Source organism: Primulina eburnea, chromosome 18 (assembly GCF_022965805.1).
Source record: "Primulina eburnea isolate SZY01 chromosome 18, ASM2296580v1, whole genome shotgun sequence".
Taxonomy (NCBI): Eukaryota; Viridiplantae; Streptophyta; class Magnoliopsida; order Lamiales; family Gesneriaceae; genus Primulina; species Primulina eburnea.
Window position 1 is genome coordinate 7,271,011 of NC_133118.1, and position 72,089 is coordinate 7,343,099.

General features: G+C 38.5%; 1 protein-coding gene across 1 annotated transcript; it reads right to left on the reverse strand.

Annotated features, from left to right (window-relative positions):
* Positions 1-29,024: 29,024 nt before the first annotated feature.
* On the reverse strand, positions 29,025-58,178 carry LOC140820072 (chitin elicitor receptor kinase 1-like). The gene is made up of 11 exons (XM_073180383.1): positions 57,400-58,178; positions 52,555-52,590; positions 52,170-52,310; positions 37,985-38,181; positions 32,298-32,387; positions 30,642-30,735; positions 30,407-30,558; positions 30,239-30,333; positions 29,675-29,813; positions 29,485-29,580; positions 29,025-29,396 (listed from the first exon to the last, which is right to left on the reverse strand). The coding sequence occupies exons 1-11, from the start codon at positions 58,010-58,012 to the stop codon at positions 29,232-29,234; spliced, it is 1,818 nt and encodes a 605-aa protein (XP_073036484.1). The 5' UTR covers positions 58,013-58,178; the 3' UTR covers positions 29,025-29,231.
* Positions 58,179-72,089: the final 13,911 nt, after the last annotated feature.

The window sequence follows — 72,089 nt, forward strand, 5'->3', positions numbered from 1 at the left end:
TTTCGACAAATATAGTGAGACTTACCATTATACATACTATATTGTGACCTTGAAATTTGGACTAACTATCACAATGTATAATTATTGGAGGCACAATTTTCCAACAAGAATTTACATCTAGAAAGTTGTGAAGTCATTTTCGCTTCTTCCATAATTTTATATAGTGCTATAAATTCATATTTCATTGTAGATCTAATAACGTAAGTTTGTTTTGACAATCTCCAAGAGACTACACCAACACCAATGCTAAAAACATAGCAACTAGTGGATTTGAAGTCTTTGGTATAAGAAATCCAATTAGCATCCGTATATCCTCTAGCAAAACATGATATTTATTGCCACTCATACTATAAGGTGTGTCTTAAATATTTAAATATGCTTTTCAAAGACTTCCAATGAACCTCAATTGGATTGCTCGTGAATCGACTCCACTTATTTATCGCACAAGAAATTTCTGGTCGAGTACAATTCGTGGTGACGTACACGAGGCTTCAAAAAAGTCTATTGTATTCCAGCTGGGATATTGGTTCCCTTGACTCTTTCCCAAATGAACATTCATGTTCATAGGTGTCTTTATTGGAGATAAGTCATATGCATTAAACTTATTCAACATCGTCTCAACATAATGAGAATGAGATATGACGATTGCTTCTGAATTCCTAGAGATTTTAATCTCTAGTATGGCATCAACAAAGCCTATATGTCTTTCATGTCAAATTTTTTTGTCAAAATTTTCTTTATTTCTTAATTACTCCTCATTGTAAGCATGTCATCAATATATGGACTTACTATCATGTAATAATTTTGTGGGCCTCTAATCAAAATACATTTGTCACAATCGTTAATCTTAAATTCATTGACAAAATAAGTTTGTCAAAAATTTCATGTCCTTTCTTGAGCGCTTGCTTAAATCCATATAGAGACTTAATGAGTCGGCACACTTTACTTTCTTGACACCAAACAATATAACACTCAGTTTATTTCATATATGTTTCTTCTTCTAGTTCATCATTCAAGAACATTATTTTAACTTTCATTCGCTGTATCTCAAGGTTATGAAATGCTGCAATTGCAATGATTACACTAATGAAAGTTACTGTTGAGACTAGTGAATACGTATCGAAAAAATCATGATATTCGTTTTGCTACCAAACTAATTTTGTTTTTTCAATAGTTCCATTGACTTTGTATTTTCTTTCAGGATTCATTTTCATCCCAATGGTTGATACCTGGTGAAAGATCCATTAGCTCCCAAGTATGGTTTTGCATAATGTGTATTTTATTATTGGTGGCTTCTTTCCAATATGGAGCCTCAGGACTAGACGATGCGTCTTGTATACTTTTTGGTTCATTTCCGACATATAGATGAGAAAATCGGGACCAAGTGATTTCAAGATTCTAGCTCTTTTACTTCTTCTAGGTTCTTCCAGTTTAGCGGAACCTTCATTCACCATTTCCATTGTTCTTTTATTTGAATTTCCCTCTTTCCTTTCTATATAAGGAAATATATTTAAAAAAAGATTTTCTTGACTTAATCATCTTTTCTTTACTCATTTTAGAGTTTTCAAATTTGTGCACTATGAAGCTATAGGTATTACTATTATATGCATATCCAATAAATATGCAATCAACCGTTTTTTGTCTAATTTTTACTTGCTTTGGCTTTGGTATTTCAACTTTGGCAAAGTTACCCCACACTTTCAGGTACTTGTAGGAAGGTTTACGACCTTTCCCAAATTCATATGATGACTTGTCATTTTTCTTGTCGAAAGTCTTGTTTAGGTTGTGGTTAGTCGTTAATATTGTTCCCCACAATTTTTGGGGCAAGCCTAAACTTATCAATAATCCGTTCATCATTTCCTTCAAAGTTTGATTTTTCCTTTCGGCAACCCAGTTTGATTGAGGCAAGTATGAAGTAATAATTTGATGTAACCATAGAAAATGATATTAATTTTGTGCTATATTTTATTTGATTACAAATAAAAAGTTGAGGGCCAAAGTTTAAAGAAAATCATAACTAAGGGATTTATAGGGGTTTCAAAATTCTTGGGGTTCAAAAGTACAATTTTTGAAAAAATTGAGTTCTAAAATATAATTTTCGATAATTAAGGGACCAAAACGCAATTAACCAAAAGATAAGGGCTTTTATGCAATTACCGAATTCTTAAGGACCATGATTGTAATTTTTGAAATCCTAAAGGACTAAAATGAAAAATTTCGAAAATATAAGGGCCATAATGTTAATATCCAAAAATTTGGGGACTAAAGTGCAATTTCGAAAAAATTGGAGGACTAATTGTAATTTTTCAAGAAATGCTTAAGTTCAACACGCAATCTACATATAACTTTGGGAATTAATGATAGTAAATCCTTAAGTTTCAACACGAAAAGATTTAAAAGACAATTTCTGCCGCATGGATGATCATCATTCTAGGTGTAGCTACCTATGCATTGCTAGATTCAGGAGCTACACATTCTTTCATATCTGAAACCTTCGTCAAAAGACTGAATATTATTCCTGAAGATATGGGTTTGGGATTCAAAGTTTCTATTCATTCCGCTGATCTTATGTTCACGTCTAAGATTGTCAAGAATCCGGAGCTTCGTTTATTAAAAGATGTTGTCCGGGCAGATCTTATTGTGCTTCCTATGCCCGAATTTGATATTATACTCAGCATGAATTGGTTATCAGCAAACGGAGCTTCGATTGATTTTCGTCAGCGAACAGTGTCTATTCGACCGCCTAGTGGTAAACCTTTTGTCTTTGAGACGGCGAGAAACAAGCAAATGCCACACATTATCTCTTGTCTATGTGCGAGGAAGCTTATCAAGCGGGGATACCAAGCTTTTCTAGCATGTGTCACCACCACACATGCTCCTATCTGTCAGAAATTTGAAGATGTTGAGATAGGGAGAGATTTTCCTAGCGTCTTTCCCGAGGACGTTTCTGGCATTCCGCCTGACGGTGAAGTGGAATTCTCTATTGATCTAATGTCGGGCACAGTTCCTATATCTAAAGCACCTTATTGTCTAGCACCTGCCGAAATGAAAAAAAAAGGATCAAATTCAAGAATTGCTAGACAAGGGTTTTATTCGCCCTAGTTATTCTCCATGGGGCGCACCGGTATTAGTTGTGAAAAAGAAAGATGGCAGTATGCGTCTTTGCATTGATTATCAAGAGCTTAATAGGGTCACTATAAAAAAAAGTATCCACTGCCAAGAATTGATGATTTATTTGATCAGTTGCAAAGAGCATCGATATTTTCTAAGATTGATCTGCTATCTGGATACCATCAATTGAAAGTAAAAGAGTCAGATGTACACAAGCCGGAATTTTGCACGAGATATGAGCACTATGAGTGTATGGTCATGCCATTTGGATTGACCAATGCGCTAGCGATCTTCATGAAAGCGGACCGGTTACGGTGGCCGGGAGCGCAACGGAAGTCAAAAATTTAATTTCTAAACATGAAATTTTCGGCCACCATGATTATTTTGTGCAATATTTACAAAACTACAAAAACATGCATAGAATGTTTAAGAGATTACCTATCAACTTCACAAAGTTGATAATGGCTCCAACTTAGTTGACTAGCAACTAAGCTCTTCTAAGGCAAGAAAGATCTACAAGCTTCCCTCATCTTCAAGAATTAAGCCCACCACTAACAATGTAAACCCCTTCAAATATTGCACTAGAAATATTTGAAGATTTATCAAAAAGAAGTGAGTATTCTTCAAGAAAATGAAGAACACAAGATGAGAGAAAAAATTGAGAGAAAATCCCCTTCAATTTTCGGCCAAGTAGTGAGAGTGGACTGTGGGAGACTAGCCTTGGTTGTTGTGTAAAGTTGTCTCTCAAAAGTTGCATGCTTTTGAATTTTTTAATAAAAAGTATTCACAACCTTTCATCTCCCAAGCATGCAAACCCTAGCATGTCTCACATATATTATATGGTTTTTAACACATTAAAAACCATAGACTAAATTTTAATTATCTCAAACACATTTGAGATTAATTAAATACTACTTGAATTTATTCAAGTCCCACTAGTTAAATAATTATTTAATTGAGCTCTACAAGACTCAATATAATTTAATTAATTCAACACTTGAATTATTTTAATTATTTAGACTCTACTAGGTCCACTAGTGTATAATTAATTCAACACTTGAATTAATTTAATTTAGTCAATAATAATGTTTATGAAAATCACAATTTTCAAATACATTATTCACTTGGCCCAATTTTAATCTAGGAACACTTCCATAAATTAAAATTTATATTTCTCTCATAGAAGTCACACTTCTATTTTTCTTTACGCTTATAAACACATTTATAAGCCGTTCAACACATTGAACTAATTTTACTTCTCTTCGGGATTTACAAAGTTAATACTTGTGTGGCCCTCAATGGTTCATTGATACAACTAGCCGTGGGTTCACATCTCCATGTGATTCGGACTAAACATGTCCTTATACGAGCATACCCCAATTGCCCCATTCTTACTTATCAACACCTTGATAACAAGAACGTCAGAACTCAAGTCTGATAGTACCCAACCAATCACGTTAAACGCCTAGCAGCATCGCTTACGTGATTCCCTAGGTATCACATGATAGTGCCTGCAAGAACCAATCAATTATGGTTAGCGTACAGTACGGTCCCTTCAACTCATATATCCCGACCGATTCGACAACTATTGGTTTATCGAGAGTTGTCAATGAATCGATACTATGTGTCATGTCGTGGTTGCATCGATGGTGTAATCTATGAAACCCCTTTCATAATTACCACCATACTCTGATCAGAGATTTCAACCCACACATACATGAAAAACACATAGGATATCCATACTCGTAGGTAAGCGGTGAATCCCCGGCTACAATGCATCGACTCCTATATGTTTTGCCGTAACACCCAATCTTGCCACCTGATGACCCCATAAGAGTCGGTAAACAAGTCAAAGTGAAACGCTAGCACATAGAGTCTCAATGTTGTCCCGGGTCATAAGGAATAATGGTGTACAACCATAAACTAGGACTTTTCCACTCGATAAGTGAGAACCACTTGGAAAGTCCTTTATAGAGGGTTGTTCAGTGCACTCTACCAGGAGCACCTATCTGCATGCTCGGACATCATAATGTCCCCTACCAATGAAACATGGTACTCACATCGCAGATACTAGTCTCTAACTCGAGCGGCCTTTATCCTTCTTTGTGGCGGCTGAATCGACTAGGAACGGTTTAGAATATACAATATTCCAAATATGAGTTTCATGATACTCATCATATGAGCATCTCATATTCTTTCTACTATTTGTATATTCAAGGACTTTATCTATGCAACTAGCATGGGTATAAAGATAAATATGCGCCAAATTAATAAATTCAAATATTATTAAAATAAAGATCGTTTATACAAAGAGTTTCATCGTGAACAGTCGGCCAACACTTGGCTCGACGTGCACCTACTCTAACAATCTCCCACTTGCACTAGAGCTAACTACCCATATACTTCAGACCCATTGATTCGCGATGCTTCTCGAACGATGGTCCTGGTAAAGGCTTAGTTAGTGGATCAGCAACATTATCTGCGGAGCCGACTTTGTCAATCACGACATCTCCTCTTTCGACGATCTCTCTGAGGATGTGGTACTTTATCAATACGTGTTTGGACTTCTGATGAGACCTTGGCTCCTTCGCCTGAGCTATGGCTCCCGTGTTGTCGCACATCACCGGGATAGGAGCAACTTCATTTGGAATGACGCCCAACTCTTGGACGAAATTCCTAATCCAAACAGCCTCCTTTGCTGCAGCCGATGCAGCAATGTATTCTGCCTCAGTGGTGGAATCCGCAGTACTGTCTTGCTTGGAACTCTTCCAAGAGACAGCACCACCATTGAGCATGAATATGAATCCGGAGGTTGACTTCGAGTCATCAACATCGCTTTGGAAGCTAGAGTCGGTATAGCCTTCCAATTTTAGTTCTCCACCCCCATAGACCAAAAACAACTTATTGGTCCTTCTTAAATACTTGAGGATGTTTTTCACAGCTTTCCAGTGTGGAAGACCAGGGTTGGATTGATATCTACTCACTACACTTAGTGCAAATGCCACATCAGGACGTGTAGATATCATCCCATACATGATACTACCAATAGCCGAAGCATACGGAATTCGTGTCATCGCCGCTATCTCTGCATCAGTCTTGGGAGACATAGACTTGGATAGGGACACGCCATGACACATTGGTAGATGTCCTCTCTTGGACTCATCCATCGAGAACCGCTTCACGATGGTATCAATGTATGTGGACTGGGTGAGACCAAGCAATCTTCTTGATCTATCTCTATAGATCTGTATTCCCAATACAAAAGATGCTTCACCCAAGTCCTGCATTGAGAACTTACTTGCTAACCATATCTTAGTTGATTGCAACATTCCTACATCATTCCCAATGAGTAGAATGTCATCAACATAAAGAACAAGGAATGTCACAGCATTCCCACTGACCTTCTTATATACACAGGGTTCCTCAGGATTCTTAGTAAAACCAAACTCTTTGATTGTACTATCGAATCTGAGGTTCCAACTCCTAGATGCCTGCTTAAAACCATAAATAGATCTTTGAAGTTTGCATATCATATGCTCACTTCCGATAGATGTAAACCGTTCAGGTTGAGACATGTAAATCTCTTCCTTAATATCCCCATTAAGGAAGGCTGTCTTCACATCCATCTGCCATATCTCATAGTCATACCATGCAGCTATGGCTAGCAATATCCTAATAGACTTGAACATCGCAACTGGAGAAAAGGTTTCCTCATAGTCAACACCTTGTCTTTGAGTATACCCTTTTGCTACCAATCGCGCCTTGAAGGTCAATACCTTCCCATCCGCCCCAAGTTTCCTTTTGTAAATCCATTTACACCCTATGGGAACAGTTCCCTCAGGTGGATCCACAAGATTCCACACTTGGTTCGAATGCATGGAATTCATCTCAGATTCCATTGCTTCAAGCCATTTGGATGAATCGGCATCCGATAACGCTTCCTTGAAGGTCCTTGGATCACATTCAAGATCAGGCTCATCATGGCCCTCTTCAAGAAGCAGATCATACCTCACAGGTGGTCTCGAGACTCTCTCGGTTCTTCTAGGAGCTTGTATCTCCTTACTTGGCTCCTTGGGTGTGGGTTCTACAAATGTGTGTTTCTCGAACATCTTCGAGTTCTATCATCTCTCCTTTTCTATCCAATAGAAATTCTTTTTCCAAAAAGGTTGCATTCCTAGAAACAAACACTTTTGTTTCTTTGGGATGATAGAAATAATATCCAGCTGAATTCTTTGGATATCCCACAAAGTAACATAAAATGGATTTTATCTCCCACTACCTGCTTCACATAAGCAGGGCACCCCCATATTCTAAAATAAGAATATTTAGGTGGCTTACCCATCCATATCTCATATGGTGTCTTGTCAACTGCCTTTGTATGGACATTGTTCAACAACAGTGCCGCTGTCTCAAGCGCATATCTCAAAAGGATGGCGGCAACTCCGTGAACCCCATCATAGACCGAACCATGTCCATCAAGGTCCGGTTACGACGCTCCGAAACACCATTCAACTGCGGTGTAGCGGGCGGAGTCCACTGCGAGAGAATCCCATTTTCTCTAAGATACTCTTGGAACTCGGCACTCAAGTACTCACCACCTCGATCCGATCGAAGTTTCTTGATGCTTCGTCCCAATTGTTTCTCTACTTCACTTCTGAATTCTTTGAACCTTTCAAAGGCTTCAGACTTGTATTTCATCAAATACACATACCCATACCTCGAAAAGTCATCGGTAAAGGTGATGAAGTAGGAATGTCCATGCTTAGTGGTGATGCAAAGTGGACCGCACACGTCGGTATGGATCAAATCCAATAACCCTTTGGCTCGCTCCGCATGGCCCTTAAAAGGAATTTTGGTCATCTTTCCTTTTAGACAGGATTCACAAGTCGTGAGAGCATTAATATCGGACATATCAAACATGCCAACTCCCACTAGCTTGTTCATCCTTCTTAGGGAAATATGACCTAATCGAGCATGCCATAATTGTGCCGAATTAAGAGTATCTTGTTTGCGCTTATTTGTTGTTGTTATCGTTTGGACATTGTTAAGTGGAATATCTTTTAATTTTAAGGTGTAGAGATTGTTTTCAAGTTCACCCGTACCAACTAAACATTCATTCTTGTAAATATTGCAAACACCTTTGCCAAATAAACAAGAAAATCCATCAATATCAAGCATAGAAATGGAAATAATGTTTTTAACTAAGTCTGGTACATACAAAACATCTCTCAAAACAAGCTTAAAATCATTGTTCAATATTAAATAAACATCTCCTACGGCTTTGGCAGCAACCCTTGCTCCATTGCCCATCCTCAGGAAGGTCTCACCCTCTCGGAGCTTCCTACTTCTTCCCATCACTTGCAAATCATTACAGAGATGTGAGCCACAGCCGGTATCTAATACCCAAGAAGTAGAATTAATCGAGATATTTACTTCAATATAGAACATACCCTTGCTAGAACCCTTCTGCGCAAGATATTCCCTGCAGTTACGCCTCCAATGTCCAGGCTTCTTGCAGTGATGACAGATGTCAACTGTCTTCTCAGCCTTGGCTGGCGCGGCTGCCACTACGGGACTCGGAGTCTGCCTCTTCAAGGGCTCGCTCTTCTTGGGGCGCTTGAAAGAACGCTTCTTTCCCTTCCCAGGTGGACCGGTCTTCGTGCCAGATGAAGAGCCCACATAAAGAACCGGCTTCTCCTTCTTGATGGTGGACTCAAAAGTCACAAGCATGTTCACCAACTCTTCAAGGCTGGGCTCGAGCTTGTTCATATTGAAGTTCACGACAAAAGGATCGAAAGAGCTAGGCAGCGACAGCAGCAGCACATCCGTGGTCAACTCCGATGGCAAGATCAAATCCATGCCAACAAGCTTGTCCACGAGCCCAATCAACTTTAGGCCATGCTCATGGACCGAAGTCCCATCTCGCATGCGTAAAGTGATGAGCTCCTTTACTGTGGCATGCCTCAAAGGCCGAGTGTGCTCACCGAAGAGCTCCTTGAGGTGCATATGAATGTCAGCAGCATTCTTAGCATCCTCGAATCGCCTTTGCAGCTCATCGTTCATCGAAGCCTGCATATAACACTTGGCCTTCAAGTCATGGTCGCACCAATCCTTGTAGGTCTGCAGTTCCTCGGGACTGCAGTTAGTCGGAGCCTCATCAGGGGGCGACTCGGTCAGTGTGTATGCGATTTTCTCCGAGTTCAAGACAATCTTTAGATTTCTTAGCCAAGTGATATAGTTAGGTCCGGTTAGAACGTGTTTTTCGAGAATAACGGAAAACGGGTTGCGAATTGATGACATTGTCAAAGATTTGTACTGAAAAGTAAAACAGATAAATGTTAATGACTATTTTAAAATATTTAATAAGATATAAAGTTTGGACTTTTGCTTTATAAATTATCGCTCCCACTGTTTTGACATTTTCACTACCCTCTAGTGAAAACGGGAAACTCCTTTCCTCAGTAGGTACGTAAGGTCCAATTAGCGAATTATGATCCCGATTATACAGCCAATCACAATTCCTAAAAGGTAGTTTCCCAATTGCATCACAATGCAACCCTTAACGTAAACTTTTGTCTCACGTTTGATTAGGACCCATTATAGACGTCGTTCATCGTTACGTGTCAAGCCTTACCCATCGATGTTGAACCTTAATGGACGGTCGCCATGAGTTCCCTCAATTATCTGAGCCGAAGTCATGGGAGTTCCACGTAGTTCACATCACCATGTCAATGAATGTCACAGCTTTCCGGCACTAAGGGCCCCCCCAATAATATGAGCCGAGCCCTGAGTACAGGTAGCGTTCATCATGCACCCATTGTCGATGGAAGACAAGGAAATTATAACCAAATTTATAATTCCCCTTTTCGGACTTGATATTAATTTTGAATCTTATTCAAAATGAGGGTTTTTAATTTTGAAAGGTCTCATCATTAATTTTATTTTAAAAGCTCGCCATGTTTGATCGTATGTTTGCCGGATTCATGCATTTTTGTTATTATAATAATAATAACGCACATACTCATTATTTATAACATATCATGCATATATTATAAATAGAAAACAGTACAAGGATGATCAATTGCCCCAATACTAATGGCCCGTGTGAGCTAAACACGGGCCTAGGTCCAATCCTAGGGTAAATGCAAGGGATGCAATGCAACTAAATTATTACATTAGCATCCAATATTACATGTCTTCGATCTTCATAATCACCAAGGCCACCATCTTCCAATCTTGATCTTCCACTATTCTAATATTTACAATTAAATATCCATGGCACATAGGGATACATCTCATAGGGTGGGAACGGGCCATAAACCAAGCCCACTTTAAATTGATAATTATTATAATCATACAACACAAATATCCTAGCATACACCTAGCAAATTGGGCTTGGGCTTTTGATCATCCTTCATGCATAATATCACATATCATACACCATCAATTAATTATCACTATAATTAATTGATCCAATATTATATATCTTGATCCAATCACTAACCGCCACAATTATAAATTAAATTAACAAAGTATACAAACTCCTTTGTCTACTTTCAAATTAATTTATTTATAATCGAATTTCTTGTAAATCACAATTTACTATAAATAATTAAAGTCCAACTTCAATTATTTATTTTATGAGAAAATATGTGCAACAATTGTAAATTTAAACTTAAGGGACCAAAACTCATTTTTCACCAAAAATATTTTGGCCCATTTAAATTTCACAAATTATGTTGTACATCCAATGGCCCAACATCTCAAGGCCCATAACACTAAGATTCACCAAAACACTTTTGGAAACCCTAGTCGTCATCGCCGTCGCCGGAGCTCTGTCGCCGGATTCCGGCAACAAAAATTTTTTTTTTATTTTAAAACCTGCAGTTTTCGGGCAGCCCCTCGGGCTGCCCCTTGCTGCCCGAAATTTAAGGGCAGCCCTCGGGCAGCAACATGCTGCCCGAAAAAATATTTTTTTTTTTTTTTGTTTTTGCTTCAAAAATTTCGGCCTTGCTATATTCTTGCACCAAAAATTTCTCAAGCGGTTAGAAATCGATCTCAACATAATATTACGTAAATATTACACAAAAACCGTAACCTTAGCTCGGATACCACTTGAAAGCGGACCGGTTACGGTGGCCGGGAGCGCAACGGAAGTCAAAAATTTAATTTCTAAACATGAAATTTTCGGCCACCATGATTATTTTGTGCAATATTTACAAAACTACAAAAACATGCATAGAATGTTTAAGAGATTACCTATCAACTTCACAAAGTTGATAATGGCTCCAACTTAGTTGACTAGCAACTAAGCTCTTTTAAGGCAAGAAAGATCTACAAGCTTCCCTCCTCTTCAAGAATTAAGCCCACCACTAACAATGTAAACCCCTTCAAATATTGCACTAGAAATATTTGAAAATTTATCAAAAAGAAGTGAGTATTCTTCAAGAAAATGAAGAACACAAGATGAGAGAAAAAATTGAGAGAAAATCCCCTTCAATTTTCGGCCAAGTAGTGAGAGTGGAGTGTGGGAGACTAGCCTTGGTTGTTGTGTAAAGTTGTCTCTCAAAAGTTGCATGCTTTTGAATTTTTTAATAAAAAGTATTCACAACCTTTCATCTCCCAAGCATGCAAACCCTAGCATGTCTCACATATATTATATGGTTTTTAACACATTAAAAACCATAGACTAAATTTTAATTATCTCAAACACATTTGAGATTAATTAAATACTACTTGAATTTATTCAAGTCCCACTAGTTAAATAATTATTTAATTGAGCTCTACAAGACTCAATATAATTTAATTAATTCAACACTTGAATTATTTTAATTATTTAGACTCTACTAGGTCCACTAGTGTATAATTAATTCAACACTTGAATTAATTTAATTTAGTCCATAATAATGTTTATGAAAATCACAATTTTCAAATACATTATCCACTTGGCCCAATTTTAATCTAGGAACACTTCCATAAATTAAAATTTATATTTCTCTCATAGAAGTCACACTTCTATTTTTCTTTACGCTTATAAACACATTTATAAGCCGTTCAACACATTGAACTAATTTTACTTCTCTTCGGGATTTACAAAGTTAATACTTGTGTGGCCCTCAATGGTTCATTGATACAACTAGCCGTGGGTTCACATCTCCATGTGATTCGGACTAAACATGTCCTTATACGAGCATACCCCAATTGCCCCATTCTTACTTATCAACACCTTGATAACAAGAACGTCAGAACTCAAGTCTGATAGTACCCAACCAATCACGTTAAATGCCTAGCAGCATCGCTTACGTGATTCCCTAGGTATCACATGATAGTGCCTGCAAGAACCAATCAATTATGGTTAGCGTACAGTACGGTCCCTTCAACTCATATATCCCGACCGATTCGACAACTATTGGTTTATCGAGAGTTGTCAATGAATCGATACTATGTGTCATGTTGTGGTTGCATCGATGGTGTAATCTATGAAACCCCTTTCATAATTACCACCATACTCTGATCAGAGATTTCAACCCACACATACATGAAAAACACATAGGATATCCATACCCGTAGGTAAGCGGTGAATCCCCGGCTACAATGCATCGACTCCTATATGTTTCGCCGTAACACCCAATCTTGCCACCTGATGACCCCATAAGAGTCGGTAAACAAGTCAAAGTGAAACGCTAGCACATAGAGTCTCAATGTTGTCCCGGGTCATAAGGACTAATGGTGTACAACCATAAACTAGGACTTTTCCACTCGATAAGTGAGAACCACTTGGAAAGTCCTTTATAGAGGGTTGTTCAGTGCACTCTACCAGGAGCACCTATCTGCATGCTCGGACATCACAATGTCCCCTACCAATGAAACATGGTACTCACATCGCAGATACTAGTCTCTAACTCGAGCGGCCTTTATCCTTCTTTGTGGCGGCTGAATCGACTAGGAACGGTTTAGAATATACAGTATTCCAAATATGAGTTTCATGATACTCATCATATGAGCATCTCATATTCTTTCTACTATTTGTATATTCAAGGAATTTATCTATGCAACTAGCATGGGTATAAAGATAAAGATGCGCCAAATTAATAAATTCAAATATTATTAAAATAAAGATCGTTTATACAAAGAGTTTCATCGTGAACAGTCGGCCAACACTTGGCTCGACGTGCACCTACTCTAACACTTCATGGATCTCATGAATCGTGTATTTCAGCCATATCTAGATCAATTCATCATAGTCTTCATCGATGATATTTTGATCTATTCCAAGAGCAGAGAGGAGCATAGTTGCCATTTGAGTACAACACTACAAGTTCTTCAAGATAGGAAGCTATATGCAAAGTTCGCAAGTGCGAGTTTTGGCTTGATAGAGTGGCGTTCTTAGGCCACATCATTTCTAGTGATGGCATGGAAGTTGATCCGAGTAAAGTGGAAGCACTGAAAGAATGGCCAGTACCAAAGAGTCTTATCGAGATTCGCAGTTTCTTAGGACTAGCAGGCTATTATCGCAAGTTTATTCAGGGGTTCTCATCTATAGCGGTACCTATAACCACCTTGACAAAGAAAAATGCAAAGTTTGTTTGGGGACTCGAGTGCCAAGACAGTTTTGACAAGTTGAAGCAAGCCTTGATATCAACGCCAGTGTTATCTATGCCATCAGATCAAGGGGAGTATGTTCTTTATACTTACGCCTCTACAATTGGTTTGGGCACAGTTCTGATGAAAACGACCGAGTTATCGCTTATGCGTCGAGACTGCTGAAAATTCACGAGAAGAACTACCCTACTCATGATCTTGAGCTTGCAGCAGTAGTCTTTGCACTAAAGATTTGGAGGCACTACCTTTATGGGGAAAAGTGCAAGATATTCACCGACCATAAAAGTTTGAAATACTTCTTCATCCAAAAGGAGTTGAATATGAGACAGCGCAGATGGCTTGAGTTAGTAAAGGACTATGATTGTGACATTAGCTATCATCCGGGAAAAAGCTAACGTAATGGCAGACAGATTGAGTAGAAAAGCAGCAGTTATCACTCAATTATCACTCCAAAGACCGTTGCAGTCCGAGATACAGCTGTTTGAACTTCAGTGTATGCTAGGGGCGAGCCCCCTAATCTTGCCACATTATCATTGCAGTCGACTTTGAGATATAGAATTCGGGATGAACAGTCCACTGATGAGCAGTTGCAAAAGTGGAGAGCTAGAGATGAAGCCAAGGGCCGGAATTTATATGCAATGGTGGATGGTTTAGTTCGTTATCGAGATCGACTATAGGTTCCTAGTAACGATTCGTTGAGAGATCTTATTATGAAGGAAGCCCATGACACACCTTACTCCATCCATCCGGGAAGTACCAAGATGTACAAAGATTTGCAGTTGTTATATTGGTGGCAGGCATGAAGAGGGACATTCTGAGATTTGTATCCGAGTGTTTGACTTGTCAACAAGTTAAAGCAGAGCATCAGAGACCAGCGGGGAAATTGAAGCCATTCCTTATTCCCGAGTGGAAGTGGGAAAATATCACTATGGACTTTGTAGTGAGATTTCAAAAGACCGTTAAGGGATTGAATGCTATTTGGGTGATAGTGGATCGTCTTACGAAATCGGCGCATTTTCTACCTATTAAGACGACATTCACCATGATTCAGTATGCAGAGTTATATATTCGGGATATAGTTCGTCTGCATGGGATTCCAGTGTCTATTGTTTCTGACAGAGATCCGAGATTCACGTCATCTTTTTGGAAAAGTCTGCATGCAGCAATGGGGACCAAGTTAATGTTCAGTACAGCGTTCCATCCTCAAACCGATGGTCAGTCAGAAAGAGTTATACATATTTAGATCTACTGCGAGCATGTGTTATTGATTTCCAAGGCAGTTGGGAACCAAAGTTACCTCTAGTGGTGTAAGGCTCGAGATTATTAGTCTTTATTGAAGTACGACTCGGAGGATATGAGAATGCATGTCATAAGATGAAAGTATCAAATATTTCATGAATTATGGAATTTTGAATGAGCATGGCCGAAGCCACACTGCACCTGCGGTGCTAGGAAACACCGCACCCGCGGTGCATGGACAGAAAGTTGGCAATTTTATGCGAAGCAAGACCGCACCCGCGGTCGCTATTTTGGGAAAATGATAGGGTTGCCGAGGGCATAGCGCACCCGTGGTGCTAACGTGACCGCACCCGCGGTGCTGCATGCGAGAAGTCCACCTTTGTTTCTCGTTGTGACACATGGCATATATATATATATATATTTGGTGCATGACTCGACCATTTCTTCCTTCAGCAGATGAGAACCGAAAGCTTCCTCTAAGAATTCCTCAAGTTCTTCAAGGTTTGAGGTAAGATTTCTTAAGATTGAGCTATCCAATTTTTATACCGAATAGAGATTCTTGTTCCTTGCTTCAAGGGCTACAAGAGGATGTAAGTTTCACTCAGTTTCTACATGATTTGGGATATTGATATTGGATAAAATGTATTATGCATGTAGATAAATGTTCTTGTGATGATTATGAGCTTATAATCGAAACCGGAACGAAGAAATGATAGCGTATGCGTTTGCTATGAATTCCAGCATGTTTTAAGAATAGATGGTGCAGAATTGTTGTGTTCTAGCTTGATATTGTGATGGATTATTGAGGTTTGAGTTGTTCGGTTTATCGAGAATCTACAGTTATGCCGTCAAATGGTATTAAGATAGATTATTGATTCATAGATGTGTTGAATGGGATAGGAATTGATAGAATGTGTATCAATGTATCTCTTTCAGATTTGATTGACAGACTTGATATCGACTTCGGGACTTCGATTGATTCCTACGACAAGAAAGGTATAAGCCATGTTTTGTTTGGGAAGCCACAACTCAAATAAGATATCATTTGAGTTTCCCAACCAAAATCACATACTAGAATTGTTGTATATTTGGTAACATGTTTATGAATTGTTTATAGAGTTATATTCAAATCTTGTAACATGATTATGCTTTGATTATAGAATTGTATTCAATCACATAAGATCATTGTGATATTCAGATATGAATATGAGCATGCTTTGTTTACAGATTGATATTCATTGCATTTAAGATAGGAGAGTCGTTGACAGCCATTGTCAAATATCTAGATGTTCGGTGTATCTCAGCTTAGGAGCAGCTCTGACTCCTATTGCAGCCGTCGATACAGCTCAGACATAAGTCTAGGAATAAGACGTACAGTCACCCCGAGTGGGAGGGTAGGTGACAGCCATTGACGTCTTATTCACACCGGGATCCCTAGAGTTATAGATGAGTCGAGTCTAGACATGATTGGATTCGCAATGCATGTTTATGTTGATGACATTCATACTATCATATTTCATGTTTTAGATTGATTATATGCATGTATACATGTTTATACTGGGATTTGTTCTCACCGGAGTTTCCGGCTGTTGTTATGTTTGTATGTGTGCATAACAACAGGTGGGGCAGGATCTGGGTCACGCAGAGGATGAGAGATGGACATAGCGTGGTGATCTCGGGCATAGCAGCAGAACTAGTAGTTGTACTTTTGACATGTACTTTATTTAATTACTAGTTGTTGAGAATGGATAGAACAAGACATGTTGTACCTTATGTTTGTACATTATGTTGTTAAATAACATAGACTCCTTTTGTTTAGCTTTCATATAAATTAATGTTAAAAGCAAAAATTTGACCCACTTTTTATATTAACGATCCATTGAATCCCAAAGAAAAGAGTTAGAGCCCGGGTCCCCATAAGTGGAGTTCACCTACAATAATAGTTTCCAATCATCAATCGGGATGGCTCCTTTTGAGGCACTTTATGGAAGGAAATGTAAATCTCCTATTCATTGGGACGAGGTTGGGGAAAGAAGGGATATTGGTCCGGATGTCATTGAAGAGACTGCCGAGCTTCTAGTCAAAATTCGTTAGAGAATGAAGACTGCACAAAACCGACAAAAGATTTATGCGGATAAAAGACGAAGGGACTTAAAGTTTACAGTGGGCGACCATGTATTTGTGAAAATAGCGCCCATGAAGGGGGTTATGCGCTTTGGCAAGAAAGACAAACTTAGTCCTAGATTTATAGGTCCGTTTGAGATTATGGAGAGGATTGGGACATTAGCTTATAGAGTGGCATCGCCACCAACATTTTTTGGAGTTTATAATGTGTTCCACGTTTCGATGCTGCGGAAGTACATGTCGAATCCGTCACATGTATTAAATTATGAACCTCTTCAATTAACTCCAAATATGACATATGAAGAAAGACCTATCCAGATCTTAGCAAGGCAAGAAAGAAGATTGCGAAACAAAGTCATTCTCATGGTCAAGGTCAAGTGGCTGAATCACTCGAAAGAGGAAGCTACTTGGCTAACCGAGAGGGACTTGAAGGGTCTCTATCCAGAATTATTCGATAAGTTCTAATTTCGAGGACGAAATTTTATTTAAGGAGGGGGGGAGGAATTGTAAGGTCCAAAATTAAGAAGACGTAATCCAACTGCATGCGAATCTAGGAAATATGAAAAATGAGTAAATAATTGATTTTAATTGTTAATTGATTATATGACATACATGCTTATATGTTAAATAGGATTTTATTGTCATTATGCATAAAATTGTATTTTTTAAGGAATATTCAAGTTGCGATCGAAGAACGGAGACTGATGGCTGAAAAACGTAAAATGTTTTTATTAAATAATTGTTCTTAATTATTTAAAATAATGTTGATGGGTTTTCATATTTTTGAAAATAAGGGGGTTTTGAGGTGATTTATATGCCGAGATGTAAATTTTATCGGTGTGGCTTTTTCAATAAAAATGAGAGCTTTTTGGCAACCCGGCTAATAAATTCACAAATTTATTTAAACAAAAATTTTGTTACTATTTTATTAAATTTTAATTAAGGCTAATGGGCTTAATTTAGAGGCTTAATAGACCTAAAGCATTGTTAGTATTTAATTAGCTATTTAAAATACTAATCATCTAAAACCCTACACTCATTATTCACGCCTCCCTCTCCCAAAATTCAGAAACTCTCCCCAAAAACCCTTCAGCACACACGGCACACACACACACCACAAAGTAAATGGATTTTCGAAGGGTTCAAGGAAAATCTAGCCAAGGTTTTACTCCGTTCTTCGTCGTCAACGTTATTTCGTGCGTATAAAACGCAAATGTGGGGACCCGGACGCTAATCATAGTCATAATCGTCATTGGGACTAATTAATTAATTATAAAACAGGGTCTAAATTTTTTTTTTTAAAAAACACGGAACGTAGTGACAACAATCTAATATACAACTCAGTATATAATAAAGTACAAGTCCTGTACCGTCTACAAATCAGTACAAACTAAGGTTCAACAACTACTATCAAGTGTCCACACCCTATATACAATCCAAGTCCGGAGCCTCCACTCTAATCACGATCTCTCCTCATCTCCTGGACCCTGAACCTGTCCCACCTGTTGTCAAGTATACATACAAACAAGACAACAGCCGGATAACTCCGGTGAGAATAAATCCCAGTATAAATCAACGAACATGCAATCATATAATCAATATAAAGCATGAACATATGACAGTAATACAAATCAAAATCAGAAATGTAAACAATATCAATCTGTCGACAATGCTCGTGACTCCACGATTCAGACTAGACTCAATCCTAGCCTAGGGATCCCGGTGTCCAGATGTGGCATTCCTATATCGACAAACAGTAATAGAAAAGACTCCAGTTCTATCCACGTCGATATAACCAAACATCCAGTGTCCAGACGCATCCGTCATAGACTATGGTCTATCGCCATATCTTGTGACATCGTGCAATGTACCCGTGGTTACCTGCCACTATCAGGTACTTCTGTCACAAGATTACTCGTCTAATGCATGCTCCTATGACTCCATAGAACAAGCATTTAAATCAAATCATTAAATACAATGATAAACAAATAATAAGTATGTGATTTAGGGAAACTCAAGTACATCCTACTTGAGTCGATGTCCCAATACACATCGACTTATACCTTTCGTTGCAGTTTCGGTCTGGAATCCAAATTCTGTCAATCCCTCAATCTGACACTGGTAATACCAATAATCTCATATAAGTATACCTTTCAAATTACCAATAATCTGATTAATCTGGATTTAATTCAAAATCAACGGCACAACGGTACAATCTCAGTATCTCGCCAATACCAAATCAACAGACATCAATTACAAATCATAACTCATATCCATTACAATCTGTAACTCACTCACAATTCAAATCTGTCTGGTATACGTTAATATACCCTAACAATTCATAACAATTTCATAATCAGTCCATATCTCATTCTGACTTCGATTCTACGATGTCTAGCATATCAAGAACATCATATATGAATTAAATTCAATTCTGACAACATCATAATTTCAAGACATGTCAAAACGTAGTAAAACTTACGTCCAGTTGTAGCCTACGTTGATAAGAACTCGGTACTGAAGTCGGATTTAAAATCAGACGGACGGATTGATCGTAAATCGAATTCTGGAATCAAAAATCAAAGTTTTCCCTCTATTTTCGTTTTTCCTTTTCTGAGGAAAAGTTTGTATGTTTATATATATATATATATATATATATATATATATATATATATATATATATATATATACTCGCATGCATCCAACAAATGTCCAATTTTCCTTCTGCATGGCTCGCGCTTGGGCGGTGATAAATGACCGCTCGAGCGCGAGTACCTCTGTCCAAGTACTCAGCTTGTCACGCACTGGCGCTCGGGCGGTCAAAAACTACCGCCCGGGCGCCGCACCTTCTGCCCGAGACATATACTTACTGAATATTGGCGCTCGGGCGGTCAAAAACTACCGCCCGGGCGCCACACCTTCTGTCCAAGATGTGTTTCTATTGAACATTGGCGCTCGGGCGGTCATTTCTTACCGCTCGGGCGCCACTAGTTCTGTCCAAAGATTGCACCCGTCATATTTAATCTTATTTCATGTCCCGATTAATCCTCTCATAATCATATCACATTATAACTCAATAATTCTAGATTATTAGGATTAAATTTCCGGGCATTACATTTCTCCCCCCTAAGATACGATTTCGTCCTCGAAATCACAAACTGTCAATCGTATTAATAAGGAGTATATACACAAGAACTGTATAAGAAAATTTACATCAGTGAAATAATGCTGGGAATTCTTGTCTCATATCAGACTCAGTCTCCCAAGTAGCTTCTTCAACGCCATGACGAGTCCATTGCACTTTCACCAACGGAATCATCTTTGTTCTGAGCTGTTTTGCTTTACGATCGATAATCCGGATCGGCTTTTCGACATAACTCAATGTCTCATCCAGCTCAGTCTCGTCTGGTTGAATAACATGTGAATCATCAGGGAGATATTTCCGCAGCATCGATACATGAAAAACATCATGTATTCCAGATAAAGAAAGCGGCAATGCTAGTCGATAGGCACGATCTCCTATCTTTTCGAGAATCTCATAAGGACCGACGTATCGTGGAGACAACTTCCTTTTCTTTCCAAATCGGACAACACCCCTGAAAGGTGAAATCTTCAAGAACACTCGGTCTCCTACCTCAAATACCAACGGTCTACGTCGAAGGTTGGCATATTTAGCTTGTCTGTCCTGGGCTGCCTTCATTTTCTTTTGAATCAATTTCACTTTCTCGGTCATATCTCTGATCATATCAGGTCCAGTCTCAGGAACTTCAGAGATATCATCCCAATACAGACGGGATCGACATTTCTTTCCGTACAACGCTTCGAATGGGGCCATCTCAATACTCGTCTGATAGCTATTGTTGTACGAGAATTCACAAAGAGGTAATGCCTCCTGCCATCCAGTGCTAAAGTCAAGCACTACCGCTCTCAGCATATCTTCCAAGGTCTGAATCGTCCGCTCCGATTGTCCGTCAGTCTGTGGATGATATGCGGTACTCAGATGTAATTTCGTACCTAGAGCTTGCTGCAGACTCTGCCAGAAGTGCGAAGTAAACCGAGGATCACGCACTCCGTGCAATCTAACCACTTCCTTGACATAGATATCGGCCATCTGATCATATCGATATGTCATCTTGTATGGAATAAAACATGCGGATTTGGTCAATCGATCAATTACGACCCAAATCGCATCATAACCTCGGGAGGATCTCGGTAATTGTGTTACAAAATCCATGGAAATGTGATCCCATTTCCATTCAGGAATAGACAAACTCTGTAACAATCCTCCTGGTTTCTTCCTCTCAGCTTTCACCTGTTGGCAATTCAGACACTTGGATACAAATGTAGCAATATCAGCTTTCATTTTCTTCCACCAATACTATGTCTTTAAATCATTATACATTTTTCTGCCACCAGGATGAATGCTAAATCGACTATTGTGTGCCTCTGTCAGTATCTGCTGTCTCAAATTCGAAACATTCGGCACCACCAGACGATTATTCACATACAAAATACCATTTTGAACCTGATATTCCGATCGATGTCCAGCTCTAACCATAGCAATCGACTTCTGTACGTTCTGATCACTCTTCTGTGCCTCCTTGATTCTCACAATCAATGCCGGTTCAGCTCGAATCGCACATAATCTCAGAGGCTGACGATCTGTTTCAAAAGCTAATCCAGACAAACAGCAGTCTTCTACCAAATTCGAAACACCTATCGTCGATAAGGATAGTGCACATACCTTTCGACTCAGGACATCTGCTGCTGCATTGGACTTCCCTGGATAATATTTGATCTCACAATCAAAGTCCTTCAATAAATCCAGCCATCTGCGCTATCTCATATTCAACTTGATTGCGAAAACAGATATTTCAAGCTTTTATGATCAGAATAGATTTCAAATTTCTCACCGTAGAGGTAATGTCGCCATATCTTCAAAGCAAAAACGATGGCTGCCAATTCAAGATCATGAATTGGGTAACGAGTTTCATGGGGTTTCAGTTGTCTTGAGGCATAAGCGATCACATGCCCTCGCTGCATCAAAACACAACCCAATCCTCGGTGAGATGCATCACAATAAACAACAAAATCACCAGTACCTGAAGGAAACGTCAACACAAGCGCACTGGTTAATCTCTTTTTCAATTCGAGGAAACTGGTCTCACATTCCTCAAACCAGACAAATGGAGCGTTTTTCTGAGTCAACTGTGTAATCGGTTTGGCAATGCTCGAGAAATCTTTAATAAATCGGCGGTAATATCCTGCCAGACCCATAAAGCTGCGAATCTCCGGTACAGATGTCGGTCTTGGCCAAGAAATCACTGCCTCAACCTTGCTGGGATCAACAGATATCCCATCTTCTGATATAATATGTCCCAGAAATACCACCTGTTTCAACCAGAACTCGCATTTCGACAGTTTAGCATACAGTTTCTCCGCTCTCAAAGTTCGCAACACAATCCTCAGATGATTAGCATGTTCAATCATATTCTTTGAATAAATCAATATATCATCAATGAATATGATAACAAAATCATCCAAATATTTCTGGAAGACGCGGTTCATCAATCCCATAAATACCGCTGGTGCATTCGTCAAACCAAATGGCATGACAATAAATTCATAATGTCCATACCTGGTTCTGAATGCAGTCTTGGAGATATCAGAGTCCCTGACTCTCAATTGATGGTATCCAGATCTCAGATCGATCTTGGAATACACCGAAGAACCCTGCAACTGATCAAACAAATCATCAATACGAGGCAATGGATATTTATTCTTTACCGTCGCCTTGTTCAGTTGTCGGTAATCTATACAAAGTCTCATCGACCCGTCTTTCTTCCTCACGAACAGTACTGGAGCACCCCAAGGAGAAACACTCGGTCTGATATACCCATTGGCCAGTAAATCCTCCAACTGTTCTTTCAATTCTTTTAATTCGATTGGTGCCATCCTGTAAGGAGCCCTCGAGATCGGAACTGTTCCTGGCATCAACTCAATGCTGAAGTCTATCTCTCGAATCGGAGGCAATCCAGGAATCTCATCTGGAAAGACATCAGCAAACTCAAACACCACTGGCAAATCCGCTAATGATGGGCTCGTTTTCAGTAAATCAACTGAATATACCAGGAATCCATCCGCTCCTTTCTGCAATAATCGTGTCATATTCATTGCAGATATCAAAGGAATTCTAGCTCGAGAACTCTTACCGTAAAATTTCCACTCCTCAGCCATCTCAGGTCTGAATCTCACTATCTTGTGGAAACAATCGACTATAGCCCTGTACTTGGTCAATGTATCAATACCGATAATACAATCAAAATCAGATATCCCAAGCACAATACAGTCTAGCTCAATCGTATGTCCATCGTATTGCAGTATACAAGGTTTCACAGATTTCACCGATATCAAACATGTTCCTAACGGAGAAGAAACAGACACTACTGCAGACAACGACTCAATTGGTAATGCACGACTCAATGCAAACCTCTCAGAGATAAATGTATGTGATGCACCAGTATCAATCAATACGTACGCAGGATAACCAGAAATAAAACAGTTACCTGCTACAACATCATCAGGTGCATCCTGTGCCTGCTCCTCGGTCAGAGCAAACACTCGGGCCTGCTGTCTCGGAGGCTGGCTCACGGTCTGGCTTCCTCCTGGCCTCTGCTGTGACTGGGTAGACGGTGCTGGCTGAAAAGAATGAACAGCAGATGGTCGTCTACCTGCCGGAGCCGCTGATCCAGATGACTCAGCTGCCTGGAATCCCTGGGCACCTCTCTGGGGACACACTCGAGCAAAGTGTCCCTGTTGCTTGCAAATACGGCAGCTGCCAAATATTCCCCGGCACTGCTCAGTGGGATGCTTCCCTCCACAAGTATTGCAAATAGGTCCAGTATAGCTCTGGCTCTGGCGAGGACTCCCAGAACTAGAAGAACTGCTCCCTGACTTCTTGAACTGCTTTCCTCTCGTCTTCAAGAAGTCCCTCTTTCCGCCACTACTGCTGCCACCTTCAAATCGAGGAGGTGGTTGCTGTGATCCCGGTACTGGAAGCATAAACGAAGCTCCTCTCTGTCTCATCAGACCGGCTTCTGCTCCCTTAGCTCTATTCAAAGCATCGGTAAAGTTGTTCGGTCTTCCCGTATTCACCAACGTAAATATTTTCGGATTCAGGCCGTTAATGAACTGATCCGCCACAGCCTCGTCATGATCCGCCACATGTGGAGCAAAGCGCAACAGTGAAGAGAACTTGGCCACGTATTCCTCAATGTTAAGTTGGCCCTGTCTCAAGTTCGCGAACTCGGCTCCATTGTTCTTCCTGTATGACACTGGAAAGAACCTCTGATAGAATTCAGTTCTAAATACACTCCAGGTAATAATCGTACCTCGGTGTTCCAATGCCCTCTTTGTATTGATCCACCAGTTCTTGGCAATGTCATGCAATTGGTGCCCTATCAGTTTCACCCTCTTCTCATCAGTATATTCCAACGAATCAAACATCATTTCGATATCATCCAGCCAACTTTCACAATCCACAGAATTTTCGGTTCCTTTCAAAGTAGGTGGATGGAAAGACTGAAATCTTTTCAAAAGTGTCTCCATTCAAAAGTGTCTCCATGGGTGTGGCTGTAACGTCCATGGGAGGGTTCGATGTACTACCCTGCTCGGGTACTCTTCTCGGAGGCATATCTGAAACTCAAAAGGATTAGTAACCCCACACAAAGTCCGGTTTCAATCCTCTTCCGATCATCTTACTGCTGATCCAGAATTAGCTCCAATTCATATTCAATAACACATGTTTTCAAATCAAATCAGATAAACAGATAAACATGTATTATAAAGCAGTAAATCATGCTAGCAATCAAAAGCAAGGAAAGAAACCTCATTCTACCCCACTCACTAGCTCCTATCTTAATTTAAAGGATCTATCGCTCTGATACCACCTATTGTGGGGACCCGGACGCTAATCATAGTCATAATCGTCATTGGGACTAATTAATTAATTATAAAACAGGGTCTAAATTTTTTTTTTTTAAAACACGGAACGTAGTGACAACAATCTAATATACAACTCAGTATATAATAAAGTACAAGTCCTGTACCGTCTACAAATCAGTACAAACTAAGGTTCAACAACTATTATCAAGTGTCCACACCCTATATACAATCCAAGTCCGGAGCCTCCACTCTAATCACGATCTCTCCTCATCTCCTGGACCCTGAACCTGTCCCACCTGTTGTCAAGTACACATACAAACAAAACAACAGCCGGATAACTCCGGTGAGAATAAATCCCAGTATAAATCAACGAACATGCAATCATATAATCAATATAAAGCATGAACATATGACAGTAATACAAATCAAAATCAGAAATGTAAACAATATCAATCTGTCGACAATGCTCGTGACTCCACGATTCAGACTAGACTCAATCCTAGCCTAGGGATCCCGGTGTCCAGATGTGGCATTCCTATATCGACAAACAGTAATAGAAAAGACTCCAGTTCTATCCACGTCGATATAACCAAACATCCAGTGTCCAGACGCATCCGTCATAGACTATGGTCTATCGCCATATCTTGTGACATCGTGTAATGTACCCGTGGTTACCTGCCACTATCAGGTACTTCTGTCACAAGATTACTCGTCTAATGCATGCTCCTATGACTCCATAGAACAAGCATTTAAATCAAATCATTAAATACAATGATAAACAAATAATAAGTATGTGATTTAGGGAAACTCAAGTACATCTTACTTGAGTCGATGTCCCAATACACATTGACTTATACCTTTCGTTGCAGTTTCGGTCTGGAATCCAAATTCTGTCAATCCCTCAATCTGACACTGGTAATACCAATAATTTCATATAAGTATACCTTTCAAATTACCAATAATCTGATTAATCTGGATTTAATTCAAAATCAACGGCACAACGGTACAATCTCAGTATCTCGCCAATACCAAATCAACAGACATCAATTACAAATCATAACTCATATCCATTACAATCTGTAACTCACTCACAATTCAAATCTGTCTGGTATACGTTAATATACCCTAACAATTCATAACAATTTCATAATCAGTCCATTTCTCATTCTGACTTCGATTCTACGATGTCTAGCATATCAAGAACATCATATATGAATTCAATTCAATTCTGACAACATCATAATTTCAAGACATGTCAAAACGTAGTAAAACTTACGTCCAGTTGTAGCCTACGTTGATAGGAACTCGGTACTGAAGTCGGATTTAAAATCAGACGGACGGATTGATCGTAAATCGAATTCTGGAATCAAAAATCAAAGTTTTCCCTCTATTTTCGTTTTTCCTTTTCTGAGGAAAAGTTTGTATGTTTATATATATATATATATATATATATATATATATATATATATATATATATATATATATATATATATATATATATATATATATATCCTCGCATGCATCCAACAAATGTCCAATTTTCCTTCTGCATGGCTCGCGCTCGGGAGGTGATAAATTACCGCTCGAGCGCGAGTACCTCTGTCCAAGTACTCAGCTTGTCACGCACTGGCGCTCGGGCGGTCAAAAACTACCGCCCGGGCGCCACACCTTCTATCCAAGATGTGTTTCTATTGAACATTGGCGCTCGGGCGGTCATTTCTTACCGCTCGGGCGCCACTAGTTATGTCCAAAGATTGCACCCGTCATATTTAATCTTATTTCATGTCCCGATTAATCCTCTCATAATCATATCACATTATAACTCAATAATTCTAGATTATTAGGATTAAATTTCCGGGCATTACAGCAAAGGCACGCCATACATCTCCTTTCCCCATCTATCAAATCGTAGTATTATTTTTAATTATGTTTGCATGAAAACATGTGTTCATATTAATACTTTTGGATTTATGGCATGCACAAGGGGTAAACTCATGTTTCTATGATTTTAATTCATGTTTTATTATGTAAAGAGGCTGCCATGATCTTAGGGATGAACAAGTGATGTTTTTACATGAGTGAAGGTCCTAAAACACACACCCTAACCACCAAAGTCGAAGGAAAACAAGGAGAAAATTACAAGCTATTCAAACCGATGACAGTTTCTGTCATGGGGTTTGGGGCGATCGAGTTGCATGGTACAAGGGGTTGGAGAGTCACGGCTTGGGGCCAGGGCTCGGTCAGGGGATGGTTTAGTCTGGGAAGGGTTCCTAACTACATGAGGGTTCGAGTCTAGAGGGCTGGGAGGAGTCCTAACCCACTAGGACTCCTACCCGAGAATTCGCGCCCCATGCGCGCAGGTGTGCAGCAGCTCGCCTGGAGTCATGGGCTGGTTTAAGGGGCTTAGCATGGGCTAGGTAGAGGTTAAGGATCCTAGGTGAGTGCAAGGTGCGTGGGTTTGGGGCTAGAGTCGTCGGCTAGGTTCCTGAATTCACCAATTAAGAGTCCAAGCACTTTAGGCCTCTCGGCCGTTGCATAGGTTGGTAAGGAGGATCACGTTTTTGGGTTTTGGGATGGCTTCTAAGTGATCTAAGGGTCCAGTAGGGTACTCTAGCATGTTGGTCAGGTTAATGATCCACTTTGTTCGGGGGTGACTTAAGAAAATCGAAAAATGGCTCCGGGTCGAAGTTTATGTGTCATAATAGGGCTTCTAAACTAATAAATTGAAAAACGGCTCACAAGAGTCGAGTCATGGTTCAAAAGAGCTAAAATAATATATAAAAAAAACTAAATTTTGAATTTAGGAATTTTATATTAAAGTTTGGGATTTTTCGGGATTAAAACATCGTCAAAACAATTAATTGAAGATAAATGAAAATGGTCTAATATTTAAGCTAAATAAAATTATGGGAAAATTAATTTAGGCTTAAATAATTATTTGGGACATGTTAGAGTCAATGAATTTAAGAAAAATTCAAAATCGGGGAATTTTACGTCTAGGGATAAAACGATCTTTTCACACCCAAAATTAGTAAACGTCATGACAGTGCTCTAAATGCTGTTTTTATGCTATTATGATTATTTTTAAAGGTTTATGAAATTTTACATGTTGAATTATGATTTTAAATGTCCATGGATGTTTATGATTTAAAGTTGACATTTAAAATACATGTTGCATGCTTGGTTTCAAAGAAAAAATGATATTCTTGCATGATTTTATAAAGTGATGAAAACATGAAAACATTGATGAAAGTGAGGTAATTGTGACTATGAGGATATGATGATATGATTGAGGATAGGCCAAGGCTCAGTTGACGATCTTGTGTCGCTGATGTATTCGCCGCCCAGTACTATGGTTTCATCTAGATTGATCCATCGATTTTTTGAGGATTGAGGAAAGTCACAATTAACGATCTGAATTCAATAAAAGAAATGATAATGTTTATGATCATGAAAAGACTTTATGTCATGTTATGTTGAGGAAATGAAAAAGGTTAGTTTATGTTGCATATAATGAAAATGTTATTTTTACGTAAAACGTATTTTCACTGTTGCATGTGGTTTTATACGTATACTTGTTATCAAGATTATGGTGTGTTGAGTCTTTAGACTCATTAGATGTGATGGATACAGGTGAGGTGGAGGGAGGTCTTGACACTTGATTTGGCTGGACTGAAGGTACACACAACCCGAGCACCAGTGCTTCTTCTATTTCCGCACTTATGATTCATGACTTACGATTTTACGTTAAAAGATTTTTAAGACCATTTATTTATGCTTTAGAGTGGTTTTTGAAAGGACAATACATTTCACGTATTTTGCTTTTTAGGCATAGTAAAACATATAACTATTTCCTTTGGATTTTTATACTAGTTGGTTGATGTTTATTTTTAAAATGGGCAAAATATGTTATAAAAATATTGCAATGGGTTCGGCCATCATGGTATGAAAAAAAATAAAATTTTCTAGTACTTTTAATGCAATAAAAAGGACAGACGTTTCAAATACAGAAAGAAAAACATTCACTAGCTGAAATAAAAATCTCCAGAAAATTTAATATTGTAGCCATTTTTACCAAATCTCAATTATAGAGAGGCTCTTTCTTCCCCATTCACATCAAACAACGCTACACTTCAAATGTACGTAACTATACATTCAGTAACACAGCATCTGATAGTTGGATTCGTCTCGAAGACATGGCACTTCTGTTCCTATCTTCCAGACATTAAATTTAACAAACCTTGGTTTCCATAGAAAGAGCCCACGTCCCAATCTTCTGTTGACGACGAGAGAGTCATAAGCGCAACCACGATAGATCTCATGGTTGGTCGAATTTGAGGAGTTTCGTGTGTACAAGCTCTTGCAAGCTCGGCCAACTACAACAACATACAAATTTGGGGTGATTTTACTAAATTACCTCGAATAAGAAATCATGTGATCGGTAGCTTTAAAGAGTAATGAAACCTTGACAACTGATTCGAGGGGATAATCTGCAAGCGTGGGGTCAACCAGTGTTTGGAGGTTTTTGCTCCGGTTTGGATTATTAAAATCTTCTTCAAACTGCGTACATCGGTTGAACCCATCAATAAGTAGCAGACACATTCAATAATGGGATATTGCATCTAAATCATCCAAGAAACTCACTGGAACTTACCAATGCAACAAGGCCCTTTGAGTCTGCAGCAGAACCAGTGGACTTTACAATTGCATCTTTTGCAGAAATTAACTCATAAAGGACGACACCAAAAGCATAGACATCAACTTTTGGAGAAACATCACCATATTGAGCATATCTACAAGCAGAATCAAAAATCAAAACGAGTCTCCTTTGTCGGGCAACCATCATGTCCCAGTGAAGCTGAATAATTCACATAAATTTTTATTTTACATTAACAACCCAACAAGATAATTGTCAATCATTCTCCTTCAAAATCGAAGAGCTTCTGTGACCTTTAAGGTCTCCGTCTTTTTCAAAAAATTTGCGAGTGATTATCTAAATTACTAGCTTTTTTTCACCTTTTCACTAGGAATACCATGGGTTCATTCAGTTAACTAAATTACAGTTTAATTAAAGATAATACAAATGTTGATCTTCGCTCAGGTTGACATAAGGGCAAAACTTAGACAACAGACGGTTCAACTTCATCAGCTATATCAAGATCCCTGCAACAAAAGTTAAGGCCGATCATTGAACATGAAGATGTGTTTGAGGACTTACTCTGGTGGCATATACCCAAATGTGCCCACAAGACGGCCTGTTGGCAATGAAGTACTTCCCACTTCAGTTAGTTTTGTTAATCCAAAATCTGCAACCTGCATGGCAGTTTATGTAACTAAAGTATGACACAAATTGTTTTGAACAATAAGATAAAGGTTGTGCTGCAACCTTTGCGCGGAAGTTCTTGTCTATTAAAATATTTGCCGGTTTAATATCACGATGGATGTAGACTGGGACAGTGTGTTCATGAATATATTCAAGACCTCTTGCTGAATCCAGAGCGATCTGCAGTCTAGTTGACCATGTCAGTGGTTCCCTGCCTGGAAAAACACGTGATAAATCTAGTGCCTTTTATGAACGCCAAATTGTGTATCCCATTAATACATTTGAAAACACATCTCACCTGAGCCACGAAGATGCTGACTTAAGTTTCCATTCTCAATGTATTCATATACAAGAAACAGAGAGCCCTCCACGCAATATCCTATTAACCGCACCTGTGTCAAAACAAGAATTAAGAATAACTAGCAAGATCATTCTCGCAATCCACCACCAGAGCAGAACTGATCTATAATCTCAGAATGCATGAAAAACTACTATTGTCTAGCAAATTATTAAATGATTCTGTTTAGATTCTCCAAATGTTTAAATAAAAAATACAGAAAGAGGAAATCAGATTGAATGTAAGCATTTTGCACATACAGAAGAATATACAAATTAATATTAACTCATAAAGGTTTTATTATTATTTGGTTTGCACATTTTTTACATCAAAGAGTACAAATAGCATTACATTATTTATCATGGGAATGGGAGTCAATAGAAGAACGAACTTTCCCACTTTTCCACAATAATTGTGGCTATGCCTCATTTTTGATTATTTATGGTGGTATAAAAAACATTTGTCGCATACATAAATGATAAGATAAATTGCTTATTATTGAACATGTATATAGATCATATTTAGCATGTACGTCAACATTTATGCGGATAAAAGAGATTCATAAAAATCAGCGAGATTCTAAAGATAGATGTCTTATGCCGTACAATGCACAATGCATGCACGTGTTTCATAAATCCCCAACCCAACACAAGGTGGGTTGCGGTTAGGGCTTAGGCGGGTCGGACCGCAAAAATAAAAATAAATAAAGAAAAATACAAAATCACTATAATTAATTAAAATTTTCATTTCATAAATAAATATTTATAAAAAATATCAATAAAATTTCTAATTATTGATTTCATATGTCTACATTTTATACAAAGTATAATACAAAAAAATTCATAACTTTCAATAAAAAAATTACATATATCATCATAAATCCATAATGTAAAAAAATATATATATTTATTTTCCTTCGTGGCCCGCCTAGGCATGCGACCTGCACGGATTTGGCCCATCTAGGCCCGTCAATTGAAAAAATTTCAAACCAACACACTTACATTGTGTGGCGGGGTGGACCGCCAGATGAGCCCAACCCCGATTGACGTCTCTAATTCCAATTGGAATTCACAGTTTTTTGTGAATCAGAAATTTGACTCGTAAGTACAAGGTATTATTGTGAACTCAAAGTCTCAAACCACAGTTTTTTTTAGAAAACTAAAATTTCATTAACTAAAACATAAAATTGCATAAGAAAAAGATCGATTCTTACAAGGAGAATGACTCCTAGAGCAGAAAATATTTTAACAGAATAAATCCCTTCTCCCTAGCAAAGCAAACAGAAACCGTAACAAAATGCACACACATCCCCATTTTTATTCTTAACACAGAAAATAACTACCCCACCCCATTTTTATTCTTACACATTATATTTTAGATAATTCCTATTTGGATCCAACCAATTATTACCTATTAACCGAAACCCACTATTACCCATAAACGCTCACAACAATATCCACATTTCATAACTACAAAACCAGACTTCATGAAGACATGGCATTACTAAGATGAGTTGACTTCAACGGGATCATGTATTCAAAATGATGCAGCAAATAGATGATGAAAACCATCATCCATAAATGAAAATCTCACGTATTGAAGAATATAGTGAAATACCAGGTTGAGGTGGTGAACATGCGTCAAAACCTTTAATTCAGCAAGAAATTCTCTACTGGCTTGCATATCCATTTTCTTTATTGCAGCTTTCTGCATGGAAATTTTTCATATAAGAACAAATATGATATAAAAAACCAGACATCAAATAATCCCTCAACTAGCGGTGGATAACGGATGAATGAGCCATATGGTATTGGACCTAGAATGGAACACAAATGGATAAGATCGAATACATAGGACCAAATGCGCCAGATCACAACTCCTAGCAAACTATTAACCTAAAATCCTCAATGTTGAAGATTCGATAAGTTCTATAAGAATCAGATAAGATCATATTGGATAAGTTGTTTTATGCTTAAATCTTTTATCCTTTGGTTGTAATTTAAATATTTGGGTAGATTAGGTTGTTAGCATTAGATTTTCTGCATTCTATAAGTATAGCAATGTATTCAGATTTTATTTGAAGTGAAATAAGAGATTCTCACCTCCACATTCTCTTCATAAATCTCACATGGTATCAAAGCTAGAGGCCGATCAATGACAAATACGGGACAAAATACGGGATGGCCTCCACTTCTGAATCCACGACTCCGACACCCACTCCACAACTCGTGAGCGACGCATAGGCCCTCTCAATCACCTGCCATAAACTTAATGGCAAGAATTTCTTGCTTGGTCACAGTCCGTATTCATCTACATATGCGGCCGAGGGAGAGAAGACTTCCTCACGGGTTTCGCAACACGCCCCGAATCCACCGATCCAAACTACAAGACGTGGAAAGCTGAAAACAACAGGTCATGGCGTGGTTAATCAATTCAATGATCCCTGAGATTGGGGAGAATTTCCTTCTTTATCCTTCTGCCTCAGAGATTTGGGACGCTGCCCGTGAATCCTACTCCTGCAGCGACAATACGGCTGAGCTCTTTGCAATTGAATCAGCTGTACACGATCTCCGAAAAGAAGACTCCACAGTAACCGAGTATTTATGTGCTCTTACTCGCAATTGGCAAATCATCGACTTGACCGAGACACATGATTGGCTGTTCAGATCAGTTATCGAAAACAAACGAGTCTTCAAGTTCCTCATGGGCCTCAATAATAACTTCGATGACGTCCGAGGCAAAATCCTTAGCACAAAGCCACTGCCTAACCCCCGCGCATCTTTCTCAGTGGTACGCTAGAAGGAAAGTCGACACAAAGTGATGCTGGGCTCATCACTACAATCATCTGATAGCTCTGCCCTTGTCGTTCAACGGCAAAATAACTCATCACCTACTGATGTTACGGCCCACCAAGGATTTCATCACGGACAGCCTCCAAACAACACAAAATATAAAATGATTCTGGGACGTCCTTGGTGTAAATTCTGCAACAAATCAACTCACAATATCGACAGTTGCTGGAAGATACATGGGAAACCAGTGGATTGGAAACCAGCCAGAGAACATCGCGCACACAACGTTATCTCGGAGCAGCCCTCATCTACAGCAGCGCCTTTCACCAAGGAACAATAGGATGTTCTCCAGAAGTTTTTTTCCCAACATACAACCCCTTCCCCATCTCCTGTCATCGGAACAAGTAGCACAACTATTCCAGGTGATATTCCCATTACTCTTATTTCACACACCGATTTATTGAGTTACTGGATAGAAGATTCTGGTGCATCAAACCATATGTCCAGCCAATTGCAAATGTTCACATCATACAACCCCTTACGGGTATCTCAATTAGTTCAAGTAGCATATGGTTCTTGTACAAGAGTACTTGGTTCGGGTTCAATTTGGTTATCCCCAGAATTATTCTTACATAACGTATTATTTGTTCCCGCACTTCATTGTAATATGTTGTCCGTCAGTGCCTCGAATAAGAACTTGCATTGCTTTGCAATTGTTTCGATTGACTCGTGTGTTTCTCAGGACCAGGAATCGGGGAGGATGATTGGCAATGCTGAGTGTTGTGCAGGTCTCTACCTATTAAAGATGAAGTCGCCCTTAGAGTCCCTATCTTCCAATGCCTCTGGCCATCATACTTTTGCAATCCAATCCTTTAGAGATGAGAATTTTTGTTATGGCACTATCGTCTAGGTCATCCAAATTTTTTGTATCTCGAGAAACTATTTCCATCACTAGTGAATAACAACACTTCTCATTTAGCTCATTGTGATGTTTGCCAATTTTCAAAACATACTCGCACATCGTTCAAACCACAAACATATACACCATCAAAACCTTTTTCACTAATACACAGCGATATTTGGGGTCCTTCTCGTGTCAAAAACATTACGGGTACTCGATTGTTCTTATTATTTGTTGACAATCATACTCGTCTGTCTTGGGTTTTTCTCATGAAAGACAAAAGTGAGACGTCTACAATTTTTAAAACATTCTCCGCTATGATACATACACAAGTCTCAACTGATATCCAAATTTTACGAACTGATCGGGCTCGGGACTTCTTTAACACAGTTCTTGGAGACTTCCTAACTACTCGGGGAATAATTCATCAAAGCTCCTGCGTTGATACACCTCAACAAAATGGTGTCGCAGAATGGAAAAATTGTCATCTCCATGAGGTGGCTCGTTCTTAATTGTTCACACATAATGTTCCTCATCATTTCTGAGGTGAGGCTGTCCTCACAGCCACGTATCTCATAAATCGAATGCCTTCTAGAGTCCTTAAGTTCCAAACACCTATTCAATCTCTCCTCAGCATCTATACTAACTCAAACTTACTGCACAATATTCCATTGCGTGTCTTTGGGTGTGCATCGTTTGTGCATATTCATTCCCAACATAGAAGCAAACTTGACCCGCGTTCAGTTAAATGCATCTTCCTGGGGTATTCATCCAATCAAAAGGGGTACAAGTGTTATTCCTTGACCACAAAAGAAATCTACAATACCGTGGATGTCACCTTCAAAGAGTCTGAATCATTCTTTCCATCTATCTTCCTTAGCTCAGGGGGAGTAGGTGATTAATGACCTTCAGAATCTGGATTCTATACACCCACCTCAAATACATCTTGATGATCTAGACCCAATAAACACCATCCCACCAAATCATACCCAAATTCTTCCTTTTGATCATGTTTATACACGTAGGAAGTCTCCTCAAGGCCAAACACACAATCAGCAAACCAAGAGCACTCTCTCAATCCCAGATCCTCTGGAAAACAATCAAGGTACGTCAATCTCCAACTCACATGATATTGATAATAGACCAATTGCATTAATAAAAGGAATCAGATAGTGCACCCAACATCCTATAAGTAATTTTGTCTTTCTTGATATATTGTCTCTTGCATATCGAGCTTTTATTGTGAATTTAGACCAAGTACAAGTCCCATCAAACATCACCGAAGCCCTGGAACATCCACAATGGAGGACGGCGGCTTTTGACAAAATACATGCTCTTGATATGAATAACACTTGGTAGATCACAGAACTTCCTCCTAGAAAACGAACTGTTGGTTGCAAGTGGATTTTCACAATCAAACATAAGGCTGATGATTGAACGATATAAAGCAAGATTAGTAGCAAAGGGGTTTACTCAGACAAATGGGATTGATTATCAAGAGACATTTGCACCTGTCGCCATGCTAAATACGGTTCGTGTACTCCTATCTATTGCTGCAAATCTAGACTGGTCCCTATATCAACTTGATGTCAAAAATGCCTTCTTAAATGGGGATCTAGAAGAGGAGATATACATGTGTATTCCACCTGGATTCGAATCCAAGACAACGGCCAATAAAGTCTATTGGCTAAAGAAATCTCTTTATGGTTTAAAGCAGTCTCCCAGAACTTGGTTCCACAAGTTCACGAAAGTATTGAAAGAAAGTGGATACACACAGTGCCAATCAGATCACACTATGTTTGTCAAGCATTCCAAGCCAGACAGGATTTCTATTATCATCGTATATGTTGACGACATTATAATTACTGGGAACCATGAAGAAAACATCACTCAAGTCAAGCAACTACTCTCAAAAGAATTCGAGATGAAGGATCTAGGGCAGTTGAAATATTTCTTGGGAATGGAAGTGGCCAGATCAAAGCATGTAATTTTTATTTCTCAGAAAAACTATGTCCTTGACCTTTTGAAAGAGACTGGGATGTTGGGATGCAAGCCTGTTGATACTCCTATGGATCCAAATATAAAACTTGGAATGAATGAGGAAAGTTCAATGATCGACAAAGGACTATACCGGAGATTAGTGGGCAAACTGATATACCTATCTCACACAAGACCTGACATTGGATTTGTTGTAAGTGTTGTTAGCCAATTCATGAACAATCCAACTGAAGAACATATGGATGTCGTTTTTCGTATATTGAAGTACCTCAAAGAATCTCCTGGAAAGGGACTATGCCTCCAGAAGACAGCTCTAAGAAACATACAAGTATACATTGACGCTGATTGGGCAGGATCTTCCATTGACAGACGATCCACATCTGGGTATTGCTCATTCGTATGGGGTAACCTTGTAACATGACGGAGCAAGAAACAACATGTGGTAGCAAGAAGCAGTGCAGAAGCCGAATTTCGTTCCTTGGCCAATGGTACATGCAAAGGGATATAGACACAAAGGTTATTGGCATAACTGAAAATAGAGGGGTAACAAGTAGTAGAACTGAAGTGTGACAACCAAGCGGCGATAAGTATTGCCAAGAATCCAGTCCATCATGATCGAACTAAGCACATTGAAGTCGATCGTCATTTCATAAGTGAAAAACTCGAGAAAAGGACTTCGAAAATCTGTTACGACCCTACCCACACACAAGTTGCAGACATTCTAACTAAGGCCTTATACCGACCAATCTTTGAAAACTTGGCATCCAAGTTGGGCATGATCAACATATACAACCCAACTTGAGGCGGAGTGTTGAAGATCCGATAAGAATTCTATAAGAATCTGATAAGATTATATCGGATAAGTTGTTTTATGCTTAAATCTTTTATCCTTTGGTTGTAATTTAAATATTTGGATAGATTAGGTTGTTAGCCTTAGGTTTTCTGCATTCTATAAGTATAGCAAAAGTATTCAGATTTTTTTTGAAGTGTAATAAGAGATTCTCACCTCCACATTCTCTTCATAAATCTCACACTCAACAATCTGTTGAAGGGGTCCTATGTCAACACTCCAAACATGTATCTTGTTATTTCTACATTCTGACCAAAACACCCTGATACCAAAACAATAATATTAGTTTGCTGACCCAACAACTGTATGAAAGTCTAAAACCAAAATCCTTGATATCTAGGTTCAATTCATTTGATTATAACTGTATAGTTCAAACTAGACTCTCCCTGCATCATGGCTCCCTAATTGGTCACTTCACTCAATCCTATCTTATTTATCTCCAGGCTTTGATCTTGATTAATGATCGAGATTGGGGTCATATCAGATAGTTTAAGAAATGCAAAAATTTCAAATTGATAGTTACTATTATTAGTTTCCACTTTGGTCCCAGTTGAATCTGTATTGAATTCAAGAATTTAAGAATCCACTGTGATCCAAGTTGCACCCCTTCTACCACCAGTGCTTTTTACTTATGCAATAGGACAGACTTTCAAAGAACCAACAAATTACACAATTTGCATAGAAATTGAAACTTCAGTACATTCAGACCTTGGCTTGCAATGCTATAACCATTCTCTACAGCACAAATAGAATAACTACTTACCTCACCTCGGAGCTCGGCATAGTAGACAGAACCAAAACCCCCTTCACCAATCTTATTAGCAATGTCAAAGTCACTAGTTGCGCTTGCAAGTTCTTCATATGAGAACTCAACAGATTTGTCAACAGTAACGCCGGTAAGCCCATGAGAGGTGCCATCCCGGTTAACAGGAGAATCGGACGCATGGATAAATGTGCCTCCTGGAGTCATTGAGAAATGGAAGAAAATGAGATTATCAAATAGTGTAAGGACACCAATTACTTATATGAACTCGCATATAACAAAAAGTAGATAAAAAAAACAAAAATTGTTTTTGAATGCTTCTGCTGCAATTGCAGTATCAAATATTTTCCTCATTAGAATGAAGAATATAAAACAATAATCCCTTATCATGAATGCCCAGGATCCATTGTTTAGAAAGCAATCATTGAAGCTATCGTATGAGTTGTAAAATACAGCATTAGCAATACTTGCATGTTTAAACTGAAGCTTAGCATCGAATAGAGAGCTTTCATCAGCAATATGTTCACACTTCACAGTGCCTTATCTTTGGTTTTAATGAATTCTAAGTTTTCTACCATCACAGATTTTGAGACGATATGTCCTTCCTCACTGTAAATGAAGCATTAATCTGCCGACTCCAGACAGAAATCTTAAATCAACTATCCCTGGATTTCAGTTCTTCTAATTTTAAGTTCTTTAAGTTCACTCTTTGAAATGTAAGGCGAGCAACTACACTCACATGACACTGGTCGATGCTACACATCGACTGAGGCTTCCCCATCTCAATGGCAAGACATAAAAAGCAACAAACTAAATCTGTTCTTGATCTTCATAACACGTTATTTCAGCAAGAACTTACTCCGTATGTCTTCGCTCAGATTGCTCGTAAAGGAGTTACAAGTTCTCTTACCATACATAACTGTTTTAAGCAATCTCACCCAGAAATATAGATGTACTTTTCAGGGAGATATGGAAGGAGGAGAACCCTGATTTTCGAGGCAAATCACACAAACAAAAAACCTCGAGAATTTTAGCTCAAGCTTGTCAAACTCTGAGCTCAACAATTGGACTTGAAATTTCAGCTCAAGATGTGGAAAATACAACATAATGGAGCTCAAGGCGTCGCAAAACCGCGCGGGCCAAAATGTTGCCGATCGGAGAAGAAAAACCCTAGCTCATGAACTCAAGATTTTAGCTCAAAGAAGCTCATTGATTTAAAGTAGTCAAAAAGGGAGGAACTAGAAGTTGGACATAATTAAGATGTAAGGAATGACCCTCGAGTGCACCAAGGTGACCCTTGGTTGTGGATAAACTTTGACCTCTTTGAGGCTACTTGAACCATCGTTCTTGGTCACTTGGAGGGCCACAATATCGGCTGAATGGAGGGGATTTCAGCAGCCATTTTCAGCCTATAAATACCACCCCACATGCTGAAGAAAGGCACAAAAGAATTCTCCCAAACCAACTCCAAGTTTCGGCCATATCAAGGAAGAGAAGGAAGGCAAGTCGGGGCCATCGCGTTCAACATCCAGGCACGTCCAAGTGCTGCTAAACCGACTCAAGGTGTTGTCCAAAAATCTCAAAATTTTTTGTCCAAAAGCTCAACCAAATGTCGTCCAAGGCTTGTACGAAATACGGTTCGTGTCAGTCAAGTTTCGTCCGAGTTCAAGCGAATTTCGAGTCACCCATCGAGCAACATTAAGTGGGCTTATATATGTTTTAAAATCTTATGTATGAGTTAAAATTCGATCATATACTGTATTTTGCTTTGAATTGCTTGCTTCGCATTTGCATCTTTTGCCAAGTTCTATTCCGATTCGATTTGTTCCGTCTGTTTCATTTGATCCATTCGATCAGTCTGTTTCGTCCCAATGGGATAAGTTTGTTTGATATGATTCGAATGATGGCGCATCGGAAAAGCCTGTGAGGGAAAATACCCCAGAAGGACCCCGGATGCCCCATTTACAGGAAAAGCCCCAGAGGGAGCACAAGATCAAGGATAGCCCATGGTCATTCTTATAAGAATCTGTGTTCAGTATGTGATTCTGATTTGAGGATAGCCCATGGTCATTCTTATAAGAATCAGTGTTCAGTATGTGATTCTGATTTGATAAGATTTTATTCTGTTAACATTATCTTCTATTTGATATTATTTGGACGTCTGATATAAGTTTTGAACTCTGTCTGTTCCATTTTTGTCTCTCCTTTAAAAAATGATCACTTGAAAGATATGTATATGTATAACTTGTTATTATCGTATTCGATCGGCCCCCACTTGCTGAGTGTTTCTCAAAACGCTCACCCCCATATGTTGTATGGAACTTTATCGAGGGTTGGGGTCATAATGTTAAGTTTTACTTCAAGGAAAATAACCTGATTAGTTTCCATTTTGCAACAGAAAAGGACAGAGACGGAGTTTTGAACGGGGGCCATACATGATTAAGGGACGTCAACTATACTTGAAGAAAATGCCAAGTTGCTTCCTGTTTTTGAAGGAAGATATGATATTTGTACCAACTTGGGTACAAATATTTGAGGAATGTACCGTTGAACCTACTGCCCAGAACCTGGTACCTACAGCCCAACAGTGAACCTACTGCCCCTAAAGTCGCGGGTAATGTGACACCATTGGGGAATGTAGAGCATGTAGGGGAAAATTCAGACTATGGACAGGAAATTATATATGAAGACGCTGAAGTCGACAGTGAGGAATGAGGATATTTTTTTTTTGATAGGAAACTAACTTTATTATATTAGAAATTAAAAATAAAGTACAGGCGGATGAGTAATCCGCAAGCAACGTTACGAAAGATAAACGCTAAGACAAGAATGCCAGTAAAAAAACAATAAATGGCAGGAATGCAATAAAAACAACTTGAATAGTATCTCGAGTTCAGCGGAGAAAGAATATGTCCTTGATGACCTCCACTCTAAGTTACCGATTAAGGATGGGGAGTCGAGATTTTTGAAGAAAAAATCTGTCGAGGTGCGGCTACCAACCTACTGGAACATAAGAGGCTTTAACAAGCCAAGCTATAGTCAAATATCATAACTTGGACATTCTTTGTCTTTTGGAGACTATACTGGATGTGGATGCCATGAATAAAGCTTTGAGTCTCCGGTTTCCAGGTATGATGGCTTTGAATAACTCTGTATTTAATGATAAAATAAGAATTTGCTATTGTGGAATGCGGATGTGGTGAATATTTCATTAGTGGATATGAATATCAAGTGATGTACGTGAAGGTTGTTTGTTTAAGAATGTTCTTTTCTTTTTTGGCCACTTTTGTGTATGGTTTGCCTTCTAATGCTACCTAAAACCAATGTGGAATTCTCTAAAATATTTTGGGAAGACTACTACTGAACCTTGGATTGTACTCGGGGATTTTAATATTTACTTCACTCTAGAGGATAAAAAAAGAGGGGCTTGCTATTAAAAATTTTGAAACTGTGGATTTTGAGGAATGTGTAGCAAAGTTGGAATTGGTGGATCTACAGAGTGCAGGATGTTTCTATACATGGATGAATTCAACTTGTGTGTTCCAAGTTAGACAAGGAGATGGTGAACAATGCATGGCTCTTATATAATCCTAATGTGTTTGCTGAATTTATTGTTCCGGGTGTATTTCTGATCACTCACGTTATATTGTTGCCCTGGATAATGTGGAAATGGGGAGAGGTAAGAGCTTCAAATTTTTTAATATGTGGACCCTTTATAATAAATTTGAGGATGTAGTGAGAAACAATTGGGGTACGAATAAGGTGGGGACTGCGCAATATCTCTTGAAACAAAAGATTAGTGGACTTAAAAACCCCTAAAAAGTTTTAATTCACGTCGTTTTAGTCATATATCAAGTAGGACGAAAATGGCTGAGGAGGACCTGGAGAATGTTCAAAGATGTGCCTTGTCTGGAGGTATTTCAAATAGGGACATTAAATGTTCACGGGAGAGACTGTTTTTTGCTCCGAAAGCAAAATGTAATTTTCTGAAGCTTGGAGATAGATGTTGAAATTTTTTTCTTGATCTCATTAAGAGGACTAATAGGAAAAATATGATTTCGCGATTAAAAAAAATGGATGGTAACACATCTAACCGAGATGAGACTGCTGAAGAATTTGTTCGCTGCTATAAGCAACTCTTAGGCACAGAGGTAAACAGAACACAAATGATTGTCAGAGATAATATTATAGGGGCGGTGGTACCACAACATAAAAGGGGTAGGCTAACTTCTGAAATTACTGTTGAGGAGATCAAGAATGCGCTTTTTGACATCGATCTTGTTCCTAAATCTTTACACGCCTCTTCAATCAATGATTACCGCCCCATTTCTTGTTGCAATGTGCTCTACAAAATCATTTCCAAGGTATTGACTAATAGATTGTGCAGGATCATGGGGAATATTATAGTGGATGAGGCTCAAACGGCATATATCAAGGATCGCTCAATTGTGGATAACATCCATGTGATGACCCGAATTCTTATTTTGAATGAAGTATTAATTAAGACATAATTAATGAGTTGTTAATTAAGTATTATTAAGGATTGATAATTCGGGATCAAGTTGTTGGTATCCACCGAATTTTAAATGGATAACCCGACCTACTTCGGATTACATTATCTCGAGAAATCCAACTAGACCAATGAAATTCCCACACGTGGCAGATAAGATTGTTTCGGATTTTGTGAAATAGTCCAGATTCAGCCTATAAATGGAAGCCGATTCTTTTGTTTCCTTCACCGCATTCTTCAGAGAGGGTTCTAGTTATACCATAGTTTCTAGTCAGTTCCGAGGGCACTTTGGTGTCGGGAAGTTTCGGAGCTAGTGTCGACTCGAGGAGGGTCGGTGTACTGAGATCGAGACATCATCAGCGGGCTGACGACGGACGCAGGTATAATCCTAAATCCTTAGATAGTGATTTAAGGATCATTAGGGAGAACTTGTAGCATGTTTGTTCTGGTTTGTTAGTGATTTCTTTATGTTGGTATTGTCTAGGTTCAGAGCTTTCTGTCAGATTGTTTTAGTGAGGTACGTGATGTACTGACTGAGATATCCAAGCGTAGTATACACACTTATATGCTGCATATTTATCTGTTGCATGATACATGTTTTACTGCTTTGGCATATTATGCATGACATATCATGTTGAGCCTGATATCTTTTGAAATATACCTCGTTTGTTGGGGCCGCTCAGCCCTATTCTGTATTGTGGACGATGGGGCATCGAGAGCTACAGTGTCCGACGGGACCCGCGGGCTCTGATGACCTGGACATTGCAGGTCCACGTCTTGATGATGAGTGTGGGAGCCAAAACATGCCTAGGGCAGATCAGAGACTACACACTCAGGCGCCTCTAGACTGAGCATGAGATTCTTGACTTGATCCCTGATATCCGAGCATATTGCATTTTGCATGCATCATATCAGTTTGTATACTCGTACATTCTCGTATTGGGCGATTGTCGCTCACGTCCTTGTTTTCATCTTGGGCACCCCATTCCACGGGGCAGGTCTTAGGTTGGACGGTTCGGACGACCAGGGCAGTGGCTAGAGCAGTTGGGTTTCGGTGGTGATCCAGTGGAGGTTTTCTGTGGTTTATAGTTTTCTCGTTCAGAATCATGTATTTGTTATGGTTGTATTAACGTTTAAGACTGTTGTTATTGTTTTGTTTTCGTTTGGGTTGTAAGATGATTAAGTATTTGGTTTCCGCTGTTTAATTGTTGGTATTAAGTTTAATGTTGCATGTTTATTAGTCTGTTTAGTAGTGGCTCGGGTAAGGGCGCTACATTTGGTGGTATCAGAGCATGCAAAGATTTTTGGGACATTAGTAATTCTGTTTTGAGGATTTAGAAGTTGATTTTAGTTTTCTTTCAGATGTCAGGAGATGGAAGCAGTCACGGTAGTGTGGGACATGGCCGTTATGGCGACGATGAGGCTGGCCGAGAACATCGTCGTAGAGATCGTGACGGAAGGCGTCACCGAGATCATGATGAAAGGAGACGTAGGAACCGTGTCAACATTATGGATTTCATGAAGATTGGACCTCCACCGTTGACCGGAGACGAGAATGCTGATGTTGCTGAAGCTTGGGTTGATATCATGGAGCAGTGTTTTCGAGTGTTGCACTATGACGAGGATGAGAAGATGGAGGTAGCTGATTTCATGATCCAAGGAAAAGCTCGGAAATGGTGGAAACCTGTTTCTGCCATTCTAGTTCAGCAGCATGGGCGGATTCGTTGGGAACATTTCCGTCAGGCCTTCATCAATCATCACTTTCCGCCAGCTCTTCGTCAGGCGAAGGAGATGGAACTGTTGACCATTAAGCAAGGAGATTCGAACATTGAGGATTATCAGAAGCGTTTTACGGATCTGTTGCCGTACGCTCCTCACATCAGTGAGAATTCTGCAGCAAAATATTCTCACTTTTTGAATGGTTTGAACCAGGAGATTTTTGATCGGGTTTCTGTCTGTGATGATCCTACTTCGTACGAAGGATTAGTGAATCGTTGTCGTCAAGCCGAGATCAGTATTGCTAGGAGGAAGGCTATGCAAGCTAGCAAAAGTTCTAGTTCGTTAGGACCAAGGGGTCAGTCTTTCAAGAAGTCTGTATCTTCTTCTTCCGGTTCTGGAGGGGTGCACAGCTTTGGCAGGAAAAAGATGCAATGTGGCCACTGCGGAGGCAATCACCCGACGGAGAATTGTCGAAGAGCAACAGGTGCATGTTTCAATTGTGGTGGTTTTGGTCACATGAAGAGGGATTGACCTAATTTGGAGAATCAGAGTGGAGGCGGAGGTTCTATGACAGGGTCTTATAGTGGAAAACAGTCTGAGGCCACTGTTCAACAGAAAGGTTTTCCTGCTCAAGGTTCTCGTCGTGGAGGAATATCGCAAGGATCTCAGCAACGCCCACGAGTTCAGGGGCAAGTGTTTGCCTTAAACCAAGAGCAAGCTGAGGAGCATAACGAGAGAGTCATTGCAGGTAATTTTCTTTTATGTGGTATTCCTGCATATGTATTGATTGACACTGGGGCATCGCATTCATTCATAGCATCAACGTTTGTTAAGAAGCATAAACTACCCTACGTGTCATTAGATGTTTTGTTGTCGGTGTCTACACCGATGGGACAAGAGATTTTAGCTAAGCGACTTGTAGTAGACTGTTTGCTAGAGTTTGAGGGAAATTACTTGTCTGCCAATTTGATGATATTGGCTATGGAAGATTTCGATTGTATTATGGGAATCGACCTATTGACTAAGTATAGAGCGACGGTAGATTGTTATCAACGTCTCGTTCAGTTTCGTCCAGAAGGAGACGAGAATTGGTTCTTCTTTGGTGAGGGAGCTCGACCTCCAATGCCAGTAGTGTCTGCTGTAAAGGCACAACGGGCTTTAGTAAAAGGAGGAGAAGGATACCTCATTTATGCTGTTGACGTATCAAAGGATGTAATCGACGTGAAGAACATTCCAGTTGTCGATGAATTTCCTGATGTTTTCCCCGATGAAATTCCTGGATTTCCTCCAGAGAGGGAAGTGGAAGCGGAGATAGAGTTGGTACCAGGAACCGCACCTATCTCCAGAGCGCCTTATAGATTGGCACCAACAGAGATGAAAGAGTTGAAACAACAGTTACAAGATCTTCTTGACAAAGGGTACATCAGACCCAGTGTGTCTCCTTGGGGAGCACCAGTGTTGTTCGTTAAAAAGAAGGATGGGTCTATGCGGCTTTGCATAGATTATCGGCAGTTGAACCGAGTAACAGTCAAGAATAAATATCCGTTACCACGGATTGATGATTTGTTTGATCAACTGCAAGGGACTTCAGTGTACTCGAAGATCGATTTACGGTCTGGATATCATCAACTTCGAGTTCATCAACGTGACATCCCTAAGACTGCATTTCGAACAAGGTATGGGCATTACGAGTTTCAAGTGATGTCATTTGGTTTGACGAATGCTCCAGCAGTATTTATGGATTTGATGAACCGAGTATTCCAGGAGTATCTTGACAAGTTTGTCAATGTCTTTATTGATGACATATTGGTATACTCTCGTAGCCTTGAAGAGCATGCACAACATTTAAGGATTGTGTTGCTAACCTTAAGGAATCACCAACTGTATGCTAAGTTGAACAAGTGCGAGTTTTGGCTCGACAGAGTTGTCTTCTTGGGACATGTTATATCCAAAGATGGGATATCAGTGGATCCTAGCAAGATCGAAGCAATGTTGAGTTGGGCACGACCGGAATCAGCTCAAGAGATAAGAAGTTTTCTAGGTTTGGCAGGATATTACCGGAGATTCATCTCAGGATTTTCTCAGATTGCCAAACCATTGACTCAACTGACCTGTAAGAATGTGCAGTTCGAATGGACTCATGATTGTGAAAATAGTTTCAATGAACTGCGTCAACGTTTGACAACTGCACCAGTTTTAGCTCTGCCATCTGGATCAGGAGGGTACATTGTGTACACTGACGCATCACTTCAAGGACTTGGGTGCGTTTTAACCCAGAATGGTCATGTGATTGCATATGCATCCAGGCAGTTGAAGAAGCATGAAGAGAATTATCCAGTTCATGATCTGGAATTGGCAGCGATTGTGTTTGCTTTGAAGATTTGGCGACATTATCTCTACGGAGAGAGATTTGAGATTTTTACGGATCACAAGAGTTTGAAGTATATCTTCACTCAAGCAGAGTTGAATATGCATCAAAGAAGATGGATGGATTTGTTAAAGGATTATGATTGCGAAATCAAGTATCATCCAGGATCAACAAATCTTACAGCTGATGCTCTTAGTCGCAAGGTGAGATTATCGGCACTTCAGACAAGTTTCATATCAAGTGTAATCCAAGATTGTTGTTCTCTGGGATTTCACTTCCGTCATAAGAAAGGAATGAAACACATTCGAGTAACGAGCATTTTATCTGAACCGATGTTGTATGCCAAAATCAGAGAAGCTCAGTTTTCTGATCCAAAGGTGGAAAAGTTAGCAAGGTTAGCTAACGGAGACAACACATCTGGCTTTGCGTTCCAAACAGATGGAACCTTGTGTCTGTCAGGAAGAATCGTAGTTCCAGAAGATTCTAAATTGAGAGACGAGATTTTATCTCAAGCTCATAGGAGTAAGTTGAGTATCCACCCTGGAAGCATGAAAATGTATAAGGATTTGAAGACCAAGTTTTGGTGGAAAGGTATGAAGAGAATGTTTACCAGTTTGTAGCCAAGTGTTTGGTTTGTCAGCAAGTGAAAGCTGAACATCGACGACCAGGAAGATTACTTCAGAATCTTCCTATTCCTTGGAAGTGGGAGCATGTAACGATGGATTTTGTCACCCACTTGCCGCTGTCTTCTAAGAATTGTGATGCAATTTGGGTTGTTGTGGACCGACTGACTAAGTCAGCACATTTTATTCCGTATAGTCGGGAATATAGTTTCGATCGCATGGCAAGACTATACATCCAAGATATTCTTAAATATCATGGTGTGCCAACAAGTATAGTCAGTGATAGAGATCCACGCTTTACCTCAAGGTACTGGGGAAGTTTTCAAAAAGCGTTGGGAACGACATTGAGTCTGAGTACTGCCTATCATCCAGAGACCGATGGTCAGTCTGAGAGGACTATTCAGACACTCGAGGACATGTTGCGTGCTTGTGCTTTGGATTTTGGACCAGCATGGCATGATCATCTGCCGCTTGTTGAGTTTGCATATAACAATAGCTACCACAGTAGCATTGGTATGGCTCCGTTCGAAGCATTGTATGGTAGACGTTGTCGTACTCCATTGTTTTGCGACGAAGTAGGAGAACGACAAGTGCAAGGACCTGAATTAGTGCAGCAAGCAATTGACGTAGTGGAATTGATCAAGAAGAGGATTAAAACTGCACAAGATCGTCAATCGAGTTATGCGAATACCAAACGTAGACCTCTACAGTTTCAGTCAGGGGAAAAAGTTTTCCTTAAAGTTTCACCGTTCCGCAGGGTGATGAGATTTGGACTCAGGGGAAATTAGCCCCAAGATTCATCGGACCTTTTGAGATCTTGGAATGTGTTGGGAATTTGGCGTATCGATTGGCTTTACCGCCGTATTTGTCCAGCATTCATAATGTCTTTCATGTATCGTTGCTACGACGGTATGTAGCAGATGAGTCGCACGTTCTTAGTCCGACAGATGTTCAACTTGAAGAAGACTTGACTTATGTCGAGCAGCCGCTTTTAATTCTGGGTAGGAAAGAGAAAAAGCTCAGAAACAAGACCATTCCACTTGTTCTAGTGCAATGGCAACGCCGAGGTACTGCAGAAGCGACTTGGGAGTTAGAGAGTCGTATGCGCTCAGAGTATCCTCATTTGTTTTGAGTTGTATTTTATTCAGTTGTACTGTACTTCAGTTTTGATTTCGAGGACGAAATCTTTGTAAGGAGGGGAGGATGTGATGACCCGAATTCTTATTTTGAATGAAGTATTAATTAAGACATAATTAATGAGTTGTTAATTAAGTATTATTAAGGATTGATAATTCGGGATCAAGTTGTTGGTATCCACCGAATTTTAAATGGATAACCCGACCTACTTCGGATTACATTATCTCGAGAAATCCAACTAGACCAATGAGATTCCGACACGTGGCAGATAAGATTGTTTCGGATTTTGTGAACTAGTCCAGATTCAGCCTATAAATGGAAGCCGATTCTTTTGTTTCCTTCACCGCATTCTTCAGAGAGGGTTCTAGTTATACCATAGTTTCTAGTCAGTTCCGAGGGCACTTTGGTGTCGGGAAGTTTCGGAGCTAGTGTCGACTCGAGGAGGGTCGGTGTACTGAGATCGAGACATCATCAGCGGGCTGACGACGGACGCAGGTATAATCCTAAATCCTTAGATAGTGATTTAAGGATCATTAGGGAGAACTTGTAGCATGTTTGTTCTGGTTTGTTAGTGATTTCTTTATGTTGGTATTGTCTAGGTTCAGAGCTTTCTGTCAGATTGTTTTAGTGAGGTACGTGATGTACTGACTGAGATATCCAAGCGTAGTATACACACTTATATGCTGCATATTTATCTGTTGCATGATACATGTTTTACTGCTTTGGCATATTATGCATGACATATCATGTTGAGCCTGATATCTTTTGAGATATACCTCGTTTGTTGGGGCCGCTCAGCCCTATTCTGTATTGTGGACGATGGGGCATCGAGAGCTACAGTGTCCGACGGGACCCGCGGGCTCTGATGACCTGGACATTGCAGGTCCACGTCTTGATGATGAGTGTGGGAGCCAAAACATGCCTAGGGCAGATCAGAGACTACACACTCAGGCGCCTCTAGACTGAGCATGAGATTCTTGACTTGATCCCTGATATCCGAGCATATTGCATTTTGCATGCATCATATCAGTTTGTATACTCGTACATTCTCGTATTGGGCGATTGTCGCTCACGTCCTTGTTTTCATCTTGGGCACCCCATTCCACGGGGCAGGTCTTAGGTTGGACGGTTCGGACGACCAGGGCAGTGGCTAGAGCAGTTGGGTTTCGGTGGTGATCCAGTGGAGGTTTTCTGTGGTTTATAGTTTTCTCGTTCAGAATCATGTATTTGTTATGGTTGTATTAACGTTTAAGACTGTTGTTATTGTTTTGTTTTCGTTTGGGTTGTAAGATGATTAAGTATTTGGTTTCTGCTGTTTAATTGTTGGTATTAAGTTTAATGTTGCATGTTTATTAGTCTGTTTAGTAGTGGCTCGGGTAAGGACGCTACAATCCATCTAGCACAAGAACTTTTTCGAAAGTATTATGAGAAAAATACCTCAGCTAGATGCATAATGAAAGTGGACTTACAAAAGGTATATGACACTATACATTGAGATTTTTTACGAGACAGTCCTGGAATTTCCTAATACTTTCTTTCTTTGGATAATGGAATGTGTTACTACGACATCTTTTTCTATCTCGTCTTTAAAGGACAACGTGGATTGAGACAAGGAGACCCGCTATCGCCATATTTGTTTGCTATATGCCTAGAAATGCTTTCGAGATCCTATAAATTGGCGTCTACCTCCCTTGACTTCAATTTCCACCCCAAGTACGAGTCATTGGGGATTACTCATTTAGCGTATACGGATGATCTTCTTCTTCTATCAAGAGGTGATGTTGGGAGTGGGGATTTTGAGGCAATGTCTCTCGCAATTTGGTAACATGGCTGGGCTAGGTGCCAATGCGCTGAAATCTAATGCGTTTTTGGCCGGACTGACAGATGGAGAAAAACAGGAGATTCTGAGGTTAACTGGATTTCAACTTGGAAGTTTTCCATTTAGATGCTGAGGTATTCCTTTGGCTTCGGTTAAGCTTAATATACCTGATTATATAGTCCTTTAATCGATAAAATCTCGGTGAAAATCATTGCTTGGCCTAGAGACTCACTGTCCTATGCGGGAAGATTATAGTTGATTAGATAGGTTCTTCAAGGTGTAGAGTGCTGGCTATCGATCTTACCAACCCCGGAAGGGGTTGGTTATATCGAAGATATATGGGTTATGCAGTAGTTTTTACTGGTCGTCAAAGCACTCATCTGTCTCTTGAACAGAAATATGTAGACCTACTAAAGGGGGCGGAATGGGTCTCAGAGATCTTAAGGCTTGGAATAAATCACTGTTATCAAAAGTGATATGGAACATTCATGAAAAAAAGGACTCCTTCTGGATAAAGTGGATTAATCATTTCTACTTTGCGGAGTTCTGGGGTTGGATACCGGAAAGAGTGGATTCCCCATTACTTAAAAGCCTTGACATTATTCAGGATGAAATGAGAAATAGGATGGAATCAGAAGACGGTGTGGTGGAAAATTTGAGAGATTGGTTTGATTGTAACAGTAATAAGTTGAACAAAATGTATCATTGGTTCTCTCCTAATCCAATGATATGACCGTGGAAACCACTAATCTGGAAACCGGGCATCCTCCCAAAACATAGGTTGGCTTTTTGGTTGTTCACGCATGGAAAATTCCTCACTAAGGATCGCCAACCCTATGCAATTGACAAGTTATGTGGCCTTTGTAATTGTGATAATGAATCTTTCCAACATCTGTTTATCTTGTGTCATAAGACAAAGGAATAAGGAATTATGGAAGAAGGTGAGAGATTGGTTGGAGTTGAAGAAAACAATGGGGTCAGCACAAGCATTGCTCCGAGCATTCAGAAGTTTTATCGTGGCTCATCTGAAATTGCAAAATTTCATATATCAGCCATGTCTGTGACCAATTATCACATCTGCAACATGAGGAATAGACAGTTGTTCGATGGGGAAGACAGATTTGGATGATACTTTGAGGAAGATTCAGATTTTAATGGATAGAACTCATATTATGGACTGATGTGTGGCCTTTTCCATTGATCTAGCTGGAGACCTGGGGTATGCCCCACGTATATGTAACTGGAGATCCAGTGTATGCCCTTGTACTTGTATGCTCATGGGTTTGCCACCGTTTTTGTGTTATTAGACTGGTGCATAATGTTTAACACACTACTAGGACAGTAGGACGTTTGGACAGAGATTCAATCGCTGGGTCATATGCTCTGCTCAGGGCAGTGCATGCTGACCCAGCGCACCGGCTGTGCTTCATACAACTCACGCAAAACTAGGGATATGTTGATTTCTCCTTGGTATACTCAGTGTAATCGTACTGAACTATATTTACCCTTTAATGGAATTTTTTTCATTAAAAAAAATAACTAAGATCTCTTATAAACAATTCAAAATTCCTCCCAAAACCAGTGTAGGACGGAGGACATTGATGCCCTCACAGTTAGACATGTGACGTCCTCTTAATGAGCTTCTTTCTCATTACGCCCATGATACATAGCTTTAATAGAATATTTGTGATGTCCAGGGTCTCGAAGAACCATGTAACAGAAGGAGTTGTCTTTAGGAAAAACTGGTTCAAACCAAATATCCCAAAATGCTTCCCTTCACCCCTTCATAGATAAACTCACCAAAAGGGAAAGCAACTGTTCTTAGTCATTTCTATTATGCTCATTAACTGCATATGATATCCAGTTTCCAGAGACACGTATCAGATATTTTTAACTAAAAGTGGTGTATGAAACATTCATTTTGTTAACGAATATCAAGTAGATGTAACAACCGATTTGCAGTAAAGAATCAACAACCCAAGATAACCAGCTTTAAATGAATGGCTGACCTTCAGATACCCCTGAGACCAATCGAATCCTGGTTGCATTCTTTTTTCTCTGATATCCAATATACAAACATCCAGAAAATAACAAAACACCGACTACTCCTGCAACAGATATCCCAGCTATGATTCGACCTGATAATCCTGGTAACAAGGTATAGAAAAATATCAGCAGAATACAAGGCTTTCCATTGCCCTCTGTAGTCTTACTTGTTAGTGGAAAAACAAATGGAACAATTTTGGAAACCCATATGAAGAGAAAGCCGAGCCACCTTTTCTGCAAAAAGATAAAACATAAAATAAAAAATTGGTGCATTAAAATTCGCAATACGTCCAGTTACAGTAATTAATAAAATAATTTGCAGTTATAAAATAAAAGCCAAGGCATGCAACCTGCTATTTAGAGGAGGATAGCTCCCATTCTGATCTGCAGAGAATAAGTAATCATAGTTAAGGCAACAGCAAAAGCAGTTGATCACATGATAAGAATCACTACAGAAAGCTTTCGAATTCATTGAGAACACATTTGAGGGCTTTAAATAAGTCTCAAACTTCAACGAAGTGGAGCATTAGATGGTGACAAAAAGAAGGAAACTATAACTGCTGACATTTCGCTTAAAGCTCTAGCAAAAAGATAGATGACACATTTCAAGATATTAGATACTTTGAGGAGGTAAAATGAAATGTCCACTACTTTTAACTTTAAGATCCTATTTTTTTTTGTAAAATTCGAAACTTGCAAATTAAAATACTCAACATTTTCAAAATCCAAAATTTAATTTAACATTTAAAATCTCAAGTGCATCAAATTCTTAAATCGTCAATTAACAAAAATCATACGTCAACCATTAACATGATCAAAACTAAATTTCAAAATAAAGCATAAAAATTTCTAATTAAATCATTAAAAAATCTTTAAAACTTTGACTATCAAGCTAATGTGGAACATAATGTTCCCCGGGAGTGTACTGCCGGATTCGATCTATTCAAACGTCAGCGCCTCCCTCATTCTCATCCTCACCTCAACCATTCAGATCTATTGACTCTAATGACTCAGCACATTCTAAACATGAGTAACAAATAATACATATACAGGCAAATGCACCAAAAATCATATTTTTATTGAAAATAAGCTTGTAATCGTAAATCGTTAAATCGTAAAATCTTTCCATCATTTATATCATTTTGGGAGAAATTTGATCTTTGAAAGCGACTAGCTGTATAATCTGGTCGACTGATCAGTCTTAGCTCACCATTGTGCATTGGGACGGGCACAAGGCACCGACGTAAATGGAAATACGATCGTTGGCCTTCTCCCGTAAACTGGCTCTTTCTAGGGCCTTCTCCCAATGATATTCCCAAAAATCATATATCATATCATTTTTGTCACAGTCAATTCATATCCTTCAAAATATTATTTTTTTTTCTTTTTAATCATAAAATATCATGTCATTTCCACATTCGAAAAATAGCATTTTAATAGAAAAAATTGCACAACTTTATCATAAATCATAAAATCCCATTTTTTTAATCATAAACGTTTTAAAATATCATTTAGCAAGCGTAATGATTCTTTGGGGCGCTGCCAAGCCTTTCATACTACTCGGGACGCAAAATGACCATTTCACCCCTGGACTCCAAAATTCCCGATTTCGACTTTCTCTTACCTTTATTGACTCGAGCCTATCCCATAGTATCATATAAGCTAAAATTTGACTTCTAATATTTTTCTTAGACGTAAACCTGAGCCTTTCGATTTAATAACTTAATGACTAATACATGAAGTGTTTTTAACTCGAATAAATTCAAAACTTAATATTTTCTTCCCAAATTTTAAACCTAAACTTTTCATCCTTAAACTTAACATGACACCTTAAAATACACCCATGAACATTTTCTTAGAAGAAAAATTAAGCTCTTCAACTAATTTCCCAATTCGTTTTAAAACTTAACCGTGCGCCCCGATTTTAAGCTGAATCGACTCAAAACGTAACCAAACTTGAACCATAGCTTATTAACATCTAACCATACCTTGTGCAACCCAAATCAAACCATTTAAGACCCTCGGAATAGCTTAGAACGCCTACTGAATTTTCTGCACATTTGATCAAACCCTAGCCCAAGCCAACTTTCAATCCATCGAGCCTAGCCCTTAACCATCATGTCCAAAGACTATGCCATCCTAGGACCTAGAGTGAACCCTTAGAACTATACTCGACCAGCCTCTACAGCCCTAGCACTGGCAACCTTAAACCCTCGCCCCTACAAGACTTAAGCAACCCAAAGCCACGTGCAACATTTATTCTCCCTTTCCAGCCCTTGCACAGCCCATCTAGGACAATGACTAGGCCCTATTAGGGGACCCAAGAACATGTCCCTATAGCAGCTAACAGCCTGCTTCTTCCTGGGAGCAAAAACAAACCCTAGTTCCTAAAAACCCAACTTTCGTTTAGAAACGTGCCTTTGCATTTAAAACGCTCGAAATACGAATACTGTAGTGGTGGAACGTCGGTGACGAACGAAGGACGATTTCTTTTTTTTTCTACCCTCTCTTGTCAAAAACCTACCTTGGTATGCAAGGGAGTCAAGTGATCGTTGTTGGAAGGAAGAACGAGGAAGAAAGTCGAAGAACGAAGGAAAAAAAAAATCGAAAAACTTCCTTGCCAAGATACCCAAGTTCGGTCGCTGCTCCCCTTCCCTTTTACGTGAATGTGTGTGTGCATATAGGTGCGTGTGTGTTTAGGTCTAGCAGTCTTTCTTTTATTTTTATTTTTTTTATTTCTTTAAATAAATAATAAAAGGCTTTCAAAATATTTAATTAATGGGCTTAATTAACCTTCGTTTTTAACTAAAAAAAATATCTTATAAAACACATAAAATTCCTTGCTTCCATTAATTAATATAAACTTGAACTTAAAAATGCAATAATTCTTAAAATAAATATTTTCTTAACTAAAATAAAAATTTAGCTTTTAAATCTTTAATACTTTAATCGTCTCTGGTCCTCAGTCCCCAGCCAACCACCGACGTCTGAAAATCTTTTAAATTATGAAACCAAGCAAAATTAAACAATTAATCATTTAGTCACTCAAAATATATCATATATGCATCCAAAATCATTTAAATATAATATTTTAGCAAATTAATAATTTTCACGCATGCGGTCTACGTGAACTGATTTTCGGGCATTACATAAAATAATGGCCTAGCAAACACATAACTCGTGGAATTTATAAAAAAATCTTTCATCTCGGAAAAATTAAAACAAACTTCAAGTTAAAAAGAGATTATAATGTAAACTTTTCATGTGTTTCGGTGAAGGAGTCAACTACTTCTATGATGCAGAAAATTTTTATAAAAAATAGAACACATTTGGATTCACAGCTAAAATCCCCTGCTCTGATTTTAAAGTGCATTGAAAACTCAAATCTAACATAAAAATTTGTTCAATTATGAAATGATAAAATTTAGGAAAAATATAATTTATCACCTTATTTGAATTAACGGTGATATTCTCATCATGTAAAACTTATAAAATAATGTCTGACCTAATATGAAATTGATGCGCTGAATGCCAACTCTATCCTAGAGCCTCGCCTATAGTCCGCAAGATCGATTAATGATTTGAATTACATATGATATCCTTACAAAATTTAAAAATCTAGGTAGAAAAAATTGATCGACGGAATATATTTAGAACTTCAAGCAGAATATACAAAAGGGGTTGAAACAAATTGTAATACCCTTTAAAAATAAAGTCTAAAATGACTTATAGTTTGTTGCAATAGATTTTCATAGCAACTTGGGTTAATCATTTTCCTAAAGCGAAGATACGAAGTGGTTGCTAAAGGGGTCCATATGCAGTCGCGCTTGCGCGCGCATGGGCTCAGGGAATGACAAAATGGTATCATAGCCAGTCATCAGCAGAAACAACCGGAATTAACTACTATCCAGGGCAAATTGATATGCGGGTGGGAGCCAAGAGTCATCTCTAGATTACGAGTGCTAATGGATTGAGGGGCAAGCAGCGATTAGAACGTCGCGTTCTGCAAAAAAAGTGATTGTAACACCTTTGTCCTACATATGTTAAAAATCAAAGTTTAAAATGACTTATAATGAGCTACAATGTATTTCCATTGTAACTTGGATTAATCATTTTTGTAAAGCGCAGACGGATATGAAGTAATTACTGTAGGTGCTCATTGTGCAGTCACGGTTGTGCGGGCCTAAGCTTGAGGTGTGACACATAAACCCATAAAATATATTCAAACATAAAGATTCACAACATACGCTTCCTGGGTCTTTCTAGACAAAGGGAGAAAAATAAGACACCACCCTTCCAAAAAACACATTGAAAACTTCACGAAGAGAGCAAAACTCCAATTTATGAAACTCCCACTCAACTATTTCTTCCATGGTCTTACCATTATTTTTTTCTTATAATTGTAGACTTTTAACGCCAAATCAGAACTAAGCTCGAAGTTTCTTCCATGAAGCTTCCTCATCCATAGCACATCTCTTGGTTTCCCAAACTCTGTTATTCTCTGAGATGGGTACTCGTTTTATCCTCAAAGATCTCTAGGGCTTTCTAAAAGTCTTGATCTTTTGCTACTGTGCGAGTCAGGTAATCTATTAAAAAGACCAGATACAACGTATCCTCTGTGATGAAGAATTCTACTTTCTATCCACATGTGTGTACATATACTCCTTTGTCCTTTCTAGTGCAGGTTGAAGAAAAGCAGATGTGAAACAATGAGAGATGACAAGAAAAACATTTCAAGTGAAATAATGGTTTAAGATATTGATCTTTTTTTTTTTTACTATTTAGCTCAATTATGTCAATGCAATATTATTAGTACCCCTACCTTATGTTTCAGGAAACAGTCGTTAGTCGAGCATTGAGCATTGAGCATCATATAGAAAATTTCGTCAGGATTTCATACAAGAAATATTTCAGGTAACATAGAAAATTAAGGCATGGAATAAAAAATATACCAGTGGGTTGAAATAACATGACGCTGATAACGAAGTTTGAGCCTTGTGATTGTCAAACTCACAGACTAGTTATAATCTACTCAACAGTTTTAACCCGATAATCACTGCACCAAACAAGAATCATCCCAATCTAACAAATAAGATACAAACAATTTCATACGATTCATTAACATTGGTTGCAGGATAATACTGTAATTAGAAATGAATATGAAATTTCCCAAAATTCACTTTGATGTCTCACCTTTCCCCGGAATATACACCACATTGGTACCATCACTGAAATTGGCCGTCGGATTATAACTCCTCACCAGAGTAGAAATCAAATTACTAGCTTGGGCCACCGACTCTAAGCTCTCCCCAGGTCTCAGAGGATAAGTCACAAACAAACCATAATCTTTCGATACGTCCTTGTCGCCACAGCTACAGTTCACAGTGACATTCAACTGTCCAGTGTCCGGAATATTGAAATCGGGATAACTGTTAAACCCCGTCAAAAGCTGCACAGTCGTCAAATTCGAGTAATACTGCTCCGCGATTGTCTTGTAATTGTTTCCGGAGACGACGTCATAAGTGAACACGTGACCGAGGAACTCTCCGCCGATGCAGTCGCAACGGAACGGAATGTTTGTCCGCGTACCAGCTAGCACGCTGTCTTGATTATGAATTTGAGGGTTGTAACTGAGGATTGTTGGGATTGGGACGCCGGTGACTTGGTTAAGGTAAGAGAGGTTTGATCCCGGCCACATGTAGTAGGATGCTAGCGCTAAGACACAGCCACGGCTGCACCGGCAATCGGCGGCGGAGAAGAGCCCGATAAGCAGCAATAGCAAAAATTTCCATAATAGCAGGCTCATTCTGACCGGCGAAAGGCGACGGGGAATTTTCGGATCAAGATTGGCGATGAATATTCCAAAAGCGAGAGATTCGCATGGAATTTATGGAGTTAAAATGAATCAATGGGCATAATTTCGGAACCGTTGACTTAGTCTGTTCTTGAGCTAAGATTTGACCAACGAAAGAGTAAGAACAGAAAATTATAAAATTATGTAATATATATATATATATATATATATATATATATATATATATATATATATATATATATATATATATATATATATATATATATTGAGCTATATGAGTGTCAATCGGATGGGTTGGATCGGATTGAGTAATAGTACTATTCAAAAATTACTCAACCCAACCTGAACTCGAGTCAATTCGAAAACTTTCAACCCGAACCTGAACACGAATCAACCCGATCAATCAATCAACACATAAAACCCGATTTTGAATTTTTAAAAAAAATTAAATAAAACTCAAAAAATAATGATATTATTATTTTAATTTAAACACATAATAACCAAATCTTCCATATATATAATTTAAATTTGAAAGTCTAATAGTAGAAAAATAAATTATATTTACTAAATAAAATAAAAATTTATTTAAATTATAAAAAATGTTCAAAATAAATATTAAATTATGAAAATTTATTATATAAATATACAATAAATATTTTTTCAGACATAAAATATATTAAAAAAAATGTAGCAATATTTAATAATTATATATATTTTTAAAAAAATTAAATTTTCGGTTCTACCCAGGTCAATTCGGGTTGATCCGAACCCAACCCAACCCAACCCGATATCGGGTCCAATCCGATCTGACTCGAACCTGAAAACCTCAAACACGAGCCTTATTTTTTTCGAGTTGAACCGTGTCAGGTTGGTGGGTCGTATCTGCTTTTTACATCCCTACTGAGCTACAACGCACTCATATTGTGTGTAACATAATATTTTATTTATGTATGATCTATTTGTAACATATTTATACATTAAAAATAAACTAAAATGTTTGTTTTATTAATGGGATTTTCAGAAGTCAATGAAAATATGGTTTAAATCAAGTTATATGTGTTATTGACATTTTCTTACACAAATAAAGACAAATGTTTATCTTTTTTCTTTTTTTCTTTTTTTACATTTTGTGTTAATATAAAACACAATTGTTATCGTAAAAGTACAAAAAAATATTTGCCTAATTCTCCCATAAATTGATTACACTAAGAAAAATCACATCTCAAATATTCGCAAAACATATTTCATAGTTAATGCATTTAAAATTCCCAAAATAATTGCAAAGACATCTTTAAAAAAAACAAAGACATATATACACACACACATGCTATACACAATTTAAAAGGCGTTGGAAATTATAAGTTTCAGAATTTGACAAACCAATCAGTAACAGAACTGAAGATTGGAACTGAACCATAACTGAAAAGTCTCGTAACTGATATCAAAACTGAGGGAGACTTATCGGAATTAAATGAACCAAGTAAAACTGCAGTAATTTAAACTAAAGTTCTCAAAAGTATTAATAAGTCTCAAACTCTTGAATCGAAGAGACAAACTGAATATTACCTGAAACGTCTGCTCTATAAAAACACTACTGAAATAAAAAAAATATTAAAGCTAATACCAAAAATACACACTCATAAACATATCAATAAATTAATCAAGCGTTTTAAAAACAATCCAATCAATGTATAAAAATAAATACAGTTAAATGTGACTCAATTAAGGAGTTACTGTTTAAAATTAACACCATCAAATACCTAGAATTCTGACAATCACTAGAGCATAACAATCATGAACATTTGAAACTACTGTTTAAAACCCCTGACTCCAAATCATATTATGCAGAAGAAATCGAAGGTCATCGGGTTATCAAGTGCACACCCAGTGAGACGTATTTTTAATCATTTTGCTTAAAACATGTTAAATTTTTTTTCTCTCCTTAATCTCCATAATTCAAAATATACATACATACATACATATATATATATATATATATATATATACTTTAAAATACCTTAACACCATTTTTAAAATAAAACAACCAACTAATATTTAAAAATCCCAAAATAAATAGTTTAAAGTATAAAATCGTAAAACGTTTTACCAACCTAAAAACATCTCTTGTCTCAAAACCTGTGGGCACCCGGACGCTAATCATCTTCTTAATCATCATTGGGATTTAATTATCAGTTCTGATAAACAGGGTCTAAAAATTTTTCTTTTTAAAATGCATCTGTGGAAGGTAATGGAATCTAAATAATATACATCTCTGTATAAAAACTACATTTCAGTAGAAAAGTACAATATTGTACAAACTAGATCTAAGGTTCAGTTACTAAATTCAAGTAATAAAACCAAGTCTACAATAAGTCCGGAATCACCACGCTACTCTTCTTCTCTCCTCATCCTCTTGACCCCGATCCAGCCCCACCTGTTGTCATGCACACATACAAAACAAGACAACAGCCGGATAACTCCGGTGAGAATAAATCCCAGTATAAAACATGGTAAGCATGTATGTACACATATATCTTATGAAACATGCTGACATTAACAAAATCAAAGGTAATAGATTTCATACTCATGAAATCAAATCAAATAAACATGCAACTCAAGTCAGATAAACATGCATATAAACAATCTAAATCATGAGACCTGCTATCATAACTGAAAGCAGTAACAATGGGTTCCATAGTCTATGAATCCCATTCATATACGCATGCAGTTCTAGTCAAATCATGTCTAGACTCGACTTCACTATAACTCTAGGGATCCCGGTGTGAATAAGACGTCAATGGCTGTCACCTACCCTCCCACTTGGGGTGACTGTACGTCTTATTCCTAGACTTCAGTCATATCTGTATCGAATAATCTACAATAGGAGGGTGTCTGCTCCTACGTAACGATACACCGAACGTCTAGAAGTCTGACTATCTGTCAAACTTTCCTATCTCAAATGCAATGTATAACAATCTGTAAACAAAGCATGTTCATTTCAAAAGATTTGAATATAAATTCTATAAACAAATCATAATCATATCAGAAGATAAACAACAATCAAGTATGTGATTTTATTGGGAAACTAAATGAGATCTGCTTGAGTTATATCTTCCCAGATATCACATGAATTATACTTTTGTCGTCCCTGTCTGACGAAGACAAAGTCTGGTATTCAACTCTGTCCATCTCAAATCTGAAATGACAATATCGAATACAACGTATCAGTACATAACTCAATACACAATCTGTTCTGATCAATACTCAACTCAGTACATAATCTGATCAATATCTGACCAATATAATCATGAATCTCAATCAATATCATATCTGATCAATCTAAATCGATACTGAATCTCATCAATCTAAATCAACTGATGTTTCAACGGCATAACGATACTGTCTCGATAACCCCATCAGTCTAAATATCACAGATATAATATCAGACTTCGTAATCAATAACAATACCAGTCATAATCTCAATAACAATACAAGTCTGATATGAAATCTCAGTCAATATCTTTCGAAAATCATAACAATTACAGAAACAGTCTGTTCTTTAATCTGACTTCAATTCTATAATGTCTACGGCAGCAGAAACACCATATTTGAATCATATTCAGTTCTGACAACATCATAAATTCAAATCTTGTCTAAACGTAACAACACTTACGTCCAGTTGTAGCTGTCGTCGCTAAAAACACGATACCGGAGTCGGATTCAAAATCAGATGAACGGGTCGTTCACAATCTCCAACGTTTCCCTCGGTTTCTTCTTTTTCCCTTCTCCTTCTTATTTCTTTCTGATTCTTGCTGATTACGTCTGTATATACATATATATATATATATATATATATATATATATATATATATATATATATATATATATATATATATATATATATATATATATATATATATATATATACTTCATGCATGGCTAGAAACGTGGCATACTCCTTTGTGCAGCACGTCTCGCGCATATGCGCGACATTCATCGGCGCATGTGCGCGAGACACAATTCTTGGCGCGTGTCTCGGCAACACCTCTCGCGCATATGCGTGCCACTCATCCGCGCATGTGCGCCAAAGCTTCTGGACGTCCCGCGCATGTGCGCGCAGTGAAGTCGCGTATGTGCGCGCATGGTTCTGGACTTAACTTTGGCTACTGGACACCTCGCGCATATGCGCGCCCACACGCCGCGCATATGCGCCCAGTGTTCTGCCTCCTCCGCGCATGTGCGCCTATACATATCGCGCATGTGCGCGAGGACTTGTCTTGGCACCTTTGTCAATTCTTTTCTTGACTTTCCCAGGATGATTCGTTCTGTCTATAATCGTCTCGATTAATCTATAAATCATTTCAGATTAATCTCAGATTACGGTAATAAAATCTCGGGCATTACAATTTCCCCCTCTTAGTTCTGAGTTCGTCCTCGAACTCGCAAGTAATCAATTCAGATATATCAGAAAACTGTATACAGAGTTTTAAATCAAAACTCTCATCTTACTGAATCCATTCTGAAATCTCCTTCTTGTATCAATCTCTGATTTCAAATCTGGAATAAGACTTCATGAAGTATATTATCATAATACTTTTCAATTTAATTTTGACAAAATCAATCTTGCCATGTGGGTTATACAACATCCATATAAACCACTCCATAGTCTATAATGATTCAATACAGCCAACCATCATTAACTATGCTGCTCTCGATCTAGGACATATTCAATCCTCGACCTCAAATACCAATCATCATCATCCGATGTTGGTTTATGACATCTGTTCTTTCTGAACTATCTTCATCTTCCTTCGAATTTCTTCAAAAGAATTAGAAATCTGTAGTATTCACTGTATACCGTCCTGACTAAAACTACCTCATTACCCATCTGATAAGCCGATAGCTATTGTCATGTCATGATAATAAGTCATATCAATTAGTGCTAACATCCAGCACTAAAGCTGTACAAAAATCTTCCAATATCTGGCTAATACGTTCTGACGGTCTGTCAATCTGTAAAACCATCTAAGAGAGAATTTATGATATACTCTATCACGAATACAAACTCAAGCAAAATCACAATCTGACATAATCTACTGTGGCATTCTGATCTTTCTGACCACTTTTCTGACATCAATCTGTGTCATTGGGTCATGTTTGTACGTAATCTGGTACAAACTGATAGCTATAGATTGAACAATCTGTCAATCTTAATCATATCATATTACACAATCTGTAAAAATGACGGTAATTTCATTACACAGGCTATAGAAATGTACTCCCATTTCTATTTAGAATTTCATAATTCTGTAATAAATCTTCTAATTTCTATCTTTCTGTCTTTTCTGTTAGCAATTCAGACATATCCGTATAATTTCGGCCAACATTTCAGTACAATTCTGTTATAACTGATCTCATCTGTCTATATCACAACTATCTGTTCGTATACAATACATTCTCAATCATCAGACTGAACACTGAATCCATGACTGTAAGCTTCTGACAATATCTGTTCTTTCTGATTCGAACTATTTGATATACACAAATCAGTTAATAATATAAATTAAAGAGGAAATACCTACCTGATATTCGGCTCTGACTATCAATATCAAGCTTTGCTGTACAATTCTGACACATCTGACATCACAGAATGATCAATCTCATACGCAACACAAAATCACATATCTGTTACTCTGTTCTGACTTTTACAATCAAGTTCTGAACATTCTGATCCCATTCTTGAATTACTGTAATTCTTGAATTCAATTCTGATTCGGTTAAAACTGTATATACTCCCTTTAGTTCACACTAATCTGTAGCATATACGGATTCAAAACAACAGTAATATCAAATCAGACACGAAATATCAATATCTTATACAGATCTAGTGAGTTCAGTGAACTCATAAAACAAGGATTTCCGGTAAATATCTTCATGTCATTCTGCTCAACTGCTATATCTTATCTGCAAATAAAATATGCTCCCCAAAACAATATAAGATGTCTCAAATACTGATTTAGAGCAATAACAATACTCAGCAGATATAAAGCAACAGTCACATAAAATAATCTACCCAATCAGACAAAATATATCTCTGACAATTCTGACATTTCTGAACTTTCTGGTCTTTCTGATATCAGTATCTTATCAGTCAATGATTGCAATCTCAACTGTAACGAAATCAATCTGTATACTAACTTCAGATATCGCATACTCTGAATACAATCTGTTTCAAACGGAATTCTTATCTGAATAATTTCTGTATACAAGAATCATAATTCTCAGAATATTTAATATGATCTTTCAAATATTCTTTCAATTCATTTTGTATCATTCTATATAGTCAATACCATTCTGTACTAAATCTACTATACAACAATACCTGATCTCCATTCAATTTCTGAAATTTATCTTTCTGATATAACTCAATTCTGAAATCTTATCTAGGCAAACATCAGCCAACTTGTATAATACTGACCAATCTGTCAATACTATGCTCGATTTCAGTAAATCTACTGAATACATAAGGATACCATCTGTTCCTTTCTGTATCAATCGAGTCATAGACAACACAGATATCAAAGGAATTCGAAATCTAGAATCCTTACTGTGAAATCTCTACTCATCAGCCATATCTGGTCTGAATCTTATTCTTTTCTAACTGGAATCTATCATAGTTCTGTACTTGTTCAGCATATACATATCAATAATGCGTTCAAATCAGAAAACACAAGTACATCATAATCTATCTCTATTTCATGCTCATCTTACTGCGGTATACAATATATACAGAAATCTCTGATATCAACATTTCCTCAACAAGCAAGGACATCAATACTACAGTACATATAAACCTAACAGATACAGCATATTTCCATGCAACTCAGTCACAGATATTCTTAAAAAATGCATTAGTATATATCAATACATATGCAATAAAATCATAAAGAATAGCACCTGTTGTGAATTCTGGATCGGTGTTTTCAATTGAACTTTGTTCCCTACAATCTTCGGGAACGCTTCTGGGGACAGACTTTAGCAAAGTGTCCCGGCTGTCCACAAATATTGCATCTACCAGTCACTCCCTGGCATTGCTCAGTGGGATGTCTCCCTCCGCAAGTCCTGCAATATACTCCAGTATAACTCGGGCTAGATCCACTGGAGCTAGAGGAACCACTTCCCAACTTCTTGAATGACTTCTTTCGAACTTTCAGCAAATCTTGCTTCCCACTCGTACTGCCGTGATCATATCGAAGAGGGGATTGCTGTGTCTGAGGTGGCTTCACACACAACCTTGTCAATTGTCTAATCAGACTCGCCTCCGCTCTCTTCGCTCTACTCAAGATGTCCGCAAAATGGTAATGTAGTAACCCGAATTCCAAATTGGGTAATTAACGGATTAATGGTGATTAAGAAGGTTTAATGTGTAATTTTGACCGTGGTCATGATCGGACGGACCGAAGATGGTTCGGTAGCACCGAAGAGTTCGGACGATCCGAAGTAGGTTCGGTGGATCCGATCATGAGGTGTCAAGAGTTGATCGACACGTCAGTTTACATGCAAGTTCGGATAATCCGAAGTGTAGGTTCGGTGGATCCGATCATGAGGTGTCAAGAGCCGATGGACACGTAGGAGTTCGGACGTTCCGAAGTGGGTTCGGTGGATCCGAACATAGCCTATAAATAGTGCTCGGATTTCCTCATTTTGCATTGCAAATTCTTGAGTTGTGTCTCATATTTGATAGGTTTGGAAGGTTTCTAGGGTTAGTTGTCGGCCGAGCGATAGCCAAGAGCTGCCAGGATTGGTAGCGTAGCGACGCCTGAGTTACGAGACAATCGACATCAAAGGGCTGTCGACGGACGAAGGTAAACCCTAAACCTTTGGTAGTACTGGTTTTGCTAGTCGAGCATGGTAGTATTGTTCATTGGGTATGCTTTTGATGCGTAGGCTTGTTCTAGACCTGATTAGCAGTGTTGCGTAAGGCTAGGCTTGCTGTGATAGAGGTACGAAAGTACTATCCGAGATATCCTGGTCGAGTATACATCCTTATATGTGTTGCATGATTATGTGGTGCATTGATATATGTCATATGATGCATGCTATTATGTCACGTTTTATGATGCATGTTGCATTTCATGTTGAGCCGTATCTCCTTCGAGATAGCCTTTATGTTGAGCTGTATCTCTTTCGAGATAAGCTATATCTTGTGGGGCCGCTCAGCCCTGTCTTGTCTTGTGGACGCATGGACACCGAGAGTACACAGTGGCCGACGGGTCCGGAGGGCTTCGGTGATCCGGGACATTTTAGGTCCACGTCTGTTCTTTTAGTGGATGCAGTGACCCAGAGGAGTACCGCGCGGCACTATCCACTTGGCGCCTCTAGACTGAGCATTTTGAGATCCTTTGTTACTCCTGTTTCTTGACTACCCTGGTATCATATCATAGCATGTGCATTTCATATAGGCTTGTATACTCATGCTTTTGTACTGGGCGTTCTTATCGCTCACGTCCTCGGTTTTGTTTATCTTGGACACCCCATTCCCACGGGGCAGGCCTCAGGTCGGATGGCTCGGGAAGAGCAGGAGGAGGACAGTGAGTAGCTGGTTGGTTTAGTTTTCAGTACTATTCTATTCGATATGGTTGTACCGAATATATTTTGAGTTGTTCTGATTTCGATTGGGTTGTATAACTACTGTCGTTGGCCATATTTCCGCTGTTATCTCTGATTATTATTAATTAAGTTAGTTGCATGCTTATTTCTTGATTAGTAGGTGATTCTGGAACGGGTCACTACAGGTAAGGTCGCTGCAAATTCATAAATGCAACTACCTCCGAATTCAGCCCTCTGATTAAATGATTTACTATAGCTTCATCATTTCCAGCTACATGAGGAGCAAAATGCAGTAGAGTAGAGAATTTGGCAGTATATTCGTCAATATTTAGCTGTCCTTGGCTCAAATTCTCAAACTCTAATTTCTGGTCCTCTCGGTACGAAGCTGAGAAAAATCTTCGATAGAATTCAGTTCTGAATATTTCCCACGAAATCACTGTACCTCTCTGTGCCCACATTCTTCTACTGGTAATCCACCAACTCCCGGCGGCTTCTCGTAACTGGTAAGGCACCATTTTAACCCTCTGTTCATCTGTACAATCAAGTAAATCAAACAAGATTTCTATGTTCTGACAATCTTCAGATGTCTCGGTACCATTCAGAACCGGCGGCTGTAATAACTCAAATTCTTTCATCTTTTCTTCTAACTGAGTTTTTGATACATCTCTCTGTTCAGACGAAGTACTGCCCTTTTCTGAAATTCTTCGAGGCGGTATATCTGAATATCAAACAGATTAGTACACAATCTATACAATCTGTCTCAGCCCTCCTCTGATCATATACCTCTGATTCAGACTCGGTTCTGATCCAGGCTTAGTAATTACATGCTGCAATCAACTCAGATAACAAGCAACATGTAATAGGAAAAGCAATAAATCATGCTAGCACACATCATACAAGTCAACATTGACATAAATCTCATGCTAGCAATCACATGCAAGGAAGAAAATTCAATCTACCCCGCTCATTCTCTTCTATCTCAATCTAACTCAGTCTAAAGGATCTATCAATTCTGACTATCTCAATCTAAAGGAACTATCAGCTCTGATACCACCTGTTGTGGGGACCCGGATGCTAATCATCTTTTTAATCATCATTGGGATTTAATTATCAGTTCTGATAAACAGGGTCTAAAAATTTTTCTTTTTAAAATGCATCTGCGGAAGGTAATGGAATCTAAATAATATACATCTCTGTATAAAAACTACATTTCAGTAGAAAAGTACAATATTGTACAAACTAGATCTAAGGTTCAGTTACTAAATTCAAGTAATAAAACCAAGTCTACAATAAGTCCGGAATCACCACGCTACTCTTCTTCTCTCCTCATCCTCTTGACCCCGATCCAGCCCCACCTGTTGTCATGTACACATACAAAACAAGACAACAGCCGGATAACTCCGGTGAGAATAAATCTCAGTATAAAACATGGTAAGCATGTATGTACACATATATCTTATGAAACATGCTGACATTAACAAAATCAAAGGTAATAGATTTCATACTCATGAAATCAAATCAAATAAACATGCAACTCAAGTCAGATAAACATGCATATAAACAATCTAAATCATGAGACCTGCTATCATACTGAAAGCAGTAACAATGGGTTCCATAGTCTATGAATCCCATTCATATACGCATGCAGTTCTAGTCAAATCATGTCTAGACTCGACTCCACTATAACTCTAGGGATCCCGGTGTGAATAAGACGTCAATGGCTGTCACCTACCCTCCCACTTGGGGTGACTGTACGTCTTATTCCTAGACTTCGGTCATATCTGTATCGAATAATCTACAATAGGAGGGTGTCTGCTCCTACGTAACGATACACCGAACGTCTAGAAGTCTGACTATCTGTCAAACTTTCCTATCTCAAATGCAATGTATAACAATCTGTAAACAAAGCATGTTCATTTCAAAAGATTTGAATATAAATTCTATAAACAAATCATAATCATATCAGAAGATAAACAATAATCAAGTATGTGATTTTATTGGGAAACTAAATGAGATCTGCTTGAGTTATATCTTCCCAGATATCACATGAATTATACCTTTGTCGTCCCTGTCTGACGAAGACGAAGTCTGGTATTCAACTCTGTCCATCTCAAATCTGAAATGACAATATCGAATACAACGTATCAGTACATAACTCAATACACAATCTGTTCTGATCAATACTCAACTCAGTACATAATCTGATCAATATCTGACCAATATAATCATGAATCTCAATCAATATCATATCTGATCAATCTAAATCGATACTGAATCTGATAAATCTAAATCAACTGATGTTTCAACGGCATAACGATACTGTCTCGATAACCCCATCAGTCTAAATATCACAGATATAATATCAGACTTCGTAATCAATAACAATACCAGTCATAATCTCAATAACAATACAAGTCTGATATGAAATCTCAGTCAATATCTTTCGAAAATCATAACAATTACAGAAACAGTCTGTTCTTTAATCTGACTTCAATTCTATAATGTCTACGGCAGCAGAAACACCATATTTGAATCATATTCAGTTCTGACAACATCATAAATTCAAATCTTGTCTAAACGTAACAACACTTACGTCCAGTTGTAGCTGTCGTCGCTAAAAACACGATACCGGAGTCGGATTCAAAATCAGATGAACGGATCGTTCACAATCTCCAACGTTTCCCTCGGTTTCTTCTTTTTCCCTTCTCCTTCTTATTTCTTTCTGATTCTTGCTGATTACGTCTGTATATACATATATATATATATATATATATATATATATATATATATATATATATATATATATATATATATATATATACTTCATGCATGGCTAGAAACATGGCATACTCCTTTGTGCAGCACGTCTCGCGCATATGCGCGACATTCATCGGCGCATGTGCGCGAGACACAATTCTTGGCGCGTGTCTCGGCAACACCTCTCGCGCAGATGCGTGCCACTCATCCGCGCATGTGCGCCAAAGCTTCTGGACGTCCCGCGCATGTGCGCGCAGTGAAGTCGCGCATGTGCGCGCATGGTTCTGGACTTAACTTTGGCTACTGGACACCTCGCGCATATGCGCGCCCACACGCCGTGCATATGCGCCAAGTGTTCTGCCTCCTCCGCGCATGTGCGCCTATACATATCGCGCATGTGCGCGAGGACTTGTCTTGGCACCTTTGTCAATTCTTTTCTTGACTTTCCCAGGATGATTCGTTCTGTCTATAATCGTCTCGATTAATCTATAAATCATTTCAGATTAATTTCAGATTACGGTAATAAAATCTCGGGCATTACAAAACCACTCATTGAAAATAATCATATTGGCATATAAAACAGAATTCAGGATATTGCCATGACGTTTACTAATTTTTGGGTGTAAAATTATCGTTTTATCCTTAGACGTAAAATTTCACGTTTTTGACATTTTCTTAATTTCATTGACTCTAATATTTTCCAAATAATTATTTAAGCTTACAATAATTTTCTCGTATTTTTATTTAGCTTAAATCGAGTACTTTTAATTTATATTTAAATAAGACGTACTATTGCATTTTAATCCCGAAATAAACCAAACTTTAATATAAAATTTACAAATTAAAAAAATGGACTTTTAATAATTATGTAAGCTGAAACCTAATTTTTCATAATTTTATTAAGCTTAAATCTAGGCGTTTCAATTAATTCGTTAATTAGCGTTTCGTACGGCGATTAAATCCAGGATAAATCCAAAACTCGTTATTTTGATCCCAAATTTTAAACATAGCATTTTTAGTATTTATTCTACCCTTCTAAGTCATGATCCACACCCGTGGACCCAGGGATTCAATTTTAGCTTTATTATTTTCGTTTTTGACATCTTATCAAACACACCGAGCCATCTCCTAATATACTCGAGCCACGCCCGAGCCAAACCCTTGCCAACCCACCTAGGGACCTTATTGACCAATCCCAGCTCGTAAAACCAGCCTTGATCCGACCAAAAACTTCTGCCCCTCAACCCAATTACATACATGTGTGCGTGTGTAGTGTCCCTGAACAAAAGGACTCCTAACTAGTCTAGGACTCCTCCCAACCCTTAACCACCGAGCCACCCTGACCATAACTGACCTTGGACCACGCCCAGACCATACCCATACCAGCCCAATGCCTAGAACCCAGCAGCGAACCACCCGAAGCCAAGTCCCAGAACCTACGTGCTAAAGCTTCTCCTCACGGTTCCAACTTGTCTTCCTCGAGCCAGCAGCGAACCATCCTCACCAGTCCCTAGCCCAGACCTTAACCATCTCCCTAGGACCCTGATGGACCACCTAGCTAGCCCCTTAGCCTCGCTGCACTACTCTCCCGAAGTCCAGCAGCGTACAACACATGGGGGAGAGTCCCACTTCACGTGGACTCTTCCCCAGCCCCTAGCTCGAACCCTAGCCGCCCTAGGGCCCTACCTAGCCTCTCAACACGACCCTAGCCAAGCTCCTACCAGCCTTGGCTGACCCGCAAGTCCCATGCACAGTAACCGAGCCATATGAATCAAGCAAAACCCAAGTGCCCTTCGGTCATCTCTTGGATAATCTCACGTTTTTCCAGCTTCCAAAGCCTAATTCATGGCATCCCATTAAATATCATACAAGCATGGTTTTAAATCAATAAACACAAGCTAAACACATGCATATGTATAGTTACAAAAATCATAATTCGTGTGCTTGGTTTTCATTCAAAAAATGCTTAAACAAATACTATGGTGTGATAGATGTTTGAATGAGAGAATATGGCGTGTCTTTGCGTATTGAATGCACGAATTCTCGTTGACGATTGCGAAAAACGACGACAAGACCCTAGGCTTGAAACTTCCTTGCAAATTCTCGATTTATCTTCTCAAAATATTGTATGTGTTGTGTCGTGTGCTGAAGTGTTTTGGGAGAGAATTTTGATTGCATTGGGGAGGTGGGGCGTGTGATGTGATGAATTGGGGTGGGGTTTTGTACATTAAATACTAATTAAAAACACTAACAAAAGTTTAGGACCATTAGGAAGTTAATTAAGTCCAATTAAGCTCATTAGCGCTTAATTAAAATATTAAAAATAATTTTGTTTAAATAAGTTTGTAATTTATTAGCCGGGTTGTCAAAAAGTTCGTATTTTTGTTGAAAAACCAACACCGATAAAATTTATGTTTCGGCATATAAAATCACCTCAAAACCTCTTATTTTCAAAAATAAGAAAAAGGCATCACCTTTAATTTAAATAATTAAAAATAATTATTTTAATAAAACATTTTCTATTTTTCAGCCCTCGATCTCCGGTCCTCGATCGCAACTCGAATAACCTTTAAAAATACATTTTAATGCAACCATCTAGAAAAATATATTTTAAACATGCAAATATGCACAACATAATTAATTCAGACAATTAAAATATTTAATTAAAATACAAGAGAATTTAATAATTGCACGCATGTGG

What these genes read in the sequence shown, in the direction of transcription:
- LOC140820072 (XM_073180383.1), bottom strand. Translation starts at nt 58,012, where the DNA reads ATGAGCCTGCTATTATGGAAATTTTTGCTATTGCTGCTTATCGGGCTC. An exon ending in ATGCCGAGCTCCGAGGTGAG is followed by an intron (nt 32,388 to 37,984) that starts GTAAGTAGTTAT and finishes ATTTCCATGCAG; the next exon opens with AAAGCTGCAATAAAGAAAAT. An exon ending in ACAAGAACTTCCGCGCAAAG is followed by an intron (nt 30,334 to 30,406) that starts GTTGCAGCACAA and finishes ACTGCCATGCAG; the next exon opens with GTTGCAGATTTTGGATTAAC.